General features: G+C 41.3%; 1 protein-coding gene across 1 annotated transcript; it reads left to right on the top strand.

Annotated features, from left to right (window-relative positions):
• The first annotated feature begins 25,398 nt into the window (after positions 1-25,398).
• Positions 25,399-39,085, top strand: LOC128700893 (cytoplasmic tRNA 2-thiolation protein 1-like). The gene is made up of 4 exons (XM_070104796.1): positions 25,399-25,484; positions 26,067-26,170; positions 33,598-33,712; positions 38,249-39,085. The coding sequence occupies exons 1-4, from the start codon at positions 25,399-25,401 to the stop codon at positions 38,916-38,918; spliced, it is 975 nt and encodes a 324-aa protein (XP_069960897.1). The 3' UTR covers positions 38,919-39,085.
• The last annotated feature ends 33,004 nt before the right edge of the window (positions 39,086-72,089 follow it).

Below are 72,089 nucleotides of genomic sequence, written 5' to 3'. Positions count from 1 at the left end.
AAGACAAAAAATGCAGACGTAATATACACAGACGTCGCAAGAGCCTTCGACAAGTGTGACCATACCTTTGACCTTTGCCTGGTGTGATCGCACACAAAATGCGTGCTAAAGGAATAACAGGAAAAGTTGATACATGGATCTATAATTTCCTGACAAATAGAACACAAAGAGTAATAGTCAACAGAGTAAAGTCCGAGGTGGCTACGGTGAAAAGCTATGTTCCGCAAGGCACACTACTCGCTCCCATCTTATTCCTCATCTTCATATCAGACATAGACAGGGATATAAGCCAGTGCTGTGTCTTCCTTTGCAGATGACACCCGAATCTGCATGACAGTGTCTTCCATTGCAGACACTGCAAGGCTCCAGGTGGACATCAACCAAATCTTTCAGTGGGCTGCAGAAAACAATATGAAGTTCAATGATGAGAAATCTCAATTCCTTCAATATGGTACACCTGAGGAAATTAAACCTTTATCAGAGTATAAAACAAATTCCAACCACACAATAGAACAAAAAACTAATGTCAAAGACCTGAGAGTGATCATGTCGGAGGATCTCATGCTCAAGGACCATAACAATTGCATCTGCTAGAAAAATGACAGGATGGATAATGAGAACCTTCAAAACAAGGGATTCCAAGCCCATGATGAAACTCTTCAGGTCACTTGTTTTATCTAGGCTGGAATACTGCTGCACACTAACAGCACCTTTCAAGGCACGTGAAATTGCTGACCTAGAAAATGTACAGAGAACTGTCATGGCACGCATAAATGAGATAAAACACCTCAATTACTGGGAACACTTGAATCTGCTGAACCTGTAGTCCCTGAAACACAGGCAGGAGAGATACATGATTATATACACCTGGAAAATCCTAGAGGGACTGGTACCAAACTTAAACATGAAAATCATTCCCTACGAAAGCAAAAGGCTCGGCAGATGATGCAACATCCAACAATGAAAATGGAACTCTCTCCAGGGCAGTGTTGTCAGTGGAGGTAACTGAAAACAAGTGTGCAAGGACAAGATGACCTAGAAAATGTACAGAGAACTGTCATGGCACGCATAAATGAGATAAAACACCTCAATTACTGGGAACACTTGAATCTGCTGAACCTGTAGTCCCTGAAACACAGGCAGGAGAGATACATGATTATATACACCTGGAAAATCCTAGAGGGACTGGTACCAAACTTACACATGAAAATCCTGCAAATTTGCTGGTACACAGGAGCTGTAGTGGGGAAACAAGTGTAGTCAAGGACAAGATAAAACCAATATTACAAACTATTAATACCACAGGAAATAGCAAACAAGAGGACTCCACTAGCAATAGTGAGGATATATTACCAAAAACAACTGGTGAGAGCTCCATTGCTGGTGCTAGTGAGGATAGGAATAAGACAGGTAAACATGCACCAACAGGGAATACAGTCACAGATACCCAAGGCAAACAGAAACCAAGCCTGTGCACATACTATGCACTTGGTAACTGCAGGCATGGGAAATCTGGAAAAACAGATGGGACGTGCAACTATGACCACCCTTCAAAATGCCGTACCCATATGACAACAGGAAAATGCAAACTCCCTTCCTGTAAGCTTTTTCACCCTGAAATGTGTACCTCTTCAGTACAGGAAAGACTGTGCTATAACTTAAATTGCCAGGCACACCATCTAAAGGGGACAAAAAGATACAAAACATCCAGGCCATGGGAAAACCTGGGTAGCCACAGGCACTCAAGAGGGAGAGGTTTTTTAGTGCCAGGAAGGAAAAAAAACTGGCAGGAAATGGCGGAAATCGTACACCAAATCCAGTCATTCCTGGAGTGGAACCACAGTCGATGGCCTCCACTCCAAACCAAGAGATACAGATACTAATGCCGGAAAAAAAAGTCCCCCCAAGTACCAACAATGCCACCAGTCCAATGGCATTCTTCTTTGCAAATATACAGGATCTAAAGCCAGGAACAAACAACAAAATACCTTTCATCCATGGACTGCTTGCCGAGGCAAATGCAATGTTCACGGCTTTCACAGAGACCCACATAAAGGATCACTTGGACAACAAAATATGGATCCCAGGTTACAACCTATACAGATGCGACAGAGTGAACAGGCAAAAGAGGGGGTTGGCCTGTACATCGCAGAGTCACTTCTTTGCACAGAACTGCTTAATGCCTAAGATGATGTAGTGGAAGTTTTAGCAGTAAAGATCGAGAACCAAAACCTAGTCATTGTGGTAGTCTACAAGCCTCCAGATGCAACATCCCAGCAATTCCAGGAACAGCTGTTGAAACTGACCACTGTCTGGAAAATCTGCCAGTTCCTGCCCCCAACATCTTGCTCCTGGGGGATTTCAACTTAAGGCACCTAAAATGGAGGAATACAGAAAATAATGTTGTTGCAGTGATAACACCAGGAGGCAGCTCTGATGAGAACTCACACACACATGAGCTTTAAAATCTCTGCAAAAAAATTCATTTTAAACCAGCAAATAATAGAACCTACTAGACTGGAGAATACACTAGACCTCATCTTCACTAACAATGATGATCTGTTACGAAATGTCACCATATCAAAAACAATATACTCAGATCACAAAATAATCGAGGTTCAGATATGTATGCGTGGAGCCCCAGACCGACATAATGAGATTAGTCACGAGGAGCATTCACCAAATTCAACTTCAATAACAAAAACATAAAGTGGGACCAAGTAAACCAAGTCCTAACTGATACAAGCTGGAAAGATAGACTAAGCAACACAGACCACAACTTATGCCTAGAGCAGATTAACTCGGTGGCACTCGATGTATGCACAAGGCTTATTCCTCTAAGAAAAAGGAGGAGTAGACGTAAAATAGAAAGAGACAGGCGCTCCCTTTACAGGTGATGGAAAGGAATAACAGAGCGGCTAAAAGAGGCCAATATATCTGAAATGCATAGGGAGTCACTGGTCAGAGAAATAGCAAACATCAAACTTAAGCTAAAGGAATCTTATAGGAGTCAGGAATCGTGGAAAGAACTAAAAGCCATAAATGAAATCGAAAGAAATCCAAAGTATTTCTTTTCCTATGCCAAATCAAAGTTGAGAACAATGTCGAGTATTGGGCCCCTACTTAAACAAGATGGGTCCTACACAGATGACAGCAAGGAAATGAGTGAGCTACTCAAGTCCCAATATGACTCAGTTTTTAGCAAGCCGCTAACCAGACTGAGAGTCGAAGATTAAAATGAATTTTTTATGAGTCACAGAATTTGGTTAACACAAGCCTATCTGATGTTATCTTGACGCCAAATGACTTCGAACAGGTGATAAATGATATGCCCATGCACTCTGCCCCAGGCCCAGACTCATGGAACTCCGTGTTCATCAAGAACTGCAAGAAGCCGCTATCACGAGCTTTTACCATCCTATGGAGAGGGAGCATAGACACGAGGGTCATCCCACCGTTACTAAAAACAAAAGACATAGCCACACTCCACAAAGGAGGCAGTAAAGCAATAGCAAAGAACTACAGACTGATAGCACTAACATCCCATATCATAAAAATCTTTGAAAGGGTCCTAAGAAGCAAGATTGCCACCCATCTAGAAACCCATCAATTACACATCCCAGGGCAACATGGGTTTAGAACAGGTCGCTCCTGTCTGTCTCAACTATTGGATCACTACGACAAGGTCCTAGATGCACTAGAAGACAAAAAGAATGCAGATGTAATATATACAGACTTTGCAAAAGCCTTTGACAAGTGTGACCATGGTGTAATAGCACACAAAATGCGTGCTAAAGGAATAACAGGAAAAGTTGGTAGATGGATCTATAATTTCCTCACAAACAAAACACAAAGAGGAGTAGTCAACAGAGTAAAGTCTGAGGCAGCTACAGTGAAAAGCTCTTTTCCACAAGGCACAGTACTCGCTCTCATCTTGTTTCTCATCCTCACATCTGACATAGACAAGGATGTCAGCCACAGCACAGTGTCTTCCTTTGCAGATGACACCCGAATCTGCATGACAGTGTCTTCCATTGTAGACACTGCAAGGCTCCAGGCGGACATCAACCAAATCTTTCAGTGGGCTGCAGAAAACAATATGAAGTTCAACGATGAGAAATTTCAATTACTCAGATATGGTAAACATGAGGAAATTAAAACTTCATCAGAGTACAAAACAAATTCTGGCCACAAATTAGAGCGAAACACCAATGTCAAAGACTTGGGGATGATCATGTCGGAGGATCTCACCTTCAAGATCCATAACACTGTATCAATCACAGCTGCTAGAAAAATAAGAGGATGGATAATGAGAACCTTCAAAACTAGGGATGCCAAGCCCATGATGACACTCTTCAGGTCACTTGTTCTATCTAGGCTGGAATATTGCTGCACACTAATAGCACCTTTCAAGGCAGGTGAAATTGCTGACCTAGAAAATGTACAGAGAACCTTCACGGCGCACATAACGGAGATAAAACACCTCAATTACTGGGAGCGCTTGAAGTTCCTGAACCTGTGTTCCCTGGAATGCAGGCAGGAGAGATGCATGATTATATACACCTGGAAAATCCTAGAGGGACTAGTACTGAACTTGCACATGAAAATCACTCACAACAAAAGCAAAAGACTTGGCAGATGATGCAACATCCCCCCAATAAAAAGCAGGGGTGTCACTAGCATGTTAAGAGACCATACAATAAGTGTCAGGGGCCCAAGACTGTTCCACTGCCTCCCAGCATACATAAGGGGGATTACCAATAGACCCCTGGCAGTCTTCAAGCTGGCACTGGACAAGCACCTAAAGTCAGTATCTGACCAGCTTGGCTGTGGCTCATACATTGGTTTGTGTGCAGCCAGCAGTAACAGCCTGGTTGATCAGGCTCTGATCCACCAGGAGGCCTGGTCACAGACCGGGCTGCGGGGGCATTGACCCCCGGAACTCTCTCCAGGTAAACTCCAGGTAAACCAGATAATCCACAAGAAAGTGAAGAACTGAAATAGGGACCTGACAAGCCTCACAGAGAGGGATAGGGTGTCATTCCATGAGATACCCATAGGCATCAAATTAAGGAAAGTTAAGAGAGATGATCTGAAGGTAGGATATCACTTCTCTGTTCTTCAGGATGAGTGTACTTCAGTAGCCAGTGAAGGTAAAGGTTCTACTTCCTCTGCTAATAGAGGTAAATGAATTCATGTGGTTGGTGACTCACTTGTAAGATATATGGACCGTGCTTTCTGTAATAGGAATGAAAAGGTGAGAGTGTACTTCCCTGGAGCTGGTGCTGGTGACATAGTCAACAGGTTGGATAATATGTCAGGTAATGGGAACAAGCCCATTATCTGTCACAGTGCTGGTGGAAATGATGTTGGGAAGGGTGGGAGAGAAGAGCTTCTAGATAAGTAGAGGTCAGCTATAGATTTAGTTAGGTCTAAGGGTGGTATCCCAGCATATGTAGCACCTTGCCATGATGGGGAGTAGGCAATGAATGGTTATCTAAGGCAATTGGTGTAAATGCTGACTGAAGAGATACTGCAAGGAACTTGCAATTCCATTCATTGGAAACTGGGACAACTTTTATGGCAAATATGATATGTATGCAAGGGATGGGGTACATATTTCTGGGGCAGGGGTGGTAGCACTTGCCAACTCAATTGAGAGGACCATTGCTGACATGTCTAAGATTTTAAACTGATAGAAGATAGAGATATGGGTGTGTCTGAGAAACAGTCAGGTTGAAAACAATAAATGTTTAAAAGACATTCATCATAAAGTTACAAATACAGACAATGGATCAGGTTAGCAAAGAGAGACAGCAGAAGGCAGTGAGAGACTAGCTCCTTTAAGGTTTACTATACTATAGCAGGAGTGTAAGAAATCAGATAGATGAGATAATATTAACTGCAAGTGCAGGAAGCATAGATATTATTGCTATAACAGAGACTTGGCTCAGTCTGAAAGATAGAGACATGCCTTCTGAATGTCACATACAAGGCTATAAATTATTCCATACTGATAGGGTCAACAGGAAGGGTGGTGGAGTAGTGATGTATGTCAGAGATAATTTAAATTGTCTTAGACGTGATATAAGATTAGAAGTGTCAGCCACTGAATCTGTTTGATTACAGCTCCTCAATGGCTGTGAAAAGCTAATCTTGGGTGTGATTTACAGGCCTCCAAACCTTGATAGGGAGTACAGTAAACTTCTATGGGACGAAATTCATAAGGCATCTACATATGAAAATGTAGTGCTAATGGGAGATTTTAATTTTAGACAAACTGACTGGAGCAATTTGACAGGAAATTTAGAGTCAAGTGACTTTCTTGATACGATTCAGGATTGTTTTTTAAAATGGTGTGTGACAGAACCAACTAGAGGAAATAACCTGTTTGACTTGGTTCTTTCCAGCAGGGAATCGCTAATTAGTAGTATTGAGGTTAATGATGAACTTGGGGAAAGTGATAACAAATCACTCAGTTTTAATGTATCATGGAATTACCCTAATAATGGCAATCAAGTCTTTGTCCCTGACTTCTGCTTGGCTGATTTCATAAGACTGAGAAATTACCTGGGTGGGCTGAACTGGAATGACCTGACTGTGGGTCAGGTAGGTGGTGATATGACATTTTTGCTGATATGACATTTTCCAGAGCTTAGTTCTAGCTACTCAGACAACCTATGTTCCAAACAGGGAAATCATATCAAACAAAAATGATCCTAAATGGATGAACAATAGATTGAAACATCTCATTGGTTAAAAGAAAGGCATATATAGGCAAATCAAAGAATGAGAGGAGCAGTTAAGAAACCAATATATGTATTCAGTTGAAGAGAAAAATAAAAAAGGGAATAAGAAAAGTAAAAAGGGAATATGAGGTTAAATTTGCAAGAGAATCCAAGGCTAACCCAAAAGGATTCCTTCGGGTATACAGACGTAAGATTAGGGAAAAGATAAGCCCACTCAAAAGTCACTCGGGTCAGATCACCGAGAATGATATGGAAGTGTGTAGAATTTTTAACACTTACTTCCTCTCAGTTTTTGCAGGAAGATACTAGCGATATTCCAGATATTATAAATTATATAGAACAGGATGATGATAAAGTAAGCATGATTAGGTTCACAAGTGACATGATCCTTAAACAAATGGATAAATTAAAAACTAACCAACCCCCAGGCCCTGATGAACTGTATGCAAGGGTTCTAATGGACTGTAAAGAGGAGCTTCATAGCAAACCATTGGCTAATCATTTCAACATAACACTACAAACTGGTATAGTGCCAGATAAGTGGAAAATGGCAAATGTAATACCTATTTTTAAAGCAGGTGACAGGTCCATAGCTTCAAACTATAGACCTATAAGCCTAACCTCCTTAGTGGGAAAATTTAAGGAATCAGTAATTGCCAAGGCAATTCATAGCCATCTTGAAAAGCATAAATTGACCAACAAATCTCAGCACAGTTTTACAAAAGGGCATTCATGCCTTATGAATTCATTAACTTTTTTCACTAAGGTATTTGAGGAGGTAGATCATGGTAATGAATATGATATTGTATATATGGACTTAAGTCTTTTGATAGAGTCCCATATCAGAGACTATTGAGGAAAATTAAGACACATGGAATAGGAGAAATTTTTTCCTGGACAGAGGCATGGTTGACAAATAGGCAGCAGAGAATTTGCATAATGGGGAGAAATCAGAGTGGGCAAGTTTCAGAAATGGTGTTCCCCAGGGGTCAGTGTTGGGCCCCTTGTACATGATCTACATAAACAACATAGATGAGGGAATAAATAGTGACATAAGCTAGTTTGCCCATGACACCAAAATAAGCCATCAAATTCATTCTGATGAGGGCATTAGAGCACTCGAGCAAGATTTGAATAGACTGATGCAGTGGTCGGAGAAGTGGCAGATGCAGTTTAACATAGACAAATACAAACTTCTAAGCATTGGACAGGAAAATAACCATGCCAGAATATAAACCAAATAATGTAGATCTTAATATTACTGATGGCAAAAAGGATTTGGGAGTTCTGGTTAGCAGTAATCTAAAACCAAGATAACAGTGCATGAATGTTCACAATAAAGCAAATAGAATCCTTGGCTTTACATCGAGAAGCATAAGTAATAGGAGTCCTCAGGTTGTTCTTCAACTCAATAGATTTTTGGTTAGGCCTTATCTAGATTATGCTGCACAGTTTTGGTCACTGTATTACAGAATGGATATAAATGCTCTGGAAAACATACTAAGAAGGATGACAAAGTTGATCCCATGTACCATAAATCTTTCCTATGAGGATAGACTGAAGGCCCTGAATCTGCACTCTCTAGAAAGGCATAGAATTAGAGGGATATGATTGAGGTGTATAAATGGAAAACAGGAATAAATAAAGGGGATGCAAATAGCATACTAAAAATATCTAGCCAAGACACGACTCGTAGGAATGGTTTCAAGTTGGAAAAATTCAGATTCAGTAAGGATATAGGAAAGCACTGGTTTTGTAATAGAGTTGTGGATCAGTGAAAAAACTTCCCAGTACAATTATAGAGGCTAAAGCATTGTGTAGTTTAAAAAAATAGGTTAGATAAATACAGTGGACTCCCGGTATATGATGGCATCGGTATACGTTAAACCCGGTATACGATACATTTTAATGCAAAAATTTTGCCTCGCCACTCATTAAAAAACCCGCCATGGGACGCGTCCACATGTGGCCTGAACTGCCCCATGTGTGCCAGTGTTCACAAGCCAGCCAGTGTGCTCGCATCTAAACATACATTCGGTACATTCCATATTATCACAGTGTTTTTGGTGCTTGTTTCTGCAAAATAAGTCACCATGGGCCCCAAGAGAGCTTCTAGTGCCAACCCTTCGAGAAAAAGGCTGCTAATGACTATTGAAATGAAGAAAGAGATAATTGCAAAGTATGAAAGTGGAGTGCATGTGTCAGAGCTGGCCAGGTTGTATACAAAACCCCAATCAACCATCGCTACTATGGTGGCCAGGAAAACGGAAATCAAGGAAGATGTTCTTGCAAAAGGTGCATGTCTGTTTTCGAAACAGAGATCGCAAGTGTTAGAAGATGTTGAGAGACTGTTATTGGTGTGGATAAATGAAAAACAGATAGCAGGAGATAGCATCTCTCAAGCAATCATATGTGAAAAGGCTAGGAAGTTGCATGAGGATTTAATTGAAAAAATGCTTGCAACTAGTGGTAATGTGAGTGAATTTAAGGCCAGCAAAGGTTGGTTTGAAAGATTTAAGAATCGTAGTGGCATACATAGTGTGATTAGGCATGGTGAGGCTGCCAGTTCAGTCCTAGTGGCATTAAAAGAAGAAGGGAAGTAACCCCGGAAAAGGACTTGCTACCTCAAGTCCTAATGGAAGGGGATTCCCCTTCTAAACATTAACAACTTCGACACTCTCCCCTCCTGCCGTCCCATCAATCATCACCAGATCTTCATTGAAGGTAAGTGTCATGTATTCTATTGTTAGTAGAGTATGTACTACTAACTGTGCATGTCTTCTTCAGTTTGTGTGCATTAAACTTCACATTTCATGTGATAGAACGTTTTTTTTCATAGTACTTTTGGGTGTCTTGCACAGATTAATTTGATTTCCATTATTTCTTATGGGGAAGATTAATTCGCGTTCAGATAATTTTGGCATACGATGAGCTCTCAGGAATGAATTAATATCGTATACCGGAGGTCCACTGTACATGAGTGGGTGTGAGTTGGACCTGACTAGCTTGTGCTACTAGGTCAGATGACGTGCTTCTTCCTTAAGTGAATGTGACCTGATCTAACTAGGTTAGGGAATTGATTTAAGCCAGTAGGAGACTTGGACTTGCATTGTGTAGCCAGAAGGCCTGTTGAAGTCTTCCTTCTTTCTTATGTTCTTATGTAAGGCAAGTATGGCCGATGCAGAGATGGGAAAAACACAGTCTCCTGAGCATGGCAACAGTGGTAAGAAAATGGCCACAAACCCAAAAGTGGGTGGCCCAAAAAAGGAAAACTTTCACCATCATTCATTCAATCACTGTCTTGCCAGAAGGGTGCTTTACACTACAGTTTTTAAACTGCAACATTAAAACCCCTCCTTCAGAGTGCAGGCACTCTACTTCCAATCTCCAGGACTCCAGTCCGGCCTGCCGGTTTCCCTGAATCCCTTCATAAATGTTACTTTGCTAACACTCCAACAGCACATCAAGTATTAAAAACCATTTGTCTCCATTCACTCCTATCAAACACGCTCACACATGCTCGCTGGAAGTCCAAGCCCCTTGCACACAAAACCTCCTTACCCCCACCCTCCAACCTTTCCTAGGCCGACCCCTACCCTGCCTTCTTTCCACTACAGTCTGATACACTCTTGAAGTCATTCTGTTTCGCTCCATTCTCTCTACATGTCTTAACCACCTCAACAACCCTTCCTCAGCCCTCTGGACAACAGTTTTGGCAATCCTGCACCTCCTCCTAACTTCCAAACTATGAATTCTATGCATTATATTCATACCACACATTGCCCTCAGACATGACATCTCCACTGACTCCAGCCTTTTCCTCGCTGCAACATTCATCACCCATGCTTCACACCCATATAAGAGCATTGGTAAAACTATACTCTCATACATTCCCCTCTTTGCCTCCAAGGACAAAGTTCTTTGTCTTCACAGACTCCTAAGAGCACCGCTCACCCTTTTCCCCTCATCAATTCTATGATTCACCTCATCTTTCATAGACCCATCCGCTGACATGTCCACTCCCAAATATCTGAATACATTCACCTCTTCCATACTCTCTCCCTCCAATCTGATATCCAATCTTTCATCACCTAATCTTTTTGTTATCCTCATAACCTTACTCTTTCCTGTATTCATTTTTAATTTTCTTCTTTTACATACCCTACCAAATTCATCCACCAACCTCTGCAACTTCTCTTCAGAATCTCCCAAGAGCACAGTGTCATCAGCAAAGAGCAACTGTGACAACTCCCACTTAATGTGTGATTCTTTATCTTTTAACTCCACGCCTCTTGCCAAGACCCTCGCATTTACTTCTCTTACTACTCCATCTATAAATATATTAAACAACCACGGTGACATCACACATCCTTGTCTAAGGCCTACTTTTACTGGGAAATAATCTCCCTCTTTCCTACATACTCTAACTTGAGCCTAACTATCCTTGTAAAAACTCTTCACTGCTTTCAGTAACCTACCTCCTATACAATACACCTGCAACATCTGCCACATTGCCCCCTTATCCACCCTGTCATACACCTTTTCCAAATCCATAAATGCCACGAAAAATTTCTTTCAGATAAGAAAGCAGCAAGGAAGGTTGGTAGATTACCATACAGGCCTAAGGAGTGCACCTCGGCTTACATGTTATACTACCTGCAAGTGGTGTCGTATGCCTTCTCGAGATCAAAAAAGACAGCAAGAATGGAGTATTTATTAGCAAAGGAATTTCATACGTATGTATCTAAGTGGAGCAAGAGGTCCAAATTTGAGCGGCCCTTACAAAAGCCATATTGGCGAGAAGAGCTGCTGTGAGGCTCCAAATATCATACCAGACATCTATTCACCATTCGTTCCATCACCTTGCAGACTACACTGGTCAGAGCAATGGGATGATAGTGGGAAGTATCAAGCCCAGAAGTGCTTGGTTTGCATTGGAGTACAATGGAAGATTTCCATTGTTGATGGAGGACCCCTCACATCCAAACAAGATTGAAAACATGCAAAAGGACTGTAGAATGCAGATGCTGTAGCATGCAGAAATGAATATCATCAGGCCAAGCTTCCGATGACCAGTAAGTGGAAAGTGTGGACCCTAGCTCTAAAAGAGTAAAAGGTACATTATACAGGTCCATCTCATTAGAAGAGAAATCCAAGGGTGACTGCTCCCTGGCAGACTTAGAAGAAAGAAATGAGGGACAGAGGTGAAGCCCTTGGGAGACACGAAAAGATAGTTCTTGATTTCCATGGCAACTTCAAGAGGCTCCACAACACTAACACCAGCAACCTTCAAAACGGGAGCTGGGTCTGGAGCATATTTGCCACACAACTTCCATACAACATATAGGGGAAGTCGAGGCAATGGTAGAAATGTAGTCTTCCCAACAAGTGCATTTAGCATCACATATGACACAGCGAGCAACTGCCCTTGCCTGCTTAAAATCCAAAAGATGATTGTGGTCCAATTATACTGAAAACAGCCCCATGCAACACATTTCAAATACACTGCATAGGCACATGCTGGAGACCACTAAGGCACACATGTCTGAGAATGCCTGCCTGATGTTTCAGGAATAGAACTTGTCACTGCAGTCAAAACTAAGGTCGAAAACTGGTGCACCAGCTAATCAATAGAGGACAAAGAAGGGTCCCCACAAAAAGTGGTAAGATGAGAGTATATGTCAAAATTCACTTGTCGAAATTGCCAATGGGGTCAACAAGGTGGGCGGGAATACAAAGTGGAAGAATAATAGGAAAGTGATCACTGTCACCCAAATCCGGGAGAACAGACCAAGTGTAATCAAGTGCAATTGACGAGGAGCAGATAGAAAGATTAATGCAAGAGAGACACTGAGTGTGAGTCAAAATGAGTTGGAGCCCCCTGTAAAAAACATGAAGAGGATGAGAAGTGAGAAGAATCTCCAACTGATCACCACGAGAGTCACAGTGGGACACTCCCAATGATGATGATGAACATTAAAATCACCTAACAACAAGATGGGTGGTGGCAGAGAAGAGATCAAGAATGCAATATCAGATACAGAATGCACAGGAGAGCAAACTATATACCACTTGTGCAGATAAATAATGGATGCAGTATAATGCAGCAGAGAACAAAGACCTGCTGAAACAGTATACCAGTAAAAATTTCATCAGGAAAGGGATCAGAAGAATGCAATGGCACATAGCCCAAAATGGGATGGATAACAGCTAAGCAAACTTCAGGCTCTTGTAGCCTGACACACACTGGGGAAAACTAGGAGAGCAACACCTGGAGCTCTCCCTAGTTTCCCCTGAGGTCACAAATATTCCACTGTAAATAAGTCATTATTCACAAAGATAGGTATGTCAACAATGAGAAGCAATAAAATCTATGGGTTAGTAGGGTCAGTGAAGTCAATGTGTGGAGGTAACAGAAAGCCTGTAAGCAAGGAGGAATCGGAATGCTGTGAAGGAAAAGACTGCTGATGAGTTGTGAAAAATGAGAAGGGGCAGAAGGAGGCACTCCGGTGTCCATCGAGGGTTTCATCTCTGCAATACAGTCGGAAACAGTGTTAAGTGTCTCAGCAGACAAGGAAAATGCCGATACCACGAGTTCAGGAGCAGGTGAGGTAGAGCATACAGAGATTGGAGAGACTATGGAGGGAACCAAAGAGGTTTGATAGGGGAGGGAAGTATGAACCTGGAGAGATGTGCCAGAAGGAACAGAGGAGTCCTGCAGTGTAACAGGAAAGGAAGGGGGCTGGGGAAGAAGTCTGGGGGGGGGACAAGAGGGGACCACATGAATGGGGGGTGAACCTCCACCTTCATATGAGAGTTAGAAAGGGGGTGAGAACTTGGCACTGAGGCCAAAAAAGGAATCTTTTTGGGAACTGTAAGCACCAGAGGAATGAAAAAAGAGACTTGGGCTTAGGAGACAGGTTCAGCTTCACAGGCGATAGGCTCAAAGAAGATGTAGGCATGCAAGGCCTCGCAGACTGAGAAACTAGGGGGCAAGAAGATGAAGAAGTAGAGGTAGGAAGAGGTAAGGAGGTGGGGGTTTCAGAGGGTAAAACCACAAAAGAATTAGAGACAGGAGTGGCCCCAGAAGACACGGCACAAGAGGAGCTGACAGGCAGGAAGATCGCTAAGGTTGGAGGTCTCTAGCTACTCAAGAATAAGGGACATATGGAAGATTCCCCTGAAGGCAGAGTCGAGAGACAGCCACAGCACAAGGCCATCACTCTCCTTAAGACAATGGATTTCAAATTCATTAAGATAGACTTGACATCGGTGGGAAAGAAGGGTGAGTTATGTTGCAGTTCAGAGAAGTGGAAGACAGTAAGATATACCAGCACGATCCATGGCACCAGAGACCAAGTACTTAGCTGCAGACCTGCAATATTTATGAACATAAGAAAGAGGGAAAACTGCACAAGGTTTACTAGCCCATGCAAGACAGGACCAAGTCTCCTACCAGCTTAGGCCAATGCCTTGTCAGGGCAGGTCACACTCACTTAAAGAAAGAGCATGGCATCTGACCTAGTAGCACAAGCTAGTCAGGTCCAACTCACACCCACCCATGACCACTCATGTATTTTTCAAACCTATTTTTAAAACTACAAAATGTTTCAGCCTCTATAACTGGACTCAGGAGTTTGTTCCACTCTATTACCAAACCAATACTTTCCTATATCTTACATCAATCTGAATTTTTTCCAACTTAAACCCAGATATTTTTAGCACACTATTTACACCCCTTTATTTATTCCTGTTTCCATTTATAAACCTCAATCATATCCCCCCTAATTCTATGTCTTTCTAGAGAACGCAGATTCAGGGTCCTCAGTCTATCCTCACAGGGAAGATTTCCGATTGAACATTAAAATGGTATAAAATACCGACAGGTTGTTAGGTAAGACACATATGCAACAGTTAGGTATCTTTATTTCGAAATGTTTCGCCTACACAGTAGGCTTCTTCAGTCGAGTACAGAAAAGTTGATAGAAGCAGAAGAGACTTGAAGACGATGTAATCAGTCCATCACCCTTAAAGTTTTGAGGTGGTCAGTCCCTCAGTCTGGAGAAGAGCATTGTTCCGTAGTCTGAAACATATTGTTTCAGACTACGGTTTGGAAATAGGGTAGTTGATGAGTGGAACAGTCTACCTAGTTGGGTTATTGAGGTTGGGACTTTGGGTAGTTTCAAATCTAGGTTGGATAAGTACATGAGTGGGAGGGGTTGGATTTGAGTGGGACTTTCACATCAGAGCTTATTTCTTGGGTGGCATTGAAAATTGGGTTGGGCAAATGTTTTGTTAGTGGGATGAATTGTAAAGGACCTGCCTAGTATGGGCCAGCAGGCCTCCTGCAGTGTTCCTCCTTTCTTATGTTCTTATGTAGTGGCATACACAGTGTGACAAGGCATGTTCTGGAAGAAAATGCCAAACAGGACCTACAGTACTCAGGAGGAAAAGGCACTCCCAGGACACAGTGTCTCATCAGTCATTGCTGCGTCTTCAATAAAGGTAAGTGTCATTTATTCTTCATTTAGTAGAGTAGTACATGCACAATATATATTGTGCATGTACTACTCTACTATTGTGCATGTATCCTTCTCTTTGTGTGTAAGAAAATGTATATTTCATGTGGTAAAAATTTTGTTTTCATACTTTTGGGTGTCTTGCATGGATTAATTTGATTTCCATTATTTCTTATGGGGAAAATTCATTCACATAACGATAATTTTGCATAACAATGAGCTCTCAGGAACGGATTAATATCGTTATGCGGGGGTCCACTGTATTCAGTTCCTGAAGAATTCAAATTAATGAATATTACTGTTATGAGGGACATGCTTATCAAACAGATAGATAAATTGAAACAAATTAAGTCCCAAGGACCTGACGAGTTGTTTTTCAGGGTACTAAAAGAATGCAAGATGGAACTTAGTCAGCCATTAACCCATAAACTGTCCACATGTAGAGATACTGTGCACCCTCGAGTTTTGGAGGCATCGACTTTCGTGAAATCTGACTTTTGGCAAGTTTTTTCAGCAAAATTTGGCCTCGAGTTTCGTGATTAGACTCGTGATTCGGCGACCGTCCAGTACCAGTCCGCCCGTCACTGTGCACACAAAGCCAGTCTCCCATGCCATTCACACACAGTGTGCCATTGTTTATCAACATGTGACCATCTCCCCGCGGGTTCATACCTAATAATCTATTGTTTTTTGTGATTGCAAGTACTAAATAAGTCACCATGGGCCCAAGGAAAGCTAGTGCAAGCCCTTTGGTAAAGAAAGTGAGAAACACGATCTAATTCAAGAAGGAAATCATTGAAAAATATGAGAGTGGAGTGCGTGTTACAAAGCTTGCCAGGATGTATGGCAAACCCCATTCAACCATCACTTCGATCATGGTGAAGGGAAAGGATATAAAGTGTGCTGTTGTTGCAAAAGGGGTGGATATGCTGACAAAAAAGAGATTGCAAATCCTCAAAGAAGTGGAAAGGTTATTGTTTGTGTGGATTACCGAAAAACAGTTAGCAGGAGATAGTGTTACGCAGTCGATAATATGTGAAAAGGCAAGGCAGTTGCATGATGATCTTTTAACCCTTTGACTGTTTACGCTGTATATATACGTCTTACCACTGTTTCTGACGTATTTATACACATAAATTATAGTGGCTTCAAATCAAGCAGGAGAAAGCTGGTAGGCCCACATGTGAGAGAATGGGTCTCCATGGTCAGTGTGCACCATATAAAAAAAATCGGTGAGCCAGTGGCGCATTGTGGGAATGGCATTTCAGTTGTCCTTTTTCAGCATGCTTAGCGGTAAGAAATATGTGACTCCCCAGCAAATCTGGGACTCTTCTTTTCCCAAATGATGCTCTAACACAGATGGAAGTGTCAGTGAAGATCAATTTCATGATTTTGAGGAGTTTGAGACCAAAAGCAATTGAGGAGGAGGAAGAAGAGGAGGAAGAAGAGGAGGAGGAAGAGGAAGAGGAAGAGGAGGAGGAGGAGGAAGAGGAGGAGGAGGAGGAAGAGGAGGAGGAGGAGGAAGGAGGAGGAGGAAGAAGGAGGAGGAAGAAGGAGGAGGAAGAAGGAGGAGGAAGAAGGAGGAGGAAGAAGGAGGAAGAAGGAGGAGGAAGAAGGAGGAGGAGGAGGAAGGAGGAGGAGGAAGGAGGAAGGAAAAGAAGGAAGGAGAAGGAAGAAGAAGAAGAAGAACAAGAAGAAGAACAAGAAGAAGAACAAGAAGAAGAACAAGAAGAAGAACAAGAAGAAGAACAAGAAGAAGAAGAAGAAGAAGAAGAAATAATAATAATATTGTTCCCTTGAAGCAAGAAAAAAAAAAGTCCACCCCATGACAGTGACAAGATAAGGTGAGATAACATCTGATAAGAGCTGACATTTGATGAGCGTAAACGAGGATTGGGGGAGGGGGCAGCTGATAAGAAAAGATTAGATGACCACCCTCCCTTTGTTTTTGCTGGTACACAAACGTTTCTGTCTGTCTATTTGTCTGTCTGTCAAGCTCCCTGTCTATCCATCTAGCTCTCTGTCTCAGAGAGAGCCACAAGACTGTGTCATCATCACGTTTACTCACATCTTCAAGCTGAGTTTGGCACTTTGTCTGGATTTTTTGGGTTATTCTAGGTAATTTACAATATGTATACTTGTATTTATGTGTAGGAGGAGGAGGAGGAGTGTGCTTATTGTGTTGTATACAACGAGTGTATATATGTACATTGCACCTTACTTTGGTCTCATAGGCCACATAATTTATGTGAAAAAATAAAATAGTGAAAAAAACAAAAAAGGTTGGTTTGAGAGATTTAAGGAGCGTAGTGGCATTCACAGTGTCATAAGGCATGGTGAGGCTGCCAGTTCTGACAAAAAAAGCAGCTGAGAAGTTTGTACAGGAGTTTAAGGAGTGATACACAAATAACCCGCACATAAAAGAGAGAAGCTTACGACGACGTTTCGGTCCGACTTGGACCATTGACAAAGTCACACTAACCAGAGGTAGAGCAGGACGGCTATATATAGGCAGGAAGAGGTGGTGGTAGTAGTAGTAGTAGTAGTAGTAGTAGTACAAGAATTGTATATAATACCGACAAGATGAAATTAAGACACATGCACAACACCCGGGCATCCCCATCATAGACATTTCGCCATCCAGCCAGCCACTGGATGGTGAAACGTCCACAACAAAGACAACCAGACGGCGTACATGTGTCTCAATTTCATCAGTAGTTGTAGTAGTAGTAGAAGAAGAAGAGGTAGTAGTAATGGTAGTGGTAGGAGTGGGAAATAAGGAAGACGAGCCAGTCAAATACAAAGGAAGGGGAGCACTGCAAGAGAGCTGGATGCCCACAGAGGGAGAGCACACGCACAGAGGTGCGTGAAAGGGGAAGTGGTGAAATAAATGAAGAAGGAACAGAAACACGAGACAGGAGAGAGAAAGACAACCCAGAGGAGAAAAGGAAAGAGGAACGGGTTCGCTCTCTCCCAACCTGTAAGATGCTTAGTCTTGACGTTGAGTCCCTCTTCTCCAATGTCCCTCTTGATATTGTCCTTTTCCTTAGAGAGAAGGCCCATGAAGGGTTTCTTCATCTCCCTATCCCCACTGATGTCTTTCTTGATCTGATCTGCCTCTGTGTGGACTCTAACTCCTTTTCCTTCCAAGGGAAATATTATTCTCAAACCTTCAGTGTCGCTATGGGCTCTCCTCTCTCTCCTGTCCTTGCTAATCTTTACATGGAATACTTCGAGACTGTTCTTCTTCCTACCCTCGATGTGCTACCTTCACTCTGGCTCTGCTATGTGGATGACATCTTTGCTCTGTGGCCTCATGACTCCAGTCTCTTCCAACCTTTTCTTGAAGCTCTCAACAATCTTGCCCCTTCCATTAAGTTTAAGCTGAATGGGAATCTAATTCCTTGCTTCCTTTCCTTGATGTCCATGTCCACCACTCAGATACAGGTTTTTCCTTTTCCCTTTACCGTAACCCTATGCACAGTGGCACGTACATTCACTACTTTTCCTATCATGCTTCCCCTGTCAAGAAAAGTGTTCTTATCTCCCTCTTTCTCCATGCCCTCCGCATCTGTGATCCTCAGTTCCTTCCAGCAGAAATTTCCACTCTTCATAATTCGTTCTCTCGTCTTGGCTACCCTTCCCACTTCATAGACTCTGCCCTCTCACGTGCTCCCTTAGACATCAAGCTTACCTTCCGCCAGACTAACACTCTTCGCACTAATCTCGTTCATACCTCTCCTCCCTCTACAGATGTTCCTGGTGTCTAGTCTATTTCTTGCTCCTCCTGTCCTCTTCAATACTTCGGAGAAACTGGTCGATCTCTTTCTGACAGACTTAGGGAGCACAAAAATAGTGTTAGGCTTGCCGACACTAACAATGCTCTTTTCTGTCACGTCAGAGATCATAGCCATCCTATTGACTGGTCTTCTGCTAAAACTGTCTTCCCTACTTCCAACTCGAACAGTCGCCGTCTAGTTGAATCCTCTCTAATACACAACTTTCCTTGTATGAACCTTAGCCCTGGCTTCGTCTCTGTAGATGCCTTCCTCTCCCACTACATTGTAAAATGCTCCAAACTTCAGAACACCCGTGACTTAACCTGAATCCTCATTTTTTCTTTTTCTTTTTCTTCTTCTTCCTCTTCCCCTTTCCTCTTTCCTTTTCTCCTCTGGGCTGTCTTTCTCTCTCCTGTCTCGTGTTTCTGTTCCTTCTTCATTTATTTCACCACTTCCCCTTTCACGCACCTCTGTGCACGTGCTCTCCCTCTGTGGGCATCCAGCTCTCTTGCAGTGCTCCCCTTCCTTTGTATTTGACTGGCTCGTCTTCCTTATTTCCCACTCCTACCACTACCATTACTATTACCTCTTCTTCTTCTACTACTACTACAACTACTGATGAAATTGAGACACATGTACGGCGTCTGGTTGTCTTTGTTGTGGACGTTTCGCCATCCAGTGGCTGGCTGGATGGCGAAACGTCTATGATGGGGATGCCCGGGTGTTGTGCATGTGTTTTAATTTCATCTTGTCGGTATTATATAAATAGCCGTCCTGCTCTACCTCTGGTTAGTGTGACTTTGTCAATGGTCCAAGTCGGACCAAAACGTCGTCGTAAGCTTCTCTCTTTTATGTGCGGGTTATTTGTGTATCGTTCCAGTCACGGTATTGTGCCTTTTTTTGTTATTTAAGGAGTGCATAGACACTGGAGAATTCAAACCCCAACAAGTGTTTAATTGTGACAAAACAGGCCTCTTTTGGAAGAAAATGCCAAAGAGGACCTACATCACGCAGGAGGAAACAGCACTCCCAGGACACAAGCCTATTAAGGATAGGCTTACTCTCATGTTTTGTAGTAATGCTAGTGGAAATTTTAAAGTGAAGCCTTTACTGGTGTATCACTCTGAAAACCCCAGAGTGTTCAAGAAAAACAGTGTCACCAAGAGTAATTTGTGTGTGATGTGGAAGGCTAACAATAAGGCATGGGTCACAAGGGGAACTTTCCTAGACTGGTTTAATGAAGTGTTTGGCCCCAGTGTGAAAAACCTCCTGGAAAATAAATTGCAACTCAAGTGCCTCCTGTCTATATCTCTGTCTATCTGTCTATATCACTGTCTATTTGTATCTGTGTCTCTCACATGTACTTATAAATACAGTTATTCTACATAATGTAAATTATCTAGGATAACCCAAAAATTCTAGGCCAAGTGCTATACAGTGTTTGTAGATATAAGACATAAATAAACATGACACAAATAATAGCAGTGTCACTTGCTCAGCAATCAGGGAGCAGCACATACACCACAAACCAACAGGTTCACTAGCCGCTCCCTGAGACAGAGACAAGCAGATGGAAAGACAGACACACACAGGCAGACAGAAAGATAAGTAGAACAAGACAGTCAGATAAGCAGAGCTAGGCAGACAGACAGATAGATGTACAGACACACAGACAGATGTACTGATAGACAGACTGACAGACGGACATACAGAGACATGTTTGTGTGCAAGAGTAAAAACATATAAAGGCAAGGTTCCTCCCTCCAGCAGCACTCATTCATCAAATGTCACTTGTTATCTGATACTTGTCATAACACCATAATTCAAGAAGTTCATATTACACTCCAGGCACACACAGAAGGCAGAAAGACAGATAAGCTGAACTGGACAGAGATAAACAAAACTAGGCAGACAGATAGATGTACAGATACAGACAGATAATCAGGCAGACAGATAGACTGACAGACATACAAAGACATGTTTGTGTGCAAGAGTAAAAACATACAAAGGCAAGGTTCCCTCCAGCTGAGCACATTCATCAATTGTCACTTATCTGACCCTTGTCATAACACCATGCTTCAAGGAGTTTCATACTCCAGCATGTCTAAAACATTGCTGGGACCTATAAATACTTCGTATACATTTCTAGACAATAGTAAATGACCAGGGCAGGTGAAAATGTTCACCTGTCAGTGTGATTGTTACAATTTGAGTACTATTTTGGTACATAATATTAGTGTCAGAACAAAGATTGGCTATGAAATCACAAGAACTATTGCAAATTGTAATTATCAGAACATAAAAATTATATAAATTAAAATAAAAACGAGAAAAAAGGTAAATCGACAACGCTTTTGCAAGTGGCAGGACTGGATGTTGCCTTCAGGTGAGCATCCATAGCCAACTTCACGGTCTTATATCTCGGTAAGTACTGGTCCTAAAATTTTTTTTTTTTGGTCTTATACCACACAGAAAATACCCATCTTTTATTTAAAACAAAAACAAATTTTTTTTTTTTTATTTTTCAAAATATTCAGAGCTCCACGCAGGTGAACGTAGATCTATGTTTGGGCAGTTTAAGGGTTAATGAGCGTGTTTAATGCATCCATCTTAAGTGGTGTTGTGCCAGAGATGTGGAAGATAGCTAATGTAGTTCCTATAGTAGGCAAATTATTAGAATCAATTATAGCTGATATTATTAGAAGTCATCTTGAAGAGCATAACTTGATTAATGAATCTCAGTATGGGTTCACGAGAGGTTGTTCCTGCCTGACAAATTTACTGTCGTTCTTCAATGAAACATTTGAGGCAGCAGACAGTAATAAAGAATATGATATTGTTCATTCAGATTTCAATAAAGCCTTTGATAGAGTACCTCACAAGAGACTTAAGAAAGATGGCAGCTCATGGTATAGGAGGAAAAGGTTTAGCATGGATAGAGGCATGGCTTACCAACTGAAAGTAGAGAGTTTCCATTAATGGGGTCAAATCTGAATGGGGAAGTCACTAGGGTTTCCAGGATCAGTTTTAGGCCCTCTGAGTAGTACAGGTCACCACCATGTTCCACTACAGGAAGGATCATTAGCCTCAGAGCCTTGAATCTCCACTTTCTGGAGAGACGCAGATCAAATCTGAATGGGGATTAGTCACTAGGCCCTCTGAGTAAAGTACAGGTCACCACCATTTTATAGCTCTATACATCACTAGTGAGGCGTCGTTTGTATTATGCCGCTCAGTTTTGGTCTCCTTACTACAGGATGGATATAGGCTCATTGGAGAACATACAGAGAAGAACGACTAAAATGATTTACTATATAAGGAATCTCCCGTATGAAGATAGCCTCAGAGCCTTGAATCTCCACTTTCTGGAGAGACGTAGAGTGAGGGGAGATATAATCCAAGTGTATAAGTGGAAGATGGGCAGAAACAAAGGTGATATTAATAAAGTACTGAGGGTGTTGAACCATGAAAAAACAGAAATAATGGATTTAAGTTGGACAAATTTAGATTTAGATATAGATTTTTGAACAGAGTGGTGGATGCATGGAATGATTGTCTGAATAGGGTGATTGAAGCTAGAACTTTGAGTAGCTTTAAAAAGAGATTGGAGAAATATATGAGTAGGAGGGGCTGGGTTTGATTGGTGCCATGGGTATGGGAGTTAATTCATGGGTAGTTTTGGGTAGGGGCTGTTTCAATAAGGACCTGCCTTGTATGGGTCTATAGGCCTTCTGCAGTGTTCCTCCATTCTTATGCAAGAAAGGAGGAACACTGCAGCAGGCCTCTTGCTCATACTCAGCAAGTCCTTCAAAATCCATCCCACTAACAAAATATTTGGCCAACCCAATTTTCAATGCTACCCAATTTGATAATTCTATTCACTAATGTGTAGGTCCCACTAAAATTCAACACCTCTCACCCATGTATTTATCTGACCTAAATTTGAAACTACCCAAGGTTATAGCTTCGATAACCAATATAAATATGATTGGGCAGCTGGGAATTTAATGGCTGTGAATTCACGAATGTTTGAAGCCCGTGAAAGTGGAAACCGTGAATGTTGAGGGAGACCTGTACTTCATGATATGAAGCCAAGGATTCTGTTAACTTTATTGTGAACACTTATGCACTGCTGTCTTGGTTTCAGATTACAGTGGACCCTCCCTTTTTGTTGGGCTTTGTTTTCACTCATTTCCATCATCGCTGATTTAAGAACATTAGAATGGAGGAAAACTGCAGAAGGCCTACTGGCCCATACAAGGAAGGTCCTTATCAAAATGACTTCTACCCAAGAATTTACTCCCGTACCCAATGACATAAATCAAACCCAACCCCTCCCACTAATATATTTGTTCAATCTCTTTTTAACCCTTTGACTGTTTACGCCATATAAATACGTCTTACGCGCCACTGTTTCTGACGTATCTATACGCATCAATTCTAGCGGCTTCAAATCAAGTGGGAAAGCCTGGTAGGCCTACATGAGAGAGAATGGGTCTCAGTGGTGGGTGTGCACCCTGTGAAAAGAATCTGGGACTCAGTGGTGCATTGTAGGAACGCCATCTTGGTAGCCCATTTTCACCATGCCTCGCAGTAGGAAGTACCTCACTCCTCGGCGGATTGAAAGTCTTTTGTTCCCAAGTGATAGCTCTAACAGCGATGGAAGTGTCAGTGACAATGAATTCTATGGTTTTCAAGTGAGTGTGACCGAAAAAAGTGCCCAGGATGATGTAATTAGTGATAAAAACCCAGATGACCCACAACCTTCGACCTATGGTGCTGGGCCGGCTCATTCATGTTCACATTCACCTGTACCAGGATGAAAGAGGAAACTACTTGGCCGTGTACAAGACCCAGATGTTAGCAGTGAAAGTGATAGTGATATTGATAGTGATTTCAAGGTTATTGAAAGCAGTTCTAGTTGTGACAGTGAGGGTGAATATTCCCCAGTGAAATGGCACTTTGTGCGATGTAGCGTGCGGTCTGGTAGTGTGTCATATGCTGTTCCAAGGGGAAGGAATAACTCTGGGAGCACATCCCATGGCCCTACACCACGACCCGATAGTGAAGATGACGATATTGTTACGATGGGTATGAATGATGTGAGTGAGGCAGCAGGCAGTGGTGGTGATAGTTATGGTGGCACGACCCATGTGGCATCAGCAGCGGGCCACGTTACTACCCACTCTGCTGATTCTGCACAACAACAACCAGCCTCACCCAACCCCACACTCCCACAACCTACACAACCACAACCTGCACAACCACAACCACGTTTCAGTATCCAGAACCCACCAGCAGACCACATCTGGGATTGGCAGGTAGGTGATGAGTTTGTTCCCAGTCCCCATGACTTTGATGAAACACAAAGTGGAATAAAGCCATTATGTCCACTTGGGAACAATGCTAGTGAACTGGAATGCTTTGAGTTATTTTTCAATGAACCCCTGATGGACATCATTGTCAGGGAAACCAACACATACTATGAGTACACCATGGCATATACAATTCTCTCACCAAGATAATGGCTACAAAAGTGGAAGGACACAACTGTGGCAGAGATGTACCTGTTTTTTGCCACAATAATGTTTATGCCACATGTGTATAAGCACACTGTCACTACATACTGGGTAACAGAACGCCTGATTTCAGCTCCACGTTTTAGTGACATTATAGGTGTCAATCGTTTCTTGATACTGTTATGTATGTTACACTTTTCAGACAAAACCAGGCCTGACAGAAGTGACAGGTTGTATATGATCAGAAATGTGTTTATGTACATGAAACAAAAGTGCTGCATGTATTTTTATCCCTTCAGGAAGCTTGTTATTGATGAGTCTTTGATATTATTCAAAGGAAGACTCATTCAAACAATATATACCAAGCAAGAGGAAATGCTTTGGTATAAAGTTATTTGTACTGTATGATTGCAGAAGTGGTCTAGTTTTGGATATCACTGTGTACACTGGCAGTAATACTTTGAGAGATACCAGGAAGTTATTGGGTATCTCTGGTGATGTGGTTAGAACAATGATGGAACTATATCTTGGTAAGGGGAATATGTTATTTACTGATAACTGTTACACAAGCCCCTTACTCAGTGATTTCTTGTGAGTGAACTTGACAGACGTGTGTGGCACAGTGCATGGTAATCATAAACATATGCCAAGGTTCAACGCTGGCACTCGCAGAAGTGAGGTGCAAGCCTTTGCTGCCAATGACATCATGGCATTTCTGTGGCATGACAAACATGATGTCACATTGTTGACATCAGTTCACTGAAACGAAATAGCACACACTGGCAGGCACACCAGAGAGACCAATGAACCCATTCTAAAGCCTGCAGCTGTCATGGACTACAACTTCAATATGCGCGTAGTGGACAAATGTGACATGCAGATTGAGTTTGCTGATTGTGTACGCAAGAGTTATAAGTGGTATATGAAACTTTTTTTCTATCTTGTTGATATCTCCATGCTAAATGCTTATAACATATACAAGTTGAGGGCCAACAAAACACAAAAATATGGTGAATTTTGTTTGTCAGTCATCAGACAAATAATCGCCAAGCACCAGGGAGCAACACCTGCAATAGACCAGCGCCCACGAAATTACCAACACACGCCATCTCGTTTCAGGCCTGGTGATCACTACCCCATACTACTGCCTCCTACTGCTTTCAAGAAAAATGCTCAGAAGAGGTGTTTTGTATGTGCACATACCACAAAACGCCTACAAACACGCAGAGACACTTGTTTTATGTGTGAGGAGTGTCAAGTGCCACTCTGCATATACCCATGTTTCAAAGAGTTCCACAAGCTGCAGCAGTTCTAGGAACGTGTTCAGTGACTGTACATATGTATATATATTATGGAACAATAGTAATAAACAATGTTTTGTATTGTTTGTTTGTGTAAACAACTTTTATACACAAACTAATAGTGTTAAAGTTTGTTCAGTTATTGTGTGGTAAACAATGAGTGTATATTTGAACAATGCACCTTACTTTGGTCTCACAGGCCATATAAGTTACTTGGAAAAGAAAAATATTGGAAAACACAAGAAACCCTCGAATTCAAGCAAATAAAAGATTACAGGGTGGGCGGCATTCGCCGCTGTTGCCGTACGGAGCTCACTTTCAGCTAACTTTGTGCCTCTATATCTCGGTAAGTACTGATGGAAAAAAAAAATTAGTCTTAAAACACTCAGTAAAATAATTCTAACATTTTCATGAAAAAAAAAAAAAAAATTTAATATTTGGCGACATAGAATGACAGTTTCAGAAAGGGGTCTGTCAGAGTCAAAGGGTTAAAGCTGCCCAAATTCCTAACCTCGATCACCCTACTGGGAAGATTGTTGCACGCATCCACAACTCTGTTAGAAAACCAGTACTTACCTATGTCCTTTCTAAATCTAAATTTATCCAACTTAACCCTCAAATGGTCCAAACGTATATATACGTTCTTATGCGTAGTGCCCCGCCCCAAACATATTTATATGTTTTATTTTTCCTGCCTCCAAATTTGGCATGATTGCCCTGAGATGCCTGGTCAGCACAGAATGGGTCTTAACACTCGGTGTGCACCATATTAAAAAATCTGGGAACACTTAGTACCTTGTGGGAGCGCCAGTTAAATTGAGCGTCAGCTAGAGCAAACAGTGTAGCAAACACCAAGGAATCACTGATGTAATGTCATATTAACACTCCTCTTTTAAGAGAAAAGTGATGTTAACCCCAAGTTTAGGGTCTGTCGATCTCTGTCTATCTCTGTCTATCTCTATCTCTGTCTACCTCTGTCTGTCTTTGTCTCTATCTGTCTTTGTCTATCTGTCTCTGTATCTCTTTTAATCTGTCTCTCTCTATCTGTCTATCTCTGTCTCACAGGTACACATAAATACAAGTATGCAAAGTGTAAATTACCTAGGATAACCCAAAAAATCAAGACAAAGTGCTATACTCTGCTTGAAGATATGAGTAAAGGTGATGACGCAGTCTTGTGGCTCTCTCTGAGACAGAGAGCTAGATGGACAGACAGAACATAAACACATAAGAATGGAGGAACACTGCAGAAGGCTTATTGGCCAATGTAAATCAGGTCCTAATCAAAACAACCTCTACCCAAAGCTACCCAAGAATTTACTCCCATACCCAATGACACCAATCAAGCCCAGCCCCTCCCACTCATATATTTGTCCAATCTCTTTTTAACCCTTTGACTGTTTCGGTCATATATATACATCTTACAAGCCACAGTGCTTGACGTATATATACTAATAAATTCTAGCGACTTCAAATCAAGCAGGAGAAAGCTGGCAGGCCCACATCTGAGAGAATGGGTCTCTGTGGTCAGTGTGCACCATATAAAAAATCCTGGAGCACGCAGTGCATGAGAGAAAAAAAACTCCGATCGTTTTTTTAATTAAAATGCCAATTTTGTGGTCAATTTTCGTATAGTATTTATGGTTGTATTCTCATTTTCTTGGTCTCAATTGATAGAATGGAAAACATATTATAACAATAGAGGTGATATTGATTGGTTTTACTATGAAAAGAACCTGGAAATGGAGCTCAAAGTAGGGGAAATGTTTGATTTTTGCTGATGTTCAAAAGTAAATAATTGATGTCATTGCCCAATAAATGTCCAACTAGCCATTCTAATATGCAGTCATGAATGTGCTGACATTATTTGTACAATTATTACAGTATTGCAGTAGTCTGCATAACAGTAAATCTTCTTATTTTGAAATTTTCATATTTTTTAATTTTCGTGAAATTGGCCAAATTGCAAATTTCTGACCACATTATTGAGTAGTTGAAATCAGTAAATGGGCAGTTTCTTGTACTCAATCGATAGAAAAAATGGAGTTCTAAAGAAATAGCTATGATTTTGGTTGACTAGAACAATGGAATTAGTGAAAAATAGGGCTCAAAGTGGGCAAAATTGCCAATTTGTAAATATTGCCGAGGTCGCTAACTTCGTGAGCGCGTAATTCTGTCAGTTTTCCATCAAATTTCGTTCTTTTGGTGTCATTACAATCGGGAAAAGATTCTCTATCATTTCATAAGAAAAAATAATTTTTTTTTCAAATTTTGTGACACCAGGAGACGCCTCAGGATTGGGGGTTGTGACAGTCAAGGGGTTAAAGCTACCCAAGGTCCTAGCCTCGGTCACCCTACTGGGAAAATTGTTCCATGCATCCACAACTTTGTTAGAAAACAAGTACTTACCTATGTCCTTTGTAAATCTAAATTTTTCCAACTTAAATCCATTATTTCTGGTTTTTACCTGGTTCGACACCCTCAGTACTTTATTAATATCTCCTTTGTTTATGCCCGTCATCCACTTATCAACTTCAATGATACCTCCCCTCATTCTATGTTTCTCCAGAGATTGGAGATTCCTTACACAGTAAATCATTTTAGTCATTCTTCTCTGTATGTTCTCCAATGAGTCTATATCCATCCTATAGTAAGGAGATCAAAACTGAGCAGCATAATCCAAATAAGGCCTCACTCGTGAGGTATAGAGATGTAAAATAACTTTTGGACTTCTGTTACTTATACTTCTAGAGATAAATCCTAGTAATCTGTTAGCCTTTTTGTGCACACTAAAGCACTGCTGCCTTGGCTTTAGATTTCTGCTTACCATGACTCCCAAGTCTTTTTCACATTCTGTATGATGAAGCTCTACTTCACCTAGTTTATAGCTTCAAGGGATATTTTCATTACCAAGGACCTTACACTTATCCACATTGAACTTCATCTGCCATTTTTCAGACCAAGACATTAATTTGTCCAAATCCTCCTGGAGTTCATTGCTATCCTCCTCAGAATGAATTATACGGCCTATCTTTGTATCATCAGCAAATTTACTCATGTCATTCGTAATCCCTTCATCAAGGTCATTAATGTTAATTATGAACAAGAGAGGGCCTAAAACTGATCCTCGTGGAATGCCACTAGTGACTAATCCCCATTCAGATTTGACCCCATTAATGGAAGCTCTCTGCTTTCTATTGGTAAGCCATGCCTCTATCCATGCTAGAACTTTACCTCCTATACCATGAGCTGCCACTTTTCTTAAGTCTCTTGTGAGGTACTCTATCGAAGGCTTTACTAAAATGCAAATAAACAATATCATATTCTTTATCACTGTCCACTGCCTCAAATGTTCTACTGAGGAACGTCAGTAAATTTGTCTATCACTGTCCACTGCCTCAAATGTTCTATTGAAGAACGTCAGTAAATTTGTCACGCAGGAACGACCTCTCGTGAACCCAGGCTGAGATTCATTAATCAAATTATGTTCTTTAAGGTGACTTCTAATATATTATTATTTATTATTTATTATCACACTGGCCGATTCCCACCAAGGCAGGGTGGCCCGAAAAAGAAAAACTTTCACCATCATTCACTCCATCACTGCCTTGCCAGAAGGGTGCTTTACACTACAGTTTTTAAACTGCAACATTAAGACCCCTCCTTCAGAGTGCAGGCACTGTACTTCCCATCTCCAGGACTCAAGTCCGGCCTGCCGGTTTCCCTGAACCCCTTCATAAATGTTACTTTGCTTACACTCCAACAGCACATCAAGTATTATAAAAACCATTTGTCTCCATTCACTCCCATTAAACACGCTCACGCATGCCGGCTGGAAGTCCAAGCCGCTCGCACACAAAACCTCCTTTACCCCCTCCCTCCAACCTTTCCTAGGACGAAACCTACCCCGCCGTCCTTCCACTACAGACTGATACACTCTTGAAGTCACTCTGTTTCTCTCCATTCTCTCTACATGTCCGAACCACCTCAACAACCCTTCCTCAGCCCTCTGGACAACAGTTTTGGTAATCCCGCACCTCCTCCTAACTTCCAAACTACGAATTCTCTGCATTATATTCACACCACACATTGCCCTCAGACATGACATCTCCACTGCCTCCAGCCTTCTCCTCGCTGCAACATTCATCACCCATGCTTCACACCCATATAAGAGCGTTGGTAAAACTATACTCTCATACATTCCCCTCTTTGCCTCCAAGGACAAAGTTCTTTGTCTCCACAGACTCCTAAGTGCACCACTCACCCTTTTCCCCTCATCAATTCTATGATTCACCTCATCTTTCATAGACCCATCCGCTGACACGTCCACTCCCAAATATCTGAATACATTCACCTCCTCCATACTCTCTCCCTCCAATCTGATATCCAATCTTTCATCACCTAATCTTTTTGTTATCCTCATAACCTTACTCTTTCCTGTATTCACTTTTAATTTTCTTCTTTTGCACACCCTACCAAATTCATCCACCAATCTCTGCAACTTCTCTTCAGAATCTCCCAAGAGCACAGTGTCATCAGCAAAGAGCAACTGTGACAACTCCCACTTTATGTGTGATTCTTTATCTTTTAACTCCACGCCTCTTGCCAAGACCCTCGCATTTACTTCTCTTACAACCCCATCTATAAATATAGTAAACAACCACGGTGACATCACACATCCTTGTGTAAGGCCTACTTTCACTGGGAAATAATTTCCCTCTTTCCTACATACTCTAACTTGAGCCTCACTATCCTCGTAAAAACTCTTCATTGCTTTCAGTAACCTACCTCCTACACCATACACCTGCAACATCTGCCACATTGCCCCCCTATCCAAACTGTCATACGCCTTTTCCAAATCCATAAATGCCACAAAGACCTCTTTAGCCTTATCTAAATACTGTTCACTTATATGTTTCACTGTAAACACCTGGTCTACACACCCCCTACCTTTCCTAAAGCCTCCTTGTTCATCTGCTATCCTATTCTCCGTCTTACTCTTAATTCTTTCAATAATAACTCTACCATACACTTTACCAGGTATACTCAACAGACTTATCCCCCTATAATTTTTGCACTCTCTTTTGTCCCCTTTGCCTTTATACAAAGGAACTATGCATGCTCTCTGCCAATCCCTAGGTACCTTACCCTCTTCCATACATTTATTAAATAATTGCACCAACCACTCCAAAACTATATCCCCACCTGCTTTTAACATTTCTATCTTTATCCCATCAATCCCGGCTGCCTTACCCCCTTTCATTTTACCTACTGCCTCACGAACTTCCCCCACACTCACAACTGGCTCTTCCTCACTCCTACAAGATGTTATTCCTCCTTGCCCTATACACGAAATCACAGCTTCCCTATCTTCATCAACATTTAACAATTCCTCAAAATATTCCCTCCATCTTCCCAATACCTCTAACTCTCCATTTAATAACTCTCCTCTCCTATTTTTAACTGATAAATCCATTTGTTCTCTAGGCTTCCTTAACTTGTTAATCTCACTCCAAAACTTTTTCTTATTTTCAACAAAATTTGTTGATAACATCTCACCCACTCTCTCATTTGCTCTCTTTTTACATTGCTTCACAACTCTCTTAACCTCTCTCTTTTTCTCCATATACTCTTCCCTCCTTGCATCACTTCTACTTTGTAAAAACTTCTCATATGCTAACTTTTTCTCCCTTACTACTCTCTTTACATCATCATTCCACCAATCGCTCCTCTTCCCTCCCGCACCCACTTTCCTGTAACCTGTAACCACTTCTAATAATTCCAGCTATAATTGATTCTAATAACTTGCCCACTATAGATGTCAGGCTTATTGGACAGTAATTTGAAGGAGTGGACTTATCCCCTGATTTGAATATAGGAAACACATTAACCATCTTCAACAACTCTGGCACAACACCAGTAAGGATAAATGCATTAAACACTTGTTAATGGCTGACTAAGCTACATCTTGCATTCCTTAAGTACAATGGAAAACAACTCATTGGGTCCCGGGGACTTATTTTGCTTCAGTTTGTCTATCTGTTTGAGAACCATGTCCCTTGTGACAGCAATATTAGTTAATTTAAATTCATCAGGAACTGAATAACTCTTAATTTCTGGAATCTCATTTATGTCTTCCTGTGTAAAAACTGACAAAAAATCATCATTAAATAAGGAACACATTTCCAGTTCATTATCCCTCAGTTGTCCATTTCCAATTTTCAGAGGTCCTACTTTTTCCTTCACCTTCATCCTATACAACTGAAAGAACCCTTTCAGATTTGTCTTTGATTCATTAGCAACTCTAGTTTCATAGTCATGTTTAGACTTTCTAATCCCCTTTTTCACTTCTCTTTTAAGCTGAACATATTGGTCAGTAAGGTTAACCTCTCCTCTTCTGATGTGCCTATAAATTCCCCTTTTCTCCCCTAATAGATGCTTTAGACTCTTGTTAACCCATTTGTGATCCTTATTATCAGACCTAATTTCTCTCTGGGGAATGTATATACTCTGAGCACAGTGTACATTATTAATTAAGAAAAACATCATAAATGCAGATACCTTCATAATCATAAGTATGATCATCATCAACAAAATCATTAGCTAGATAACCCCAATCAAGATTTGACAGGCGTTCCCTAAGTCCATTATAATCGGCAGAATGAAAATCAGGGATTTTTACAGACAAATAGACAGACAGACGTGTTTGGGTACCAGCGAAAACAAAGTGAGGGCGATGCTCATCAAATGTCACCACTAATCTTTTCTTATCTCTGCACCCTCGAGTATGTCCATCAAACGTCAGCTCTTATCAGATGTTATCTCATCACGTCACTGTTAGGGGCACACTTTGTTTTTTATGCTTCAAGGCAACTTCTTATCACCTATTATTATTATTACCTATTCTTCTCCTCCTCCTCCTCCTCCTCCTCCTCCTTCTCCTTCTTCTCCTCCTTCTCCTTCTCCTAGTCCTCCTTCTATTAATCTTCTGTTATTATATACTTCCACATATCCAAAACATTGCTGGGATATATAAATACTTTGTATATATTTCAAGACAATTGAAAATGGCCAGGGCAGGTGTAAATGTCCATCTGTCAATGTGTTTGTGACAATTTCAGTGCAATTTCAGTACCTAATACTAGTGTCAGAACAAAGATTGTTTATAAAATGAAAACAACTACTATAAATTATAATTATCAGAACATAAAAATTATATATAATATGAAAAATAGAAAAAAAAGGTATATCGGCAACACTTGTGCAAGCGGCAGGACTAGATGTTGCCGTCATGTGAGCATCCAGTGCCAACTTCTTAGCCTCATATCTCTGTAAGTACTGGCCCTAATTTTTTATTCTAAAACACCTCAAAAAAATGTTTTTGTTTTATTTTTTTTTTTCAAAATATTCGATGTGCGAGTGTTTACCTGGAGTTTACCTGGAGAGAGTTTCGGGGGTCAACGCCCCCGCGGCCCGGTCTGTGACCAGGCCTCCTGGTGGATCAGCGCCTGATCAACCAGGCTGTTGCTGCTGGCTGCACGCAAACCAACGTTTAAGGGATAAATCCATTATTTCTGGTTCTTACCTGGTTCAACACTCTCAGTACTTTATTAAGAACATAAGAAAGGAGGAGCACTGCAGCAGGCCTGTTCGCCCATACTAGGCAGGTCCTTCACAACTCATCCCATTAACAGAATATTTGCCCAACTCAATTTTCAATTGTACCCAAGGAACAATCTTTGATAATTCTATTAACTCAATTGCAATCCCACTCAAATCTGTTGATGAAGGAATCACAGGTTACCGGGATGATAGCTTGGAGACAGTTCAGCGAAATGAACAACAGTATGAAATCCCTCTCAAGATAGTCTGTGGACATACTATGCACTTGGTATCTGCTGGCATGGGAAATCTGGAAAAACAGATGGGATGTGCAACTATGACCACCCTAGAAAATGCCATGCCCATATGACAACAGGAAAATGCAAACTCCCTTACTGTAAGCTTTTTCACCCTGAACTGTGTACCTCTTCAGTACAGGAAAGACTGTGCTATAACTTAAATTGCCAGGCATACCATCTAAAGGGGACAAAAAGATACAAAACATCCAGGCCATGGGAAAACCTGGGTAGCCACAGCCACTCAAGAGGGAGAGGTTTTTTAGTGCCAGGAAGGAAAAAAACTGGCAGGAAATGGCAGAAATCGTACACCAAATCCAGTCATTCCTGGAGTGGAACCACAGTCGATGGCCTCCACTCCAAACCAACAGATACAGATACTAATGCCGGAAAAAAAATCCCCCCCCAGTACCAACAATACCACCAGTCCGATAACATTCTTCTTTGCAAATATACAGGGTCTAAAGCCAGCAACAAACAACAAAATACCTTTCATCCGTGGACTGCTTGCAGAGGCAAAGGCAATGTTCGTGGCTTTCACTGAGACCCACATAAAGGATCACTTGGACAACGAAATATGGATCCCAGGTTACAACCTATACAGATGTGACAGAGTGAACAGGCAAAAGGGGGGGGTTGGCCTGTACATTGCAGAGTCACTTGTTTGCAAAGAACTGCTTAACCCTTTCAGGGTCCGTCCCGTAGATCTACGGCTTTACGGTGAGTGTCCAAACCGTAGATCTATGCCATGAGCTCAGCTCACTCTGATAAACTGTGAGTGGTACATTTGGGCCTAGATATGAGAGAATACATCTGTGTGGTATGTGTGCACCACATAAAACAGATCCTGCAGCACACTGTGTATAATGAGAGAAAAAAACTGAAATCATGATTTTTCGATTAAAACAGCAACTTTGCAGTGTTTTTTCGTATGTTTTTTATAGTTGTATTTGCAATTTATTGGTCTCATTTGATAGAATGGAAGACATATTACAGAAATAGAGATGATTTTGATTGATTTTAGCCCTGGAAATGGCTTGAAACTGAGCTCAAAGTAGCGGAAATGTTAAATTTTTGCCGATATTCAAGAGTAAACAAACGACCTCACACATCTAATACACGTCAGCTGGTGGGTCTAATATACATTCACAAATATGGTGATGATATTTATACAATTATTACAGTATTGCATAACAGTAAATCTTCTATTTTTTGGTGTGAATAAAAATTCATTATGTGAATAAAAAATCAAAATGGAATTTATTTGAAAAGCCTCAAAACATAACTAATGAACAGAGGAAATGTTAGTTTAGTGCCAGGAATGCCTAAATTGTTTATTCTGGACCCTATTTTGAAATTGGAATATTTTGAACTTTGTGTTAAATTGGCCAAATTGACAATTTCCGATCACTTTATTTTGTAGTTGAAACAGTTGACTTGGCGATTTCTTGTGCTCAATCGATAGAATAGAAGTAATACTAGTGAAATAGCTAAGAATTTGGTTGATTGGAATAATGTAATTGGCCTAAAATGGGAGTCAAAGTCGGCAAAATCGCCGATTCGTAAATATCGCTGACACATCAAAATTCGCGAGGGCATAATTTCGTCAATTTTCCACCAAATTTCGTACTTTTTGTTTTATTACCTTCACAAAAAGATTCTCTACGATTTCATAAGAAAAAATAACAAATTTTTTTTTTGAAAATTCTTGGACACTGGTGCGTGACTCCAGATTTGGGCCTTGGACCCTGAAAGGGTTAATGCCTCAAATGATGTAGTGGAAGTTTTAGCAGTAAAGGTAGAGAACCAAAACCTAGTCATTGTGGTAGTCTACAAGCCTCCGGATGCAACATCCCAGCAATTCCAGGAACAGCTGTTAAAAATTGACCACTGTCTGGAAAATCTTCCAGCTCCTGCACCCAACATCTTGCTCTTGGGGGATTTCAACTTAAGGCACCTAAAATGGAGGAATATAGCAAATAATATTGTTGCAGTAATAACACCAGGAGGCAGCTCTGATGAAAACTCACACTCACACGAGCTTTTAAATCTCTGCACAAAATTCAATTTAAACCAGCAAATAATAGAGCCTACTAGACTGGAGAATACACTAGACCTCATCTTCACTAACAATGATGATCTGATAAGAAATGTCACCATATCAAAAACAATATACTCAGATCACAACATAATTGAGGTTCAGACATGTATGCGTGGAGCCCCAGACCGACAAAATGAGACTAGTCACGAGGGAGCATTCACCAAATTCAACTTCAATAACAAAAACATAAAGTGGGACCAAGTAAACCAAGTCCTAACCGATATAAGCTGGGAAGATATACTAAGCAACACAGACCCCAACTTATGCCTAGAACAGATTAACTCAGTGGCACTCGATGTATGCACAAGGCTTATTCCTCTAAGAAAAAGGAGGAGTAGATGTAAAATAGAAAGAGACAGGCGCTCCCTTTACAGGCGACGGAAAAGAATAACAGAGCGGCTAAAAGAGGTCAATATATCCAAAATGCGTAGGGAGACACTGGTCAGAGAAATAGCAAGCATCGAATTTAAGCTACAAGAATCCTTTAGGAGTCAGGAATCGCGGGAAGAACTAAAAGGCATAAATGAAATCGAAAGAAACCCAAAGTATTTCTTCTCCAATGCCAAATCAAAATCGAGAACAACGTCCAGTATTGGGCCCCTACTTAAACAAGATGGGTCCTACACAGATGACAGCAAGGAAATGAGTGAGCTACTCAAGTCCCAATATGACTCAGTTTTTAGCAAGCCGCTAACCAGACTGAGAGTCGAAGATAAAAATGAATTTTTTATGAGAGAGCCACAAAATTTGATTAACACAAGCCTATCCGATGTTATCCTGACGCCAAATGACTTCGAACAGGCGATAAATGACATGCCCATGCACTCTGCCCCAGGGCCAGACTCATGGAACTCTGTGTTCATCAAGAACTGCAAGAAGCCCCTATCACGAGCCTTTTCCATCCTATGGAGAGGGAGCATGGATATGGGGGTCGTCCCACAGTTACTAAAATCAACAGACATAGCCCCACTCCACAAAGGGGGCAGTAAAGCAACAGCAAAGAACTACAGACCAATAGCACTAACATCCCATATCATAAAAATCTTTGAAAGGGTCCTAAGAAGCAAGATCACCACCCATCTAGAAACCCATCAGTTACACAATCCAGGGCAACATGGGCTTAGAAAAGGTCGCTCCTGTCTGTCTCAACTATTGGATCACTACGACAAGGTCCTAAATGCACTAGAAGACAAAAAGAATGCAGATGTAATATATACAGACTTTGCAAAAGCCTTTGACATGTGTGACCATGGTGTAATAGCGCACAAAATGTGTGCTAAAGGAATAACAGGAAAAGTCTGTCGATGGATCTATGATTTCCTCACTAACAGAACACAGAGAGTAGTCGTCAACAGAGTAAAGTCCGAGGCAGCTACGGTGAAAAGCTCTGTTCCACAAGGCACAGTACTCGCTCCCATCTTGTTCCTCATCCTCATATCCGACATAGATAAGGATGTCAGCCACAGCACCGTGTCTTCCTTTGCAGATGACACCCAAATCCGCATGACAGTGTCTTCCATTGCAGACACTGCAAGGCTCCAGGCGGACATCAACCAAATCTTTCAGTGGGCTGCAGAAAACAATATGAAGTTCAACGATGAGAAATTTCAATTACTCAGATATGGTAAACATGAGGAAATTAAATCTTCATCAGAGTACAAAACAAATTCTGGCCACAAAATAGAGCGAAACACCAACGTCAAAGACCTGGGAGTGATTATGTCGGAGGATCTCACCTTCAAGGACCATAACATTGTATCAATCACATCTGCTAGAAAAATGACAGGATGGATAATGAGAACCTTCAAAACTAGGGAGGCCAAGCCCATGATGACACTCTTCAGGTCACTTGTTCTATCTAGGCTGGAATATTGCTGCACACTAACAGCACCTTTCAAGGCAGGTGAAATTGCCGACCTAGAAAATGTACAGAGAACTTTCACGGCGCGCATAACAGAGATAAAACACCTCAATTACTGGGAGCGCTTGAGGTTCCTAAACCTGTATTCCCTGGAACGCAGGAGGGAGAGATACATGATTATATACACCTGGAAAATCCTAGAGGGACTAGTACCGAACTTGCACACGAAAATCACTCACTACGAAAGCAAAAGACTTGGCAGACGATGCACCATCCCCCCAATGAAAAGCAGGGGTGTCACTAGCACGTTAAGAGACCATACAATAAATGTCAGGGGCCCGAGACTGTTCAACTGCCTCCCAGCACACATAAGGGGGATTACCAATAGACCCCTGGCAGTCTTCAAGCTGGCACTGGACAAGCACCTAAAGTCAGCTCCTGATCAGCCGGGCTGTGACTCGTACGTTGGTTTGCGTGCAGCCAGCAGCAACAGCCTGGTTGATCAGGCTCTGATCCACCAGGAGGCCTGGTCACAGACCGGGCCGCGGGGGCGTTGACCCCCGGAACTCTCTCCAGGTAAACTCCAGGTATGAGGAATTGTATGGATGGACAATGGACTGTATTGTAAAGAAGATTGGCCGAAAAAGTAATTGCACATTTTGTGGTGTGTTTAGAAGACAAGCATTGGACCGAGGAGCAAGTTTACTGAAGGTTGATAAAATTGTGACTGGACACAATGCTGATGATATTGCTGAGACAGTCTTAATGAATATTCTGCAAGGTGACATTGCCAGACTTCAACAGTGTACTGCAATAGTAACTGGTTCTGAAGGTGCAATCCCAAGATCCAAGCCATTTAAGTATACATATGAGAAGGAGATTGTTATGTATGCATATTTTAAGAAGCTGGATTATTTCTGCACTGAATGCATTTATTCACCAAATGCTTATCGTGGGTATGCCAGAGCATTCCTGAAGGATTTGGAAAAGATTAGGCCAACTTCCATCATTGATATTATCCATTCAGGTGAGTGCTTCTCTGTGCGTGAGGGAGTTAAACTTCCAACTCAAACAACATGTGAACATTGTGGCCACATTTCTTCCCAGTCAGTATGTAAAGCTTGTGTTCTCCTTGAGGGCCTTAGCAAGGGCAAGCCAAGACTTGGCATTGGTAAAACTTCTAAGGCCTGAGAACATATGGAGGAACTTGCAATCAGCAAGCCTGAAAATGAATGCACGCATGACTGTCAAACATCTGTCATTGATTTAGACAGGTTCAATCTTCATGTTAAAAATACAAATTTGGAATTTTGATGACTGTTGATTATAGTAGAATTTAGAATGTTATATAATGATAATAAAAATTTAAAAAAAAAAAAAAATACTTCCCAGTGGGGTGACAGAGGCTAGGACCTTGGGTAGCTTTAAGAAGAGACTGGACAAATATATGAGTGGGAGGGGCTGGGTTTGATTGGTGTCAAGGGGTACGGGAGTTATTTCTTGAGTAGCTTTAGGTAGATGTCGTTTTGATAAGGACCTGCCTCGTATGGGCCAGTAGGCCTTCTGCAGTGTTCCTACACTCTAATGTTCTTATGTTCATGTATTTATCCAACCTAAATTGGAAACTACCCAAGGTCTTAGCTTCAATAACCCTACTAGGCAAACTGTTCCACTCATCAACTACCCTATTTCCAAACCAATACTTTCTATACCCATTCTAAATCTAAACTTGTCTAATTTGAATCCATTACTGCGGGTTTTCTCTTGGAGAGAGATCGTCAAGACCTTATTAATATCCTCTTTATTAATACCCATCTTCCACTAGTACACTTCGATCAGGTCTCCCTTCATTCTTCATCTTACAAGTGAGTGTAATTTAAGGGACTTTAATCTCTCCAAAATGAATATTGGTGGTAGCTTACTCTGCTGGATAATAAGATACCTATAAAATAGAGTATCCTCTGCCCTCTACCAAGGCTTTAGAAGCGAGTCGAAAGAAATGTCTTTGGGTACACCGCAGGGAGGAGTTCTTTGTCCCATGCTATTTAATATTCTGATTAATGCTCTCCTAAATACTCTACCTGCCTCACCTAAACATACAGCTATAAGCTATGCTGATGACATCATGATACATACAACAGGGAATAAGATGATGAGCACCATTCCTAATGAAGTTCAAGCAATTTGTAATCAACTAGGCCTCATAATATCTTTCTCTGAAACAAAGATATTAACAAGCAAATGACATTCCCAACCCAACTATTTGCAGGGTGAAAATGCTAGCTACGTTAAAACTTAGATATCTTGGCGTAGATGTACCCTTTAACAAATCCACTATACCACAGCTAAATACAAAATGCAGATAGGCTAAATACTCTCAAGGCTGTTGCTGACTACAACCCCAACTATGGTGCCAAAGTGAGAATCATGAGAATGATGTACATAGCCTATGTTTGGTCCTTAAGCCTTTCAGGGTCGACAGGCCCTCTCCAAGACTTGTTCTCAGGGTCAAAAATTTTTCAAAAAAAAACAAAATATTTTTTCTTATGAAAAGATTTTTTTTTTTAAATCTTCTAGGCTAAACAAAAATTTTTTACCATCAATACTTACCGAGATATGGAGGCGTGAAGTTGACAGAAAATGACTGGCATACGGTAACATCGCCGACTGCCAGTCACCCAGTTTTAGTTTTTTTTTTTTTTTGGTATTATTTTCTATTATTTTTTTACTTTTTTCAAGTAACTTTTATGGTCTGTGAGACCAATATGAGCACTATTTTGTAAGTTATTTCTCTTTATTTACTACACAATAACTGTACAAACACTGTCACTGTATTGTTTATAATTGTTTACAAACACAAACAATATAAAATGATGTTTATTACTATTTTTCTTTATTTCATATACACATATATAGTCAGAGGGAATGTTTCTAGAAGTTCTGCAGCCTGTCGAACTCTTTGAAACATGGTGTCATGCACAGTAGTGTTTTACACTCCTCACACATAAAACGAGTGTCTCTGCATTGTTGTGGGCGTAACACCTCTTCTGAGCCTTTTTCTTGAGAGCAGTTTTATTAGGAAGTGATCATCATGCTTCAGACGAGAAGGTAGTTGTTGATAATTTAGTGGGCGGTCTTCTATAGCAGGTGTTGCTCCTTGGTACTTGAATACTATTTATCTGATGACAGACAAGCAAAATTCGCAATATGGTGGTTTGTTTCTGGTCCTCATCTTATATGTATTATAAGCATTGAGCATGAAAATGTCCAGAAGACGGAAAAAGAGTTTTATGTACCAATTATGACTCTTGCGAACACAATCAGCAAACCCAATTTGTATGTCACATTTGTCCACTGAGTGCATATTGAGGGTGTAATCAATCACAGCTGCAGGTTTTAGAATGGGTTCATTGCTGTCTCTATGCTGCCTGCTTGAGTTTGTCATTTCGTTAGGGTGAACTGATGACAACAGTGTGACATTTCGTTTGTCATGCCACCGAAATGCCATGATGTCAATGGCAGCAAATGCCTGCACCTCACCTCTATTCAAATTCAAATTCAAAGTTTATTCTCTATAAGGATTACAATGCTGAGTTTACAGAAATTTGGTTATTGTTTGCTTTACATGTAGTAAAATTGTGATTACAGAGTGTACCACTAGAACGCTTAGCATGGCTAGGCATTTCGGGCATACTTAGTTTTATTCTTAATTGTAAAATATTACAAATTATGAGGTAAGTTGGTATTATGGCTAAGTGACTAAATACTAGTTTATGAGTTTAGCAATGTGAATGCTTTTGTTTTGGCACAGTATATAGTTTCAGTATTGGAGTATCACAGGATTCATTATTTTAAGACTGAGATTAATATTTCTGTTTATGGTCAAATGAGTGAGCGAGTGTAAGTGTGAACCACCAGGTGGTATTCGTGTAGTTAGTTGACGGGGTGTATCAGGGAGATAAGATGTTTTCTAATGGTAGTTTTGAAGGTGATGAATGTGTCTGCAGTTCTAGAGTTCTCAGGTAGGGTATTCCAGATTTTAGGGCCTTTGACATACATTGAATTTTTGTAAAGGTTTAGTCGGACACGGGGAATGTCGTAGAGATGTTTGTGTCTGGTGTTATGCCTGTGGGTTCTGTCACAACTATCAAGAAAGCGTTTTAGGTCAAGGTTGATATTAGAGTTTAAGGCCCTGTAGATATAGATTGCACAGTAGTAAGTGTGGATGTACTGAACTGGGAGTAAGTTTAGATCTTTGAAGAGTGGGGGGGTGTGCTGCCAGGGATGGGATTTAGTGATTATTCTTACTGCAGCTTTTTGTTGGGTTATTATTGGCTTTAGGTGTGTTGCTGCAGTTGATCCCCAAGCACAAATAGCATAGGTGAGGTATGGATAAATAAGTGAGTGGTATAGTGTGAGAAGGGCATTTTGCGGCACGTAGTATCGTATCTTGGAGAGGATCCCAACCGTTTTGGATACTTTTTTGGCTATATGCTGGATATGGGTGCTGAAATTCAGGTTGTTGTCAAGGTATAAGCCTAGGAATTTTCCCCCATTATTTCTGGTAATTAGAGTGTTGTCAATCTTAATGTTAATTTGTGCATCTCCTGCTCTGCTACCAAACATAATATAGTAAGTTTTGTCAGTGTTAAGCGTAAGTTTATTGGCTGTCATCCAAGTCGATATTTTAATCAGCTCCTCATTCACAATGGTGTTGAGGGTGGCAAGATTAGGGTGAGAGATGACATAAGTCGTGTCATCAGCAAAGAGAATGGGTTTCAGGTGTTGGGATACGTTTGGAAGGTCATTGATGTATATGAGGAAGAGCAGGGGACCAAGGACACTTCCCTGCGGAACTCCAGTATCAAGTGGCCGTGTTGCTGATGCTGTGTCTTTAATGGTGACGTACTGATACCTATTAGTAATGTAAGATTTGAAATAAGCAAGCGCATGGCCTCTTATACCGTAGTGGTCAAGTTTGTGGAGTAGGATTTGGTGGTTTACTGTGTCAAAAGCTTTTCTTAGGTCAATAAAAATTCCTAGTGGATATTCCTTATTTTCCAATGCTGTGTAAAGCAGATCTAGCATTTTTATGATTGCATCATTAGTGCTTTTATTTTTCCTGAATCCAAACTGGCAGGGGTTGAGTATGTTTTGAGCCGTTATAAATGAATACAGTCTCTTGTACACGAGTTTCTCAAAGATTTTGGATAGCAATGGTAAGTTAGATATTGGCCTATAGTTGTTTAAGTCTGTAGGGTCACCACCTTTATGTATTGGTGTAACCCTTGCCATCTTGAGTAGTTTCGGGAAGGTGCTAGTCTCTATTGACTTGTTAAAAAGTAATGAAATAGCATGCGAAAGGACATGGGCCGCTCGCTTGTACAGTAATGGTGGGACATGAGACAGATTCCCCGAGTTATTTTTAAGTGACTTTATGATCCCAATGACTTCCGTGGGCTCAGTTGGTGCAAGATAGAAGGAATTAGGGAAATTACCATCTAGGTAGTCCCCGGCATGGGCATTGGTATGTGGGATTTTACTGGCGAGATTAGATCCTATGTTTGAGAAGAAGTCGTTTATCTTGTTAGCTGTGTCAGTGGGATGTAGTGGTGTTTCATTAGGTTTAGTTAGGACAATATTCTTGGTTTTTCTCAGTTTGTGGGTCCCTAGAATCTGAGAGAGTGTTTTCCAGGTCTTTTTTATATCTCCTCTAGTGTCTGTGAATCTACTGGAGTAGTATAGTTGTTTGGCTTTTTTTATTACTTTGGTGAGAGCTGATGAATAGTGTTTAAGAGTATCTTTGTGTATTAAGCCCTGTCTATATTGCTTTTCATATTGGTGTTTCTTGTCTATGGATTTCAGAATGGTGCTGGTTAGCCATGGGCAACCAAGCCGTTTGTTTGTGATCTGTTTTGTTTTTATAGGACAATGTTTGTTGTATAGTCTAAGTAATTTGTTAAGAAAGATGTCTGTCCAGTCATCAATACCATTGGCCTTGGAGAATTCTGTAGGCCAATCAACAGTCTCTAGGTCAGCTGTGAACTTCCTTACTGAGGCCTCGTCATGGAGTCTAAATGAGACTTTGTTGTATTCAAGTGGTGGTTTACTAATGTTTGTCAGGAGGAAGGTAGGGTAGTGGTCTGTAGTGCTATCTGTGATTATCCCTGATTTAAGGGGGGCTAGTATATTGGTCCATATGTGGTCTATTATGGTTGCACTTGTCTCAGTGAGCCTGGTTGGTTTAGTTATTGTTGGTATGAGAAGTGTGTTGTTCATATTGTTGATGAAATCAGTTACAGGCTGATCATCTAGTAAGCCAAGGTTGATGTTGAAGTCTCCAGCTAAGAGAAGGTGGTGCTTATTCATTTGTCTGTTTGTTATTAGTGACTTTAATTTCTCACTGAAATTTGGGATGTTTGTGTGAGGTATCCGGTAAATGGCACCGATTGTTATAGGCGTCTTAAGGTTTTTTACAGTAAAATTAGCAAAAATGTATTCCCCATATTCATCACTAAAGCAAGTGGTGCTAAGACAAGATAATTGGTTAGAGTAATAGATTGCAATACCACCCCCAACTTGGTTTGTTCTGCAGTTGTGAATTGCTGTGTATCCTGGTAGAGGGTAGATATCTATTGTGTCCTGCTTAAGCCAGGTCTCAGTAAGAATAATGCAGGAGAAGGGTGTCTTTAGTGATTCAAGGAGTGCTAGGAGGTCATCATAGTGTTTGCTTAAGGACCTGATGTTGTAGTTAAGTACTGATAGACTTTTAGCATTGTTTAGGATAGTGGTGGCTTGTGATGCTGTGTAATAAAGGCAGTTACTTTCCAATAGGTTTTGATTGGGTGTCAGATTATGGAGGTTTAGATCAGGGTCAACGTGATCAATCATCTTCTAGGTTTAGAATTATGGTTATTTATATCCTGAGTTGTGTGTTGAGTTCTACTACTGATATCTGTAGTGGTTGGAAGTTTGGACAAGTATATAGCTAGAGTATTTTGGTCATGTAGGGTATAGTCACAACTACACATAATGAAGTTGATGTTGTCTGTGTGTTGTGCTGGAATGAACTAAAGTACAACTAGGTATAAACTAGTAATATAAAAATACAAATTAAAAATAGAACAAGACTCTCACTTGTAATTGCACTAAGGTCTAATAATGACTTTTGTGGAGTCTATGTTTTGAGCTAGAGTGAGCTAAAGTACAATAGGTTTAATCTAATAATATAAAAGTACAAATTAAAAATAGCACTAGTCTCTCACTAGTAATTGCACTATGGTCTAATATAGTGAATTTGGTATTGACTATGTATTGAGCTAGAAAGAGCTATAGTACAACTAGGTTTAGTCTAATAATATAAAAATACAAATTACAAATAGCACCAGTCTCTCACTAGTAATTGCACTATGGTCTAGTATAGTGAATTTGGTATTGATTATGTATTGAGCTAGAATGAGCTACAGTAAAACTGTGATTAATCTAATAATATAATAAAGGAACAAGACTCTCAATTGTAATTGCACTAAGGTCTTATATAAGTTGTTTATAAGAATTAGAGTATAATTAGATTTAAATTGACAGGATAAAATACACAAATTAAGGTAGCAAGATATTAATAAAAAAAAGAATTGATAAAAATAAAAATGGCAATGACTTGGTTATAATATGCTAGTAAGATGGTAGACAGGATGATATAAAAGTAGTAATTGAAAATACTAGGTTAAAAAAGTATGGAATAAAAATGGTCAGTAAAAGAAGTTTACAATAAGTTTGATCAATATAGTTTAAAGTAAAATTGGGCAATAATAGGGATTTAGAATAAAATTGGGCAATTGAGTATTTTTTAAAGTGAGGTAGAATTATTGAAGACAAGTTATGGTTAGTTTATAAAAAAATAAGATGGAACAGTGATGTGGTAAGTTGTAAAAAAGGAGATAGATTCTGTAGACATTTAATACAATTAAGACTATGAGGTAGAATGGTCGTTGAGTACAACAATGACAATTAAAAGTAGTTGGAGTATTAGAATTTTAGGGGGGCACAAATTTATGACAATATAACACTAACGGTGGACTATGGGTATTATCTGCACTTTACTCTGATTCTGTTAGTCCAGCCTCACTTAGGAATGTTTTAAGGTCATGTTCTGTGGAGATGAAGTATCTCTTTCCAGTGTCAAACCTGGGCATATGTTTACGATTTGCATGACTGTGCCACACACATCTCTCATCTTCACTCACAAAAAATCACTGAGGGGTTTGTGTACGAGTTATCAGTATATAATATATGCCCCTTACCAAGGTATGGTTCCATCATTGTTCTAACCACATCACCAGAGATGCCCAATAACTTCCTGGTATTTTGCAATGTATAACTTCTGGTGTACACAATAATATCCAATACAAGACCACTGTAGCAATCACAAAGCACAAACAACTTTACACCAAAGCATTTCCTCTTGCTTGGTATGTATTGCTTGAAAGTCTTCCTTTGAACAGAATCAAAGACTCGTCAATAACAAGCTTCCTGAAGGGATAAAAATACATATTGAATTTCTCTTTAAGATACACAAAAACATTTCTAATCTTATATAACCTGTCATTTCTGTCAGGCCTGGTTGTTTCTGAGAAGTGAAGCATACGTAATAGTAGGACAAATCGATTCACTGGCATTATACCACTGAAACCTGGGGTTGCAATCAGGCGGTCTGTTGACCAGTATGATTTCACAGTTTGCTTATACACATGTGGCATAAGCATTATTGTGGCAAAGAAAAGATACATCTCAGCCACAGTTGTCTCCTTCCACTGGTGTAGACGTGATTTTGGTGAAAGTATTGTGTTTGCCATGGTGTAATCGAAGTATGTGTTGCTTTCCCTGACAATAATTTCCATCAGGGGTTCGTCAAAGAATAACTCGAAACATTTCAGTTAAATGGCATTGTTCCCCAGTGTACGAGATGGCTGCATTCCACTTTGGCTTTCATCAAACTGGTGGGGATTTGGAACAAAATTGGCAGCTTCCTGCCAATCCCAGGTGCTGTCTGCTGGTGGGTACTGGACATTGACAGGTGGTTGTGGTTGTGGAGTTTGTGGTTGTGGAGTTTGTGGTTGTGGAAGTTGTGGTTGTGGTTGTGGAGGCTGGTGTGGTGGGTGGGTAGGGGGTGGTGGCCTTTGTTGTAGATCAGCTGAGGCAGTGGTGTGGGTGGCAGCGTGGGTGGCAGCATGGCCCACTGCTGGTGCCTCACGGCCGACACCACCACTATCACCACCATGCATATTTTCCATCCCAATTGCAAAACTATCATCTTCATTTTCACTATCTGTTCTTGTTGTACAGCCATGGGATGTACTCCAAGATGTACTCCTTCCTCTTGAAACATCATATGGCACACTACCAGAGCGCATATATCGTCGTATATACTGACGCTTCACTGGAGAATATTCCACTTCGCTATCGCTACTGGAAGTGTTTTCAAGAGCTTGTAGTTCATATTCACTATCACTATCATCACCAATGCTCGCATCTGAGTCCTGAATTTGGGAAAATAGGAGTTTCCTCTTTGGTTCTGGTACAACTGAACGTGAACAAGACAGCCCAGCACCAGAGGTGGAAGGCTGAGGGTCGTCCGGGTTTTCCTCACTATTACTGGTATTATGGTCATTAATTTCAGTCACAACCTCATCAAAACCTTGAAACTCATCTTCACTGGCACTTCCATCTGTATTTGAACTCTCATTGGGGAACAAAAGCGTCCCAATTCGCTGAGGAGTGAGGAGCTTCTTACGGCGAGGCATGGTGAACAAGGTATACTAAAATGACATTCCCACAATGCACCACTGGGCCCCAGATTTTTTTTCTACCACACACACCGACCCCACACACCCATTCTCTCACATCTAGGCCTACCAGCCTTTTCCCGTGAGATTTGAAGGCGCTAGAATTTATGCATATTAGTACGTCAATAACCCTGGCGCGTAAGCCGTACTAGTGCATCGGAAACCCTGAAAGGGTTAATTGATTATGCTGCTCCCATGTTGATATTAGCTAGAGAAAGTTCTCTCCAACCCTTGGAGTTAATGCAAAATGAAGCTCTCAGAATTATTCCTGGGTGTCCCAAATCTATAAAGGTTCTTAATATGAGGAAGGAGCTTGGTGTTTCTAGTATCAGTGATAAGATTGTTGAGATTAACACTGTACTTGGTATTAATGTTAAGAAATGAACCAGACACTATCACAATGAATCTTACCAAGTGTCTAGAGGTAAATACACAGAGATCTAAATGGATCGTGAAAGTGTGCAATTGCATTAAGCTTTATAACCTGCATGAACTGTATCACTGTAGGCAACAAGAGCATTTCACCCCTCCATGGAAGATGTGTTCATTTAATATCACATACCTGCAAGTCTTTCCCAAGAAGCTCATTGCTAGTAATCCCTTCCTTAAATCACTTGTTAAAGCAACTGCTCAAGAAGAAATTTCTCGCCTAGCTGGAAGTAATACGTTATCAAAAGTTATGTACACAGACAGATCTAAACAGGAGTCTTCTGGCAGGGCTGCATCTGCTCTTGTTGCCACCTCCCTAGTTAAGAAAGATAATAAAATTGTTGAGTTAGGCATAAGAATTAACAACTGGGCATCTATACTGCAAACTGAATTGTTTGCAATCTTAATGGCACTATAGCTAACCTATGACACTGAGCTTGACTCAATCATTATTACTGATTCTATGTCATCATTCAAGGCTCTTGACTCATATAATGACTCTAACAACATGCTCATTGGAGAAGCCAGGTATAGATACTCAAAAGTCAGGGACAAAGGAATTATGTACAATTGCTATGGATCCCATCACACATTGGATTACTCCTTCATGATAAAGTTGATATGTTAGCAAAGAAGAGTACCCAGAAGGAGAATGTAGAATATAACTTTGGTATAACTGTGTCTAGCATTAGGAATAATATTAGGAGAGAAATAAATAATGAAAATGATTGTTATAGGAATGCAGTTAGAAGCCCGAGTAGATCTATAACCCACTATGATAACATGAACGTAGATAAGTATGTTTATGGAGCAATGTGCAATGTGAACAGACTGATTGATGTTGTAGTGGCCAGGCTTAGGCTTGGTTACAAGTACTTTTGGCAGTTTGAGAGAGACACAGATGATGATCAAACTAAATGCAAATTATGTGATCAGGCATATGGTCACTGTCTTGAACACTATGTGCTTAATTATTCACTTATTGAGGAATACAGAGACAGACAGTATAATAACCTATGTGACATGTCAAGATATCTTATTAATGAAAATAAGATACCAGATATACTAAGCAAATTTCCTAAATTTGCTTGTAACAGATAACTGAACTTTAGATATGTAGATAAATAAAAGCCCATATATACACCTGTTAACCCTTTGCGGCCTAGTTCCTAGGCCTTTAATGCATCCATATGCTCTTGCACTACCATCCACAGGATGGATATGGGGTTCACAATAAACTAGCCACATCGGTGGCAAAATCTAATCTTCATACGGAAGATTTCTAATGCAATGAATTAATTTTTGTCATTTGTCGCTGAATGTTTTCTAAAAAATTTACATCTATTCTGTAAAATGGAGACGAGAAATGAGCTGCATAATCTAGGTGAGACCTTACTAATGATGTATAAAGCTGAAGTATAACCACTGGACTTCTGTTGCTTACACTTCTTGATATAAATCCCAGCAGTCTATTTGCCTTATTACACATGCTTAGGCACTGCTGTCTTGGTTTAGGGTTGCTGCTTACCACAACCCCCAAATCCTTTTTGCATTATATACGGCTAAGTTCAATATTAATAAGCTGATAGGTGCTAGGGTTATGAACATTTCCGAGCTTTAGAACTTAACATTTATCTACACTGAACTGCATCTGCCACTTTTCTGACCACGAATTGTGGAGAAATTTTCTCAAGTAGGGGGGTATCAGCCCCCTTCAGCCCCTTTCAGCCCTGAGGGGCACAGCCCTCTCAGAAGGGGAAAACATCTTGTGTACTACTACAGCAAGTAATTGATCACAGATACAGTTCGAGTATGTGAAGTGGTCAAGCGACTGTCGCTCCTTGCCAGAAACCAATGTTGCAAGTAGCTTAGTTTAATAAGAGAAATCAATCTCTTACCTTAGGAGGACAATTAAGGAAAATCCTGCTCCCACTTTATTACCATGGTAAAGATAATGTACATTGTTGTCTATGTTTAAGACAGCATGAATCAAACATTCTGCTTTGCTTCCTAGTAGAAGTTTGGCAAGGAAGCAAAAAATACTAGGTCACCTTTTCCTTTATGATGGGGACAAGTGAGGGCAAGGAGACGCTGTGAGGTCAGATTACTTTTGATCCTACTGGGATTCACACTGACTCCAGGATAACCAACATAGAACATTGATCTGTGCATTAGTGTGAAAAAAATGTCTCACAAAACACAATAAACACAGAAGTGTGATCAGCTTCTTTAGTAAATAGATTGTGAATAAATGAACAAATCTTGAAGAACAGTGTATCAAGTGTTGCAAACCAACAGTGTAGTATGACATTCTTCAAAGAACACCAGTCTTCAATCAAGTCATCAGATATCCGGGTGCAACTAAGGGTCAGATACATATACCCAGGTAAGTGTACTAATACGTAAAGAGTACAGTAGACCCTCAACCAGCGATGGCATTGATTAACGATAAACCCGACTAGCGATACATTTTAACGCAAAAGTTTTGCCTCGACTAGTGCTTAAAAACCCGACCATCGCTGTTCGTTAAGTTCGAGACGCGTCCACTTTGGCCTGAGCGCATCTCACTTGTCCCATGGGTGCCAGTGTTTACAAGCCAGCCAGCCACCACGGTCGCTTCCAAACATACAACTGGAACATTTCATATTATCACAGCCTTTGTAGTGATTGCACCTGCAAAGTAAGTCACCATGGGCCCCAAAAAAGATTCTAGTGCCAACCCTACAGCAAAAAGGGTGAGAATTACTATGGAGATGAAGAAAGAGATCATTGCTAAGTATGAAAGTGGAGTGCGTGTGTTTCTGAGCTGGTCAGGTTGTATAGTAAACCCCAATCAACCATCGCTACTATTGTGGGCAAGAAAACGGCAATCAAGGAAGCTGTTCTTGCCAAAGGTGCAACTATCTTTTCGAAACTGAGATCGCAAGTGATAGAAGATATTGAGAGACTCTTATTGGTGTGGATAAACGAGAAACAGATAGCAGGAGATAGCATCTCTAAAGCGATCATATGTGAAAAGGCTAGGAAGTTGCATGACGATTTAATTAAAAAAATGCCAGCAACTAGTGATGTGAGTGAATTTAAGGCCAGCAAAGGTTGGTTTGAGAGATTTAAGAAGCGTAGTGGCATTCATAGTGTGATAAGGCATGGTGAGGCTGCCAGTTCGGACCACAAAGCGGCTGAAAAATATGTGCAGGAATTCAAGGAACACATACAGTGAAGGACTAAAACCTGAGCAAGTGTTTAATTGTAATGAAACAGGCCTGTTTTGGAAGAAAATGCCAAGCAGGACGAACATTACTCAGGAGGAAAAGGTACTCCCAGGACATAAACCTATGAAAGACAGGTTTACTCTGTTGATGTGTGCCAATGCTAGTGGTGATTGCAAAGTGAAGCCTTTATTGGTGTATCACTCTGAAACTCCCAGAGTGTTCAGGAAAAACAATGTCGTCAAGGCTAATTTGCGTGTGCTGTGGAGGGCAAACAGTAAGGCATGGGTCACTAGGGACTTTTCTATGACTGGTTACACCATGCATTTGCCCCCAATGTGAAAAAATACCTAATTGAAAAGAAATTAGACCTTAAGTGCCTCCTGGTATTAGACAATGCTCCTGATCATCCTTCAGACTTGGCAGAGCGACTTTCTAGGGACATGAGCTTCATTAAGGTGAAGTTTTTGCCTCCTAATACTACTCCTCTCCTGCAGCCCATGGACCAGCAGGTCATTTCCAACTTCAAGAAACTGTACACAAAAGCTATGTTTGAAAGGTGCTTTGTAGCGACCTCAGAAACTCAACTGACTCTAAGAGAGTTTTGGAAAGATCACTTCACCATCCTCAATTGTGTAAACATTATAGGTAAGGCTTGGGAGGAAGTGACTAAGAGGACCTTGAACTCTGCTTGGAAAAAACTGTGGCCAGAATGTGTAGACAAAAGGGATTTTGAAGGGTTTGAGGCTAACCCTGAGAATCCTATGCCAGTTGAGGAATCCATTGTGGCATTGGAGAAGTCCTTGGGGTTGGAGGTTAGTGGGGAGGATGTGGAAGAGTTGGTGGTGGGAGACAATGAAGAACTAGCCACTGATGAGCTGCTAGATCATCTTGAACAGCAAGAGGGCAGACCTGAGGAAACTGCTTCGGAGGAGGGGATAGAGAAATTGAAGAAGTTGCCTACTTCTAAGATTAAGGAAATGTGTGCAAAGTGGCTTGAGGTGCAAACCTTTTCTGATGAAAATCACCCTAACACAGCTACTGCAAGCCGTGTTGGCAACCTGTAAACTGACAATGTTGTGAACCACTTTAGGGAAGTCATAAAGGAACGAGAGGTACAGGTATCTTTTTTTTTATTATTATCACACTGGCCGATTCCCACCAAGGCAGGGTGGCCTGAAAAAAAAACTTTCACCATCATTCACTCCATCACTGTCTTGCCAGAAGGGTGCTTTACACTACAGTTTTTAAACTGCAACATTTACACCCCTCCTTCAGAGTGCAGGCACTGTACTTCCAATCTCCAGGACTCAAGTCCGGCCTGCCGGTTTCCCTGAACCCCTTCATGAATGTTACTTTGCTCACACTCCAACAGCACATCAAGTATTAAAAACCATTTGTCTCCATTCACTCCTATCATACACGCTCACGCATGCCTGCTGGAAGTCCAAGCCCCTCGCACACAAAACCTCCTTTACCCCCTCCCTCCAACCTTTCCTTGGCCGACTCCTACCCCGCCTTCCTTCCACTACAGACTGATACACTCTTGAAGTCACTCTGTTTCTCTCCATTCTCTCTACATGTCCGAACCACCTCAACAACCCTTCCTCATCCCTCTGGACAACAGTTTTGGCAATCCCGCACCTCCTCCTAACTTCCAAACTACGAATTCTCTGCATTATATTCAGACCACACATTGCCCTCAGACATGACATCTCCACTGCCTCCAGCCTTCTCCTCGCTGCAACATTCATCACCCATGCTTCACACCCATATAAGAGTGTTGGTAAAACTATACTCTCATACATTCCCCTCTTTGCCTCCAAGGACAAAGTTCTTTGTCTCCACAGACTCCTAAGTGCACCACTCACCCTTTTCCCCTCATCAATTCTATGATTCACCTCATCTTTCATAGACCCATCTGCTGACACGTCCACTCCCAAATATCTGAATACATTCACCTCCTCCATACTCTCTCCCTCCAATCTGGTATCCAATCTTTCATCACCTAATCTTTTTGTTATCCTCATAACTTTACTCTTTTCTGTATTCACTTTTAATTTCCTTCTTTTGCACACCCTACCAAATTCATCCACCAATCTCTGCAACTTCTCTTCAGAATCTCCCAAGAGCACAGTGTCATCAGCAAAGAGCAACTGTGACAACTCCCACTTTATGTGTGATTCTTTATCTTTTAACTCAACGCCTCTTGCCAAGACCCTCGCATTTACTTCTCTTATAACCCCATCTATAAATATATTAAACAACCACGGTGACATCAGATATCCTTGTCTAAGGCCTACTTTTACTAGGAAATAATTTCCCTCTTTCCTACATACTCTAACTTGAGCCTCACTATCCTCGTAAAAACTCTTCATTGCTTTCAGTAATCTACCTCCTACACCATACACCTGCAACATCTGCCACATTGCCCCCCTATCCACCCTGTCATACGCCTTTTCCAAATCCATAAATGCCACAAAGACCTCTTTAGCCTTATCTAAATACTGTTCATTTATATGTTTCACTGTAAACACCTGGTCTACACACCCCCTACCTTTCCTAAAGCCTCCTTGTTCATCTGCTATCCTACTCTCAGTCTTTCTCTTAATTCTTTCAATAATAACTCTACCATACACTTTACCAGGTATACTCAACAGACTTATCCCCCTATAATTTTTGCACTCTCTTTTGTCCCCTTTGCCTTTATACAAAGGAACTATGCATGCTCTCTGCCAATCCCTAGGTACCTTACCCTCTTCCATACATTTATTAAATAATTGCACCAACCACTCCAAAACTATATCCACACCTGCTTTTAACATTTCTATCTTTATCCCATCAGTCCCGGCTGCCTTACCCCCTTTCATTTTACCTACTGCCTCACAAACTTCCCCCACACTCACAACTGGCTCTTCCTCACTCCTACAAGATGTTATTCCTCCTTGCCCTATACACGAAATCACAGCTTCCCTATCTTCATCAACATTTAACAATTCCTCAAAATATTCCCTCCATCTTCCCAATACCTCTAACTCTCCATTTAATAACTCTCCTCTCCTATTTTTATCTGACAAATTCATTTGTTCTCTAGGCTTCCTTAACTTGTTAATCTCACTCCAAAACTTTTTCTTATTTTCAACAAAATTTGTTGATAACATCTCACCCACTCTCTCATTTGCTCTCTTTTTACATTGCTTCACCACTCTCTTAACCTCTCTCTTTTTCTCCATATACTCTTCCCTCCTTGCATCACTTCTACTTTATAAAAACTTCTCATATGCTAACTTTTTCTCCCTTACTACTCTCTTTACATCATCATTCCACCAATCGCTCCTATTCCCTCCCTCACCCACTTTCCTGTACAGGTATCTATTGACAGATATGTTGTGCGACAGAAGTCCAGTGACTCTGAAGCTGGTCCTAGTGGCATTAAAAGAACAATGGAAGTAACCCCAGAAAAAGACTTGCTACCTCAAGTGCTAATGGAAGGGGATTCCCTTTCTAAACACTAAGAAGATCAACACTCTCCCCTCCTCCCATCCCATCAATCATCACCAGATCTTCAATAAAGGTGTCATGTAACTGTGCATGTCTTCTTCAGTTTGTGTGCATTAAAATTAATATTTCAGGTGGTAATTTTTTTTTTTCAATACATTGGGGTGTCTTGCACGGATTAATTTGATTTCCATTATTTCTTATGGGGAAAATTAACTTGACTAACGATTATTTCGATTAACGATGAGCTCTCAAGAACAGATTAATATCGCTGGTTGAGGGTCCACTGTACTACTACTGACTGTGAAGTTGAGTATAAAGTTACGAATTAGTAACTTATCATAAGCCCCAGTGAGGAGCAGACCTTTGAGTCCACACAAGTAAGTTTTCCAGTCAGCATTTGGTGAATGAAATATGCTGACATAATACCCCCTAGGGGTAATTTATTCCAGCCGATTGAGAAGTGGCTACGACAGCTTCTCAACTCCTCGCCTGCAGGGGTGGCTGTGTTGGCGATAGCTGTCTATCAAGCTATGTTCCCAGTATATTTAATTTTAACTTTAGCTGGTAAACCATTTCTCAACATGAACTGAGTTTGTCTAAATCCTCCTGAAGTTACAAGACATCAACGTCTGAATCGAATATCCTACCCATCTTCATGTCATCAGCAAATTTGCTTATGTCAGTGGTAATTCTCTCATCAAGGTCACTTATATATATTATAAACAACAATGGGCCTAAAACTGATCCCTGGGGAATGCCACTTGTTACAGATCCCCACTCAGATTTAACCCCATTTATGCACACTCTCTGCTTCCTATTAGTGAGCCATGACTTGAGCCATGACTTGATCCATGACTTGAGCTATGACTCGATCCATGACTGCACGTTTTCCCCAATGCCATGAGCAACCACTTTCTTCAACAGCCTCTGATGTGGTACTCTATCAAAAACCTTACTAAAATGTAAATAAACAATATCCACTAGGAATTTTTATTGACCTAAGAAAAGCTTTTGACACAGTTGACCACGGCATCCTACTCCACAAACTTGACCATTACGGTATAAGAGGCCATGCGCTTGCATATTTCAAATCTTACCTAACTAATAGGTATCAGTATGTCACCATTAAAGACACAGCATCAACAACACGGCCACTTGATACTGGAGTTCCGCAGGGAAGTGTCCTTGGTCCCCTGCTCTTCATCATATACATCAATGATCTTCCAAACGTATCCCAACACCTGAAACCCATTATCTTTGCTGACGACACGACTTATGTCATCTCTCACCCTAATCTTGCCACCCTCAACACCATTGTTAATGAGGAGCTGATCAAAATATCGACTTGGATGACAGCCAATAAACGTATGCTTAACACTGACAAAGCCTACTATATTATGTTTGGTAGCAGAGCAGGAGATGCGCAAATTAACATTAAGATCGACAACACTCTAATTACCAGATATAATGAGGGCAAATTCCTAGGCCTATACCTTGACAACAACCTGAATTTCAGCACCCATATCCAACACATAACCAAAAAAGTATCCAAAATGGTTGGGATCCTCTCCAAGATACGATATTAGGTGCCGCAAAATGCCCTTCTCACACTATACCACTCATTTATCCATACCTCACCTATGCTATTTGTGCTTGGGGATCAACTGCAGCAACACACCTAAAGCCAATAATAACCCAACAAAAAGCCACAATAAGAATAATCACTAAATCTCATCCCTGGCAACACACCCCCCGACTCTTCATAGTTCTAAACTTACTCCCTGTTCAGTACATCCACACTTACTACTGTGCAATCTACATCTACAGGACCTTAAATTCCAATATTAACCTTGACCTAAAATGCTTTCTTGATAGTTGTGACAGAACCCACAGGCATAACACCAGACACAAACATCTGTACAAAATTCCTCGTGTCTGACTAAACCTTTACAAAAATTCAATGTATGTCAAAGGCCCTAAAATTTGGAGCATCCTACCTGAGAACTCTAGAACTACAGACAGATTCATCACCTTCAAAACTACCATTAGAAAACATCTTATCTCCCTGATACACCCCATCAACTAACTACACGAATACCACCTGGTGGTTCACACTTACACTCACTCACCCATTTGACCATAAACAGAAATATCAATCTCAACCTTAAAATAATGAATCCTAACTAGTCATAAGTTGGCCTGTGATACTCCAATACTGAAACTATGTACTGTGCCAAAACAAAAGCATTCACATTGCCAAACCCACAAACTAGTATTTAGTCACTTAGCCATAATACCAACTTACCTCATAATTTGTAATATTTTAAAATTAAGAAATAAACTAAGTCTGCCCGAAATGCCTAGTCATGCTAGGCGTTCTAGCGGTACACTCTGTAATTATTATTTTAATACATGTAAACCACACAATAACCAAATTCTGTAAACTCAGCATTGTAATCCTTATAGAGAATAAACTTTGAATACTGAATTCTTTATCCTGATCAACGGCAATTCTTTATCCTGATCAACAGAATTCTTTATCCTGATCAACAGAATTCTTTATCATGGCTCTGTTTTTGCTTTCCTCTATTCTCGTCTATGGTAAAAATATTGGCTCCATTTCTACTGCTTTCCTCCGCTCTCGTCAGTGGTATGGTACCTGTCCAAGTGCCGCGGCACACACACAGCCTCCCACACACACATTCTGAGGCAGTGTCATAGGAAACATTTAATAATAATTCATTGTTTTTTGCACTTGTTTATTCTGTGTGACTGCTAGGTAAGCCACCATAAGCCTAAAGAAAGCTGCTTCTGCCAGCCCATTGATAAAGAAGGTGAGAAACAATAGAATTCAAGAAAAAACTTGTAGCAAAGTAACAAAGTGGAGGAGGAAGAGAGAGGGGACAATATGCCTTCTTCAGTGATTCTACGATATGTATTATACTAAGGCAGCAGGAGTTGATAAAGGCTATAGCGCCAGCCATCAATAAAGTGTAGCATTAACAGTGTAGCAAGTAAGTTAACCCTTTGACTGTCGCAGGCTCCTTTCTGAAACTGTCATTCCATGTTGATAAATTTTGGAAAAAAAAAATTATTTTTCTTATGAAATGATAGAGAATCTTTTCCCGGTGGTAATGACACCAAAAGTACAAAATTTGGTCGAAAACTCACGGAATTACGCTCCCGCGAAGTTAGCAGTCTTGGCGACATATACGTATCGGCGATTTTGCCAACTTTGAGCCCTGTTTTTGGCCAATTCCGTTGCTCCAGTTGACCAAACTCATAGCTATTTATTTAGAACTCCATTTTATCTATCAGTTGAGTACAAGAAACAGCCCATTTACTGATTTGAACTACCTAATGAAGTGGTCAGAAATTGGCAATTTGGCCAATTTCATGCAAATTAAAAAAAATGCCAATTTCAAAATAGGGTCCATAATAAACAATGAAGACATTCTTGGCACTAAAATAACATATCTTCTGTTCGTTAGTCACGTCTCTGGGCTCCTCTTATATTACAATATGAAGTTCAACGATGAGAAATTTCAATTACTCAGATATGGTAAACATGAGGAAATTAAATCTTCATCAGAGTACAAAACAAATTCTGGCCACAAAATAGAGCGAAACACCAACGTCAAAGACCTGGGAGTGATTATGTCGGAGGATCTCACCTTCAAGGACCATAACATTGTATCAATCGCATCTGCTAGAAAAATGACAGGATGGATAATGAGAACCTTCAAAACTAGGGAGGCCAAGCCCATGATGACACTCTTCAGGTCACTTGTTCTATCTAGGCTGGAATATTGCTGCACTCTAACAGCACCTTTCAAGGCAGGTGAAATTGCCGACCTAGAAAATGTACAGAGAACTTTCACGGCGCGCATAACGGAGATAAAACACCTCAATTACTGGGAGCGCTTGAGGTTTCTAAACCTGTATTCCCTGGAACGCAGGAGGGAGAGATACATGATTATATACACCTGGAAAATCCTAGAGGGACTAGTACCGAACTTGCACACGAAAATCACTCACTACGAAAGCAAAAGACTTGGCAGACGATGCACCATCCCCCCAATGAAAAGCAGGGGTGTCACTAGCACGTTAAGAGACCATACAATAAGTGTCAGGGGCCCGAGACTGTTCAACTGCCTCCCAGCACACATAAGGGGGATTACCAACAGACCCCTGGCAGTCTTCAAGCTGGCACTGGACAAGCACCTAAAGTCAGTTCCTGATCAGCCGGGCTGTGGCTCGTACGTTGGTTTGCGTGCAGCCAGCAGCAACAGCCTGGTTGATCAGGCGCTGATCCACCAGGAGGCCTGGTCACAGACCGGGCTGCGGGGGCATTGTCCCCCGAAACTCTCTCCAGGTAAACTCCAGGTAATACATAAAGATACAAAATTTACTGTTATGCAGACTACTGCACAATTGTAAAAATGGTATAAATAATATCAGAGCACTTGTGAAAGAATATTAGACTCCCCAGTTGAAGTGTATCAGACATGTGGTGTGATTTGCTTACTCCTGAACATTGGTAAAAATCGAACATTTCCGCTACTTTGAGCTCAATTTCAAGGTAGTTTTCATCATGAAACTAATCAAAATCATATCTATTTCTGTAATATGTTTTCCATTTTATCACCTGAGACCATGAAAAAGAGAATATAATAATAACCACTATACGAAAATACACCTCAAAGTCGGCGTTTTAATCCAAAAAAATGGTCGGTTTTTTTCTCTCATTAGACACTGCATGCTGCAGGATTTTGTTTATGTGGTGCACACTGACCACACAGACCCATTCTCTCACATGTGGGCCTACCAGCTTTTTCCCGCTTCATTTGAAGCCGCTAGAATTTATGCGTATAAATACATCAGAAACAGTGACGCGTAAGATATATATATACGACCGAAACAGTCAAAGAGTTAAGCGATATAAAAAAAACACAAAACTTACTCCTCCAATGTTATTGGGGGTACATAGGGCCACTGAAAAACATATGCTGCCCAGCCTATATTACACCACCCTAAACCAATGCCAGCATCTCCAAGGTACAGTAAATGTAAATACAGTGGAACCTCTACTTATGAATTTAATCTGTTTCTTGACCTTGCTCGCATTTGGATTTGCACATTTGCAGCCAATTTTCCTCATTTAAATAAACTGAAACGCAATTTATCCCATCCGGCTCTCAGGAGGCACAATAAGATACGTTAATATTTCACTAATATCATCTATACAGCTTATTTATCTATCACAATTCATATAATATGACAACAAACAATATAAATAACACAGAAAACTGAAATATACTCTGGAATGAATAGAATATGTCATTATGTGGCAAGTGGAGGCAGCCACAACTGCTCCCGCATTGTTGTGGTAATCACTGCCATCTAATGATGAAATTTAGAAGCTGTCTATTATTATAATTACAGTTGACCCTCGAGTTTCGTGATTAATCTGTTCCAGAGAGCCTGCCGAAAGTCGAAAATCACGAAACTCGAAACCATTTTCCCCATAAGAAATAATGGAAATAAAATTAATCTGTTCCAGACACCCAAAAATATTAAAATAAATTTTTTTTTTCAAATTAAATAAAGATTAACCCTTTCAGGGTCCGTCCCGTAGATCTACGGCTTTTTGGTGAGTGTCCAAACCGTAGATCTACGCCAAAATTCTAGCGCCGTCAAATTTAGCACAAAAGCGCTCATAGGCCTACATGTGAGACAATGGGTCTGCGCCGTGGGTGTGCGCCATAAACAAAAAATCTAGGCGCCCGCATAGCATTGTGGGAACGCCGGCTCAGTCACCCTTGTTCACCATGCCTCGTCGCAAGTCAGCTCTCACTCCCCAGAAAATTGGGACTCTCCTCTTCCTGTCTGATAGTTCTGACACTGATTGAAGTGCAAATGAAGACGAATTCTACGGCTTTGATAAGTTAGTGACCGAAAATAATGACCAGGATATCGATAATAGTGCAGAAAACCCCGACGATCCTCGACCTTCTACCTCTGGTGTGGGCACTCGTGACTCACGGTCGGGTGTTCCTAAACGTAAGAGAAAACTAATATTTTCGCATGGCCAGGCCTCTGACTTCAGTAATGACGATGATTCTGACGTGGATTGTGATTTTATTGCGCTCGACGATCATTCGAGTAGTGATAGTGAGGAATCATATTCACCAGTGAAGCGTCGGTATGTTCGCTGCCGCATGCGCTCGGGTAGTGTACCCTATGCTGTGCCCAGGGGACGGAGTACATCCCAGAGTACATCCCGGAGTACATCCCGTGGCCCTACACCTGTTTTAGGTAGTGATAGTGAGGATGATGTGGCTACACTTGGCATGGATGGGCCACAGGCATCAGTGGATGGTGTTAGTGGTGCTGGTGGTGGTAGTGGAACCACCATGCGTGACTCACCGTGACACGCGGGGACCCACGCTGCTGACTTGTCAGTTCAAGGACAAAGCGGAGCGTCAGCCACCAGCCCGCCACAACCACACCCACCCGTACAACCAGCCTATGAGGCCCAGTATCCACTACAAAACCGTATGTGGGATTGGCAGCAAAATCCCAATTTTGTTCCCAAGCCTCACCACTTTGATGACTCTCAAAGTGGAATTCTACCTACCTGTCCCCTTGGAACCACGGCCAATGAACTGGAATTCTTTGAATTATTCTTTGACCAGCCATTGATGGAAATTATTGTCAGGGAAAGTAATAAGTATTTTCAGTACACCATGGCAAATACGATCTTATCACCACAGTCAAGACTACACAGGTGGAAAGAGACGACTGTTGCAGAAATGTATTTGCTTTTTGCAACTATAATGCTTATGCCTCACGTCTATAAGCATAATATAAAAGCATACTGATCCACAGATCGGCTAATTTCTACCCCATCCTTCAGTGAAATAATACCAGTGAACAGGTTTATCTTACTGTTACGTATGTTGCACTTCTCTGACAAAACCAGGCCTGACAGAAGTGACAGGTTATACAAGATTAGAAATGTTTTCATGTATCTCAAACAAAAGTTCAGAATATACTTTTATCCATTCAAGAATCTTGTAATTGACGAGTCTTTGATTTTGTTCAAAGGTAGACTGTCATTCAAGCAGTATATACCGAGCAAGAGGAACCGCTTTGGTATAAAATTGTTTGTACTCTGTGATTGTGACAGTGGCCTGGTGTTGGATATTGTTGTATACACGGGTAGTAAAACATTGAAAGATACCAAGATGTTATTGGGTATCTCAGGTGACGTAGTGAGAAACATGATGGCACCTTATCTTGGTAAGGGCCATACATTATATACCGATAACTGGTACACAAGCCCATTACTCAGTGATTTCATGTGAGTGAACAAGACAGATGTGTATGGCACAGTGCGTTCTAATCGTAAACATATGCCCAGGCTCAACGCAGGTGTTCATGGTGATGACGTGCAGGTGTTTACTGCCAATGACATCATGGCATTACGGAGGCATGACAAACGAGATGTCACATTGTTGACAACCATTCACCGTAATGAAATGCAAGACGGTGGCAAAGTTGATCGAGTGACTAATGAACGTATTAAAAAACCAGTGTCAGTGATTGATTATACACAAAACATGCGCTTGGTTGACAAGTGTGACATGCAGATTGGTTTTGTTGACTGTGCTCGTAAGAGTTACAAGTGGTACATGAAACTTTTCTTCCATCTCATGGACATTTCAATGCTGAATGCATATAATATGTACCAAATAAAGACTGGTAACAGACCACCGTATGATGATTTTTGTTTGTCTGTTGTCAGACAACTCATAATGAAGTACCAGGTAACAACACTTTCAATACAACATGGTCCTCGATTTCATCACGATATACCCAAGCGTTTGAGGAGAGAAGGTGATCATTTCATAATACAGCTTCCTTCAACTCAAAAGAAATTTGCTCAGAAGAGATGCATTGTGTGTGCACAAACAAAACGACGGCAACAAAGACGCAAAGACACTCGGTTTATGTGTGAGGAATGTAAGGTGCCTCTGTGCATGGTGCCTTGTTTCAAGGAGTTCCACAAGCTCCAGCAGTTCTAAAACCATGTCCAGTGATTGTAAATATGTAAATATATGATAGAACATTAGTATTATACAAGATTTGTGCATGTTTATTGTAATAAACAACAGTGGTAAACAATAATATGATAATAATTTTAGTGCGGTTATTGTGTTCAATACAGTGAGTTTGTATATATCAATTATATACAGTATTGGTCTCTCAGGCCCCAAATGTTAGTAGGAATAGAAAAAAATTGGAAAAGAAAAGAAAAAACAACTAAAACAACAAAATAATATAATACGCGTATGTGGAATTCGTCGATGTTGCCACCACCACATCATTTTCTATAAATTTCTTGGCACTGTATCTCGGTAAGTACTGATCAGATTCTATTTTTTTTTGTTTTATTACCTTCACAAAAATATGCTCTTTAATTCTGTAAGAAAAAATAATTTTTTTTTTTTCAAAATTTCTTGGACACTGGTGCATGACTTCAGATTTTGGCCTTGGACCCTGAAAGGGTTAAATAAATCAGAAATCAAGTACATGTAGTTAAAATAATAATAACATTACAATTACCTTTACTGAAGACTTCTGCATGGATGGAAGATGGGAGGAGGGGATAGGAGGAAGGTGTACACTATTTTTTGAAATAAGAATCTCCTTCCATTAGTACTTCAGGTATGAAGTCCATATCTGGGGTTACTCCCCTTCTTTTAATGCCACTGGGACCAGCTTGAGAGTCACTGGACCCCTGTCACACAAAATATCTGTCCAGAGAGGTCTGTTTGTGGCGTTTCTTTAAGATTTGTCTGAAGTGGGACACAACACTGTCATCGTACATGTTGCCAATACGGCCTGCAACAGCTTTGTTAGGGTGAAGTTCATCCATAAATGTTTGCACTTCTGTCCACTTTGCACAAATGTCGTTAATCTTTGAAGAAGGCACCTTCCTCCATCTCTCTTCCTCCTCCTCTGCAGCAGTTTCCTGAGCTGTGATCTCTTGCTGTTGCAGATGAAGCTCTTGCAGCTCTTCAGTGGTTAGCTCTTCTCTGTGGTCCTTCACCAACTCTTCGACATCCTCACCACTCACCTCCAACCCGAGGGACATCCCCAGGGACATACCCCAATGCCACAATAGTTTCCACAACTGACATAGATTCCTTAGGGTCAGCCACAAACCCTTCAAAATCCCTCTCTTGTACACAATATGCTCTGTAACACGCACTCCACTCTCATATTTTTCAATGATTTCCTTCTTGAATTCGATCTTGTTCCTAACTTTCTTTACTAAAGGGCTTCCAATAGCTTTCCTTGGGCCCATGGTGACTTATTTAGCAGTTGTAATCACAAAAAACAATGGATTATTACGTATGAACCCACGGGGTGATGGTCACGTGTTGGTAAACAATGGCACACTGAGCATGAATGGCGTGGGAGGCTGGCTTTGTATATGCAGTCACGAGCGGACGGGTACCGAACGGTTGCCGAAACACGAGTTTTTTCATGAAACTCGAGGCCAAATTTTTCCAAAAAAACTCGCCAAAGGTCGAATTTCATGAAAGTCGAGGCTGCCAAAACTCGAGGGTCTACTGTATTATTATACAGTACATTATTATTATACATGTATTATTATTATACATATTATATTATTATTATTATATTACCAACGTGTCAGCGTGTCAGCGTGCCTCGTTGTGCTCCGGGTTTTTTCGTGTTTTCACAGTGGCTCTTACGTGCTAGAACTTTAATTTGTGTCATCAATCCTATACGATACATCCCTCTAGCGCCTGGAACCAATCTTGGGCGGAAAACATTATATACTGAGTCAAAAAAGGAGAATTAGTGTGCACTAGCAGAGTTTACTGCCAGAGGGGAATCATAGGCCTGTCCCGTGTGGAAAAAAAAAATAATAATAATTGAACTTTTCGTGTCAGAGGAAAGAAAGTCTCCCTGATAACATTGAGTATACATAGTGTATAGTGTATACTACAGTGGCTCCCTAGTATATTGATGATAAAGGCTAAAGTGTCATTTGAAAACAGGTGAATTTGTAAATGAAGTGATAAGCCTATAGAGGCAGGTGCCAGAAGTCGCCAGAAACTTACCACAGGTCAGCTGTTTTTAATAATCTTCCTGGCTTGCTAGTGTACTCGCATATAATCTAGTGATATCAGTGAATAGCAGAATACAGTGTTGTAGTAGCAACTAACCAGTATTATAATGGTACTTAGTGGAGTGGAGTGACTTTCATTAGTTTCTTTTCTTGAAATACGAGACGTTACTGTGAATTTCATATAACCTGTAGTTACCAGCGGTCGCAATATACACAGCGAGAAGCAATTATTACTACAGAAAAAGCATCCTTCCTCCAAAATTTGCACCAGTCAACTATAGTGATAATATAGCATTTATTGTGGTGGAGACGGGAAAAAAAAAAAAAAAAAAAAAAAAAATAGAAAAGCCAGATACAGCGATTGATAAACAAGGAGGTGTCCGTTCGTCAATGTAGGAGCTGCCAGATATCACCGGCTCATCAACACGCAAGTTATACTTTTGTATCAGTCAAATCACATATTACTCGGGTAGATAATTTCCAGTAGATCCTTCATGTGTTAGCTCAAATCACCGACCAGTATGTTTTAAATAAGTGACCCACTGATCAGAGCAGATCGACTGGTCCGAACCCTTGACTGGTCCGAACCCTTGACTGGTCCGAACCCGGGACTGGTTTCAAACAGTTTCGTTGGACAATAAAGCAGACTGTAAACGGATGGGGTTGTAGGCGCCCTATAAACACAAACATTAAAAATCAGGAACGTGACGGTAAGCTGTCCAATATATAAAAAGAGTTAGAAACAGAAATACAAATAGCTAGAGCTTCATTTAAGGTTATTAATATAATATTCAAGAGGTTGCTAGTAGAATTGCAGTAAATCAACCATTCAAATCATTATGAAGCCGTGTGTAGTCTGTGGTCAGTCAAACAAACGGGCTTCCACATGGATAAATTGTCATTTTTGTGGAAATTGGTGTCACGCCCCTTGTGCAGATATCCCAGAACTAGCTACAAGCAGTATTAAAACAGAGAAGTGTTTTTGGGTATGCCCAAATGAGGAAAATCTGTGGACTAAAATCACAAGGGTATTAAAAGAGGACAACATCAAAGCTGCTTTCATAGAAAACCTGGAAGCTTTCTACAACAGATGGGAACATAAAAAGTCTGGGCTGAATGGTACTGCCCTTGATACTGGCCATGTAGTCACAAACTGTAAGGCTGGAGGTGATGTCCTGGTAGTCAGTAAATGTGGGGCTGATAGGGCTGTCCTGGGAGACAGTAATGGTGAAGCTGGAGGTGCTGTCCTGGGAGACAGAAATGGTGAAGCTGGAGGTACTGTCCTGGGAGACAGAAATGGTGAAGCTGGAGATACTGTCCTGGGAGACAGAAATGGTGAAGCTGGAGATATTGTCCAGGTAGTCGGGAATTATACGCAGGAAGGAATACATATAAATGACCTCATAGGGGACAGGAGCCATAGTAGGGAAACAAGTGTAGTCAAAGATAAGATAAAACCAATATTGCAAACTAGAAATACCGCAGGAAATAGCAAACAAGAGGACTCCAATAGCAATAGTGAGGATAAATTACCAAAAACAACTGGTGGGAGCTCCATTGTTGGTGCTAGGGAGGATAGAAGTAAGACAGGGAAACATGCACCAACAGGGAATACAGTCACAGAAACCCAAGGCAAGCGGAAACCAAGCCTGTGCACATACTATGCACTTGGTATCTGCTGGCATGGGAAATCTGGAAAAACAGATGGGACATGCAACTATGACCACCCTAGAAAATGCCATGCCCATATGACAACAGGAAAATGCAAACTCCCTTCCTGTAAGCTTTTTCACCCTGAAATGTGTACCTCTTCAGTACAGGAAAGACTGTGCTATAACTTAAATTGCCAGGCATACCATCTAAAGGGGACAAAAAGATACAAAACATCCAGGCCATGGGAAAACCTGGGTAGCCACAGCCACTCAAGAGGGAGAGGTTTTTTAGTGCCAGGAAGGAAAAAAAACTGGCAGGAAATGGCAGAAATCGTACACCAAATCCAGTCATTCCTGGAGTGGAACCACAGTCGATGGCCTCCACTCCAAACCAACAGATACAGATACTAATGCCGGAAAAAAAATCCCCCCCCAGTACCAACAATACCACCAGTCCGATAACATTCTTCTTTGCAAATATACAGGGTCTAAAGCCAGCAACAAACAACAAAATACCTTTCATCCGTGGACTGCTTGCAGAGGCAAAGGCAATGTTCGCGGCTTTCACTGAGACCCACATAAAGGATCACTTGGACAACGAAGTATGGATCCCAGGTTACAACCTATACAGATGTGACAGAGTGAACAGGCAAAAGGGGGGGGTTGGCCTGTACATTGCAGAGTCACTTGTTTGCACAGAACTGCTTAATGCCTCAAATGACGTAGTGGAAGTTTTAGCAGTAAAGGTCGAGAACCAAAACCTAGTCATTGTGGTAGTCTACAAGCCTCCGGATGCAACATCCCAGCAATTCCAGGAACAGCTGTTAAAAATTGACCACTGTCTGGAAAATCTTCCAGCTCCTGCACCCAACATCTTGCTCCTGGGGGATTTCAACTTAAGGCACCTAAAATGGAGGAATATAGCAAATAATATTGTTGCAGTAATAACACCAGGAGGCAGCTCTGATGAAAACTCACACTCACACGAGCTTTTAAATCTCTGCACAAAATTCAATCTAAACCAGCAAATAATAGAGCCTACAAGACTGGAGAATACACTAGACCTCATCTTCACTAACAATGATGATCTGATAAGAAATGTCACCATATCAAAAACAATATACTCAGATCACAACATAATTGAGGTTCAGACATGTATGCGTGGAGCCCCAGACCGACAAAATGAGACTAGTCACGAGGGAGCATTCACCAAATTCAACTTCAATAACAAAAACATAAAGTGGGACCAAGTAAACCAAGTCCTAACCGATATAAGCTGGGAAGATATACTAAGCAACACAGACCCAAACTTATGCCTAGAACAGATTAACTCGGTGGCACTCGATGTATGCACAAGGCTTATTCCTCTAAGAAAAAGGAGGAGTAGATGTAAAATAGAAAGAGACAGGCGCTCCCTTTACAGGCGACGGAAAAGAATAACAGAGCGGCTAAAAGAGGTCAATATATCTGAAATGCGCAGGGAGACACTGGTCAGAGAAATAGCAAGCATCGAACTTAAGCTAAAAGAATCCTTTAGGAGTCAGGAATCGCGGGAAGAACTAAAAGCCATAAATGAAATCGAAAGAAACCCAAAGTATTTCTTCTCCTATGCCAAATCAAAATCGAGAACAACGTCCAGTATTGGGCCCCTACTTAAACAAGATGGGTCCTACACAGATGACAGCAAGGAAATGAGTGAGCTACTCAAGTCCCAATATGACTCAGTTTTTAGCAAGCCGCTAACCAGACTGAGAGTCGAAGACCAAAATGAATTTTTTATGAGAGAGCCACAAAATTTGATTAACACAAGCCTATCCGATGTTATCCTGACGCCAAATGACTTCGAACAGGCGATAAATGACATGCCCATGCACTCTGCCCCAGGGCCAGACTCATGGAACTCTGTGTTCATCAAGAACTGCAAGAAGCCCCTATCACGAGCCTTTTCCATCCTATGGAGAGGGAGCATGGACACGGGGGTCGTCCCTCAGTTACTAAAAACAACAGACATAGCCCCACTCCACAAAGGGGGCAGTAAAGCAACAGCAAAGAACTACAGACCAATAGCACTAACATCCCATATCATAAAAATCTTTGAAAGGGTCCTAAGAAGCAAGATCACCACCCATCTAGAAACCCATCAGTTACACAACCCAGGGCAACATGGGTTTAGAACAGGTCGCTCCTGTCTGTCTCAACTACTGGATCACTACGACAAGGTCCTAAATGCACTAGAAGACAAAAAGAATGCAGATGTAATATATACAGACTTTGCAAAAGCCTTCGACAAGTGTGACCATGGCGTAATAGCGCACAAAATGCGCGCTAAAGGAATAACAGGAAAAGTCGGTCGATGGATCTATAATTTCCTCACTAACAGAACACAGAGAGTAGTCGTCAACAGAGTAAAGTCCGAGGCAGCTACGGTGAAAAGCTCTGTTCCACAAGGCACAGTACTAGCTCCCATCTTGTTCCTCATCCTCATATCCGACATAGACAAGGATGTCAGCCACAGCACCGTGTCTTCCTTTGCAGATGACACCCGAATCTGCATGACAGTGTCTTCCATTGCAGACACTGCAAGGCTCCAGGCGGACATCAACCAAATCTTTCAGTGGGCTGCAGAAAACAATATGAAGTTCAACGATGAGAAATTTCAATTACTCAGATATGGTAAACATGAGGAAATTAAATCTTCATCAGAGTACAAAACAAATTCTGGCCACAAAATAGAGCGAAACACCAACGTCAAAGACCTGGGAGTGATTATGTCGGAGGATCTCACCTTCAAGGACCATAACATTGTATCAATCGCATCTGCTAGAAAAATGACAGGATGGATAATGAGAACCTTCAAAACTAGGGAGGCCAAGCCCATGATGACACTCTTCAGGTCACTTGTTCTATCTAGGCTGGAATATTGCTGCACTCTAACAGCACCTTTCAAGGCAGGTGAAATTGCCGACCTAGAAAATGTACAGAGAACTTTCACGGCGCGCATAACGGAGATAAAACACCTCAATTACTGGGAGCGCTTGAGGTTTCTAAACCTGTATTCCCTGGAACGCAGGAGGGAGAGATACATGATTATATACACCTGGAAAATCCTAGAGGGACTAGTACCGAACTTGTACACGAAAATCACTCACTACGAAAGCAAAAGACTTGGCAGACGATGCACCATCCCCCCAATGAAAAGCAGGGGTGTCACTAGCACGTTAAGAGACCATACAATAAGTGTCAGGGGCCCGAGACTGTTCAACTGCCTCCCAGCACACATAAGGGGGATTACCAACAGACCCCTGGCAGTCTTCAAGCTGGCACTGGACAAGCACCTAAAGTCAGTTCCTGATCAGCCGGGCTGTGGCTCGTACGTTGGTTTGCGTGCAGCCAGCAGCAACAGCCTGGTTGATCAGGCGCTGATCCACCAGGAGGCCTGGTCACAGACCGGGCCGCGGGGGCGTTGACCCCCGAAACTCTCTCCAGGTAAACTCCAGGTGAACTTTTAGCTGTAAAGATCAAGAACCAAAACCTAGTCATTACGGTAGTCTACAAGCCTCCAGATGCAACGTCCCAACAATTCCAGGAACAGCTATTGAAAATTGACCAATGTCTGGAAAACCTTCCAGCTCCTGCCCCCAACATCTTGCTCCTGGGGGATTTCAACTTAAGGCACCTAAAATGGAGGAATATAGAAAATATTGTTGTTGCAGTGATAACACCAGGAGGCAGCTCAGACGAGAACTCACACACAAACAAGCTTTTAAATCTCCACACAAAATTCAACTTAAACCAGCAAATAATAGAGCCTACTAGATTGGAGAACACACTGGACCTCATCTTCATTAACAATGATGATCTGATATGAAATGTCACCATATCAAAAAAAATATACTCGGATCACAATACAGTGGACCCCCACATACCGTTGGCATCACATAACGTTAAATCCGCATACAGATACATTTTATCGCTAAGATTTTGCCTCGCATACCGCTAAAAAACCCGCTCAACACTACTCGTCCGAGATGCGTCTAATGTGCGGCCTGAGCCAGCCTCACATGTTCCGCCGGTGGCATTGTTTACAAGCCAGCCTCCGCGGTAACATCCAAGCATACAATCGTAACATTTCGTATTATTACAGTGTTTTTGGTGATTTTATCTGCAAAATAAGTGACCATGGGCCCCAAGAAAGCTTCTAGTGCCAACCCTGTGGTAAAAAGGGTGAGAAATATTATCGAAATACTGTGGTACCATGGTCAACTGCTGATGCTGCTGCTGCTGTAGCACTGTCAGCTGCTGCTGCTGCTGCTGCTGTACCACCATCAGCTGCTGCTGCTGCTGCTGCACTGTCAGCTGCTGCTGCTGCTGTCATCAGCTGCTGCTGCTGCTGCTGCTGCTGCTGCTGCTGCTGCTGCTGCTATAGTACCGTCTGCTGCTGCTGCTGTAGCATCGTCTGCTGCTACTGTAGCATCGTCTGCTGCTGCTGTAGCACTGTCAGCTGCTGCTGCTGCTGCTGCTGCTGCACTGTCAGCTGCTGCTGCTGCTGTAGTACCGTCTGCTGCTGCTGTAGCATCGTCTGCTGCTGCTGTAGCACTGTCAGCTGCAGCTGCTGCTACTGTAGCACTGTCAGCTGCTGCTGCTGCTGTAGCACCGTTGTTGGTGTGGCTTATTGAGAATACCAAGAAACAATTAACCCCAGACGGTTAGCCACCCAGGATAACCCAAAAAAGTCAGTGCCATCGAAGACTGTCTAACTTATTTCCATTGGGTCCTTAATCTTGTCTCCCAGGATGCGACCCACAACAGTTGACTAACACCCAGGTGAACAGGGAAAAATGCCTGGAACTAGTTTACCTGGAGTTTACCTGGAGAGAGTTCCGGGGGTCAACGCCCCCATGGCCCAGTCTGTGACCAGGCCTCCTGGTGGATCAGAGCCTGATCAACCAGGCTGTTACTGCTGGCTGCACGCAAACCAACGTACGAGCCACAGCCCGGCTGATCAGGAACCAACTTTAGGTGCTTGTCCAGTGCCAGCTTGAAGACTGCCAGGGGTCTGTTGGTAATCCCCCTTATGTATGCTGGGAGGCAGTTGAACAGTCTCGGGCCCCTGACACTTATTGTATGGTCTCTTAACGTGCTAGTGACACCCCTGCTTTTCATTGGGGGGATGTTGCATCGTCTGCCAAGTCTTTTGCTTTCGTAGTGAGTGATTTTCGTGTGCAAGTTCGGTACTAGTCCCTCTAGGATTTTCCAGGTGTATATTATCATGTATCTCTCCCGCCTGCATTCCAGGGAATACAGGTTCAGGAACCTCAAGCGCTTCCAGTAATTGAGGTGTTTTATCTCCGTTATGCGTGCCGTGAAGGTTCTCTGTACATTTTCTAGGTCAGCAATTTCACCTGCCTTGAAAGGTGCTGTTATTGCTCATATTGGTGAATTTAAAGCCAGCAAAGGTTGGTTTGAGAGATTTAAGAATCGTAGTGGCATACACAGTGTAATAAGGCGTGTTCTGGAAGAAAATGCCAAACAGGACCTACAGTACTCAGGAGAAAAAGGCA

Source organism: Cherax quadricarinatus, chromosome 94, assembly GCF_038502225.1.
Source record: "Cherax quadricarinatus isolate ZL_2023a chromosome 94, ASM3850222v1, whole genome shotgun sequence".
NCBI classification, from domain to species: Eukaryota; Metazoa; Arthropoda; class Malacostraca; order Decapoda; family Parastacidae; genus Cherax; species Cherax quadricarinatus.
This window is presented reverse-complemented; position numbering and strand designations above follow the sequence as displayed.

Excerpts from the sequence above, each read along its gene's own strand:
- LOC128700893 (XM_070104796.1), top strand. The coding sequence starts at position 25,399 with ATGGACTACAACTTCAATATGCGCGTAGTGGACAAATGTGACATGCAG. Across the intron at positions 26,171-33,597 it reads CGGCATTCGCCGCTGTTGCC|GAACAATCTTTGATAATTCT; the intron begins GTACGGAGCTCA and ends ATTGTACCCAAG. Across the intron at positions 33,713-38,248 it reads GTTCAGCGAAATGAACAACA|GAGGCCTGGTCACAGACCGG; the intron begins GTATGAAATCCC and ends CTGATCCACCAG.